At 34.4% G+C, this 72,089-nt stretch overlaps 1 pseudogene; it reads right to left on the minus strand.

The window, feature by feature from the left end:
- Positions 1-22,824: 22,824 nt before the first annotated feature.
- On the minus strand, positions 22,825-34,356 carry LOC141489329 (large ribosomal subunit protein uL11m pseudogene; annotated as a pseudogene).
- Positions 34,357-72,089: the final 37,733 nt, after the last annotated feature.

Here is a 72,089-nt window from a genome sequence, read left to right on the forward strand (position 1 = left end):
ATTTGTTGTTGTAGCTCCTTGACATTTAATTTGTTTATTTCTGGGTGCTTCCAAGATTTTCTCTTTTATTAGATAGGTCTGTAATTTGGGCACAATATTCCCTGGTGTTTTCATTTTAGGATCCCATTAGGGAGGGGATCAATGATTCTTTCACTAACTATTTTGCTCTCTGGTTCTATGATATCAGTGCAGTTTTACATAATTAAATTTGGTAATATCAATTTCAGACTTTTTTTTTCTTTTCAATGGTTTCAGGAAGACCAATGATTCTTATGTTATCTCTCCTCAATCTATTCTCAAGGTCAGAAGTTTTGCTGATAATGTATCTTGTTCTCTCATGAAGTCAGTTTTCACAGATTCCATTCTTTTTTTAAGAGAAGAATTTTTTTCCTTTACCTTTTGCAACTCCTTTTACAATTGGTTAATTGTATTTTTAATAGAGTTTTTCATATGACCAATTGAAGTTTTGAAAGAATTATTTTCTTTTTTTTGGTGAATTTTTTATTTAATTTTCATGTTTTCTTGCATATTGTTCTTTGACTTTCCTCATTCTATTTTGTTCATGGTTTTTTTTCTCCTTTGTTAAAACTTTTTTTAAAAACTTTTTTTTAATTTATTTTTATTAAAGATGTTATTTGAGTTTTACAATTTTCCCCCAATCTTGCTTCCCCCCCCAGAAAGCACTCTGTCACTCTTTACTTTGTTTCCATGTTGTACCTTGATCTAAACTGGGTGTGATGAGGAGAAATCATATCCTTAAAGAAAAGAGAAGTCTAAGAGGTAACAGGATCAGACAATAAGCTAACTGTTTTTTTCTTCTAAATTAAAGGGAATAGTCTTTGCACTTTGTTCAAACTCCACAGCTCCTCATCTGGATACAGATTGTACTCTCCTTTGCAGACAGCCCCAAAATTGTTCCAAATTGTTGCACTGATGGAATGAGCAAGTCCTTCAAGGTTGAACATCACTCCCACGTTGCTGTTAGGGTATACAGTGTTTTTATGGTTCTGCTCATCTCACTCAACATCAGTTCATGCAAATCCGTCCAGGTTTCCCTGAAATCCCGTCCCTCCTGGTTTCTAATAGAACAATAGTGTTCCATGATATACATATAACACAGTTTGCTAAGCCATTCCCCAATTGAAGGACATTTACTGGATTTCCAATTCTTTGCCACCACAAACAGGGCTGCTATAAATATTTTTGTACAAGTAAGGTGTTTATCCTTTTTCCTCATCAATTCAGGGTATAGACCCAGTAGTGGTATTGCTGGGTCAAAGGGTATGCACATTTTTGTTGCCCTTTGGGCATAATTCCAAATAGCTCTCCAGAAGGGTTGGATGAGTTCACAGCTCCACCAACAGTGTAATAGTTCCCCAGATTTCCCACATCCCTTCAAGAATTATTTTCTTTTTTTGCATTTGTCCAATTGTATTTTCCAAGAATTTGTTTTCTTGTTGCAAGGTACTAATCTTCTCTTGGGTTTCATTTCCCAAATCTTCCAATTGATTTTTAAACTCCTTTTTGATTTCTTCAAGAAAATATTTCTGTGCTGGAGACAAAATCATATTCTTCTCAGATGTTTTAGTTCTCTCTGAGTTAGTGTCTTTACCTACTAGGAATTTTTCTATGGACCCCCTTTTTCAATGACCTTTCTTCATTTTCCTAAGATCTTGTGTTGGGGTTGTGGCTGGTTCACAGACATTTGCTGTTGGGATCCCTAGAGTCTTTACTCATTTAACTTAATAACTCCACATCAGCTTGCCAGCAGGGGGTGCTGGTTGCTGTCTCAGGAGTGCCTGTGATCTTGATTTGAGGCCCTCTCCCTTGGCCTTTGGGATATGAGCAATTTTGAACAATGTGGGCTATGCCCTGGGGCAAGGTAATTACTCTCCCTATTCACAGCTGAGTGAGCTCAGTTGCCCATGCCTGAACCTGGTGGGGATGGGGGCTATCACTGCATTTTTTTCTGGCAAGAATTCAGCTTCTGGAAAGTTGAAATGAAGGTATGGAGTCTGAGTTCCTTCAGAACAGAGGAGTCCTGCAGATTTCTGTATTACCTGCTGATAAGCCCCAGACTATCAGGTCAATAGCCCACTAGTCCTAGAGCCAATGCCTCTGTGCCCCAGTTGGTTCCGGAACTGGGACTCCCACAATCAATGGCTTTGTGGCTGATCTTAGGCTCGTCAAGCTCTCACCATTCCTGGCAGAATCTCTGCTTTCTGTGCCAGGCTTACCCATGATCACGGAAGACAAACCTTGAAGATATTTTTCTCCCAGCTTCTTTTTCTGGGTTTTGTTGATCACATTTCTGTTAAGAGTTTGTTTCATATTATTTCTAAGGGGAAACCAGGAGGCCTTAGCCTGTTTTCCCTCTGTCATCTTGGCCAGAAGCAATAACATATTAAAGCAATAGTCTTCTGAAGATGTAATTAGATCTGCTGAACCCTGATTCTAACATCCTCCTTAGGTCCTTCAGTTCCAAATCTCTAAGATTAAGGAGAGTAAAAACATCAGTTTCTCTGTCTGCCTCATAGATAGTTTTAAAGATATGATAAATATTGATAAAATCTTCTGGGATTAATCTTTCAAGGTATTTAATTATACAATATTAATTATATTTCATATTATTATACATCAAACATTACCATAAGAAATCTGTCATTTCTTCATGCTCTAGTTCCTTATCTTTGCTTTAATAAATTCAATAGCAATTTTCTTCACACTAACTTGTATCTATTTGGATACTCCTTAGTTAACCATCTCACTTCTTGCATTGTTTATGTCACCTGTCCATGCTTGGTATTACATGTCCACATTTTGATACATCTGTTATGATCACAGCAATGTGGTTATTCCCTCTAGTGCTGCAGTTGAACCCATCCACTTTTCATCTTATGAGTATTTTGTCCATGTCCTGTCATGAATTCTCCAAAGAAGGTTCATGAACATGCAGAGGATCTTAGTCTACATCTTTTGAAATTGTAAGGTCACCAGTGGAGGACTATGGCATTGAATGAGATATATTTAGTAAAGGAGCATGGATGTAGAAAATAAAGTTCTCCTAAATAAACTCCTTCATTTTATAGATCAAGAAAAAGAGACCCAAACTAAGAACAGGACAGGTTATAAGATTTATTATATATGACACTGATAAACATTAGAAGTTTAATTGAATCTGATATTCTGACTTCAGAACCAATAGTCTTTCTGCCTCTTCCTTACTAAAACCTTCTTTTCTGGTAATACAGTTTAATGTTGATAAATTTTAAATAATTTTTCTTATTCAATTATTCATTGACCATATTCTCTAACTTGTTCATATTTGTCATGCACTTTGCTATTGATTTTTGGGTGACTCTCAAACTTAAATCTTCAATATTATTCTAGGACACAGTCATATGCAATCACTGACAAATCAATGTGGCAAAAAAAGATTAGCTACAATTTATTTCATTTTATATTCCAGCGGATTAAAATTTTAAATCTGCACCAGTTGCATGCAAAAGCAAGCTTCAATATTTTCTTCCAAAACCTTGAGTTCCAGATTCCTTCCCTTTCTCTGACCCTATTGTCCCATAGAAAGGGCAAGGTATTGGTGTAGGTTAAAAATGTGTAACATTACTACAATAGTTATGTTTTAAAAGTAATCCTAACCCCACCCCACCCCCAGAAAGAAAGAAATCACAAGGAAAATAAAGTGTGATATGATAGAAAAGATGCTTCAGTCACTCTTCAGACACTATCACCTCTGTCTTTAGGTTGGATAACCTTCTTTGTCATAAATCCATCAGAGAAATTGCTTCAATAATTTTCCCACAGTTGCTATTGCTAGCTGTATTTTCTTCCAATCTATTCCCAGCCCACATTCATTCTATTCTCTTTTTCCTTTTCCTCAATCCCATCTCAAAACTGTGTTGCATCTGACTACTCTCTCCCATTCTTCTACCACCTGTACTCTCTCCCCAATCCCTTACCTCTCCTATATACCTTCATGGTTAAGATAGATTTCTTTACCCAATTGAGTGTGTATTTTTTCCCTCTCTGAACCATTTCTGATGAGAGTGATGCTTATTTATTCCTCATCACCTTCCTCCTCTTCCACTACTCTGTAAGAGCTTTTTCTTGTCTCTTTTATGTAAAATGACTTATCCCATTCTACCCCCCCTCCTTTCCCTTTCTCCCATGATGTTACTTTCTCTCCCTGCCATTAACTTCCCTTTCTCCCAGTATGTGTCTTTCTTCCCCCTCTCATTAACTCCATCTTTTTCTTTTTAGGCTTTTGCAAGGCGAAAGGGGTTAAGTGGTTTGCCCAAGGCCACACAGCTAGGTAATTATTAAGTGTCTGAGACCAGATTTGAACCCATGTACTCCTGACTCCAGAGCTTGTGCTTTATCCATTGTGCCACCTAGCCGCCCCTAACTCCATCTTTTTAATGTATTATACCTTCAAATTCAACTCCCTCCTATACATTGACTAAATATGCTCCTTCTAACTGCCCTAAAAATGAGAAGGTTCATATGAGTTATCAGTATCATCCTACTATGCAAGAATACAAGTAGTTCAGGTCCCAAAGAGAATATTTAAAAAGGGGAAGAAATCCACATATACAAAATTATACATAGATGTTCTTTTTGTACTGACAAAAATTTTAAAATCATGGGGATAGCCAACAATTGTGGAATGACTGAACAAATTTTGGAATATGAATGCTATGGGATACTATTGTTCTGTATGAAATCATGAGCAGGTGGATTTGTGAAAAAATCTGGAAAATATGTCTATCCTGGGGGAGTCACTGAACCTTTCTTTGCCTCACTTCTCACATCTGTAAAATTAGAGAGTTAAATATAGTGACTTCTAAGTTCTTTCTAACTCTAAATTAATTATCTCATGGATTTTTTAAATGAATCCTATGATAATTTCATCTAATAGAATTGTTTAACTAAGAAAACCAATTTTCTGAATATATGTGTTATTTTAATCCATAGGAACACTAGCAACATCATCATCATCACCATCTTCATCATCATCATCATCATCATCATCATCATCATCATCATCATCATTATCACCACCACCATAATAATTCAAATTATTAACAGATATTTGTTGAGCATCTATTCTATGCTAAACTCTATGAGATTAATAAAGACATACATTTATGACTATTGCCTAATTAGGAAAGGTAAGGATAATAACTGATAATAATATAAAATTCAAGAAAATTTTTTTCATTTGAGTTTCACAATGACCTCATCAAATAGGAACTATTATTGATATTGTAATTTCATAGGTAAATGAGGTTCTGTAACTGGACTGTGTCCAACTAGCTAGTAAATGTCAAGCAGGACTTGATTCCAAGCTTTCCTGATGCAGATTCTAGCATTCTATTTCCTAGTATGCTTTACATCCTAGTTAGGGGGAATTAGATGAAACATATCTATGATAAAAAAATGTTCCAATAAAAAGAAGCATTTTGAAATCACCAAAGATACATATTCAAATAAGGGTTCTAAAGATCAAGGGATTGAATATATATTTACTCATTCATTCATTTCTTGGTTGGTTGAGTTTTTAATTTATTTATTTTTCTTAGGGAAGTAGGTTTTAGGGAATGGATAGGGTTCAAGCTACACCATGAAGGATAGCTATAATTGATATGAAAAGTGATTTACTATTTCAAGTTGGAGAAATGGTAAAAAAGCTGAGACAGAAGCTTTAAAGGTTATTATAAATTTTTAATTATACATTTTTAAATGGCTTTGAAACATTATTGCTTTGATAAACAAAAAACTGACATTTATCCAATATTTTGCAAGCACTAGACTTCTTTTTTTTAGAATGATTTTATTTATTTTGAGTTTTATAATTCCCCCCCCCATTCTTGCTTCCTTTCCTCCATCCCCACAGAAGGCATTCTGATAGTCTTTAATTTGTTTCCATGGTATAAATTGATCTCAGTTGAATGTGATGACAGAGAAATCATATTCTTAAGAAAGAAAAAGTATGAGATAGTAAAATTACATAATAGGATAATGGCTTTTTCCTAATTTGAAGGTAATAGTTTTTCATCTTTCTTCAAAGTCCATAATTCTTTCTTTGGATACAAATGGTATTCTCCCTTGTAGGTAGCCCAAAATTGTTCCTGGTGTTGCACTGATGGAATGAGCAAGTCCATCAAGGTTGATCATCACCCTCATGTTTTTGTTAGGGTGTACAATGTTTTTCTGGTTCTGCTCATCTCTCTCAGCATCAGTTCATGCAAATCCTTCCAGGCTCTCCTGAATTCCCATGCCACCTGGTTTCTAATAGAACAATGGTGTTCCATGACTTACACATACCACAGTTTGTTAAGCCATTTGCCAATTGAAAGACATTCATTTAATTTCCAATTCTTTGCCACCACAAACAGGACTGCTATAAATATTTTTGTACAAGGGATGTTTTTACCCTTTTTCATCATCTCTTCAGGGTATAGACCCAGTAGTGGTAGTGCTGGATCAAAGGGTATGCACATTTTTGTTGCCCTTTGGGCATAATTTCCAATTTCTCTACAGAATGGTTGGATGAGTTCATAGCTCCACCAGCAATATATTAGTGTCCCAGATTTTCCGCATCCCTTCCAATATTGATCATTGTCCTTTCTGGTCATATTGGCCAATCTGAGAGGTGTGAGGTGGTATCTCAGAGATACTTTAATTTCAAGAAATATATTTCTTTATTGTTTCAACAACCTATGGGGTTTTTATTACAGGTATTGTTATTCCCATCTTACATATGGGAAAAACAGGGTGCAGAGATTTGCACATAGAAGTATCACACAGCTAGTATGTTTAATTTCTTTAGAAGGAAAAAAGATGGAGTTGATCTTGGGATGAATTGGTAGTGAGAATTTTCTCAAGGACAATTGATTTGAGCAATAAAAAGTTCTATTGAAAAAAGAGGAGAGAAGAAAAATATTTCAATTCAAGATAACTAATCATCTAAAGGACAGAGGTTAAGTATAGAATTTATTTTTTAAATATTGATTACCTGGATAAGTAGGTAGATATGTATAAAGATAGATAGACATAATTATATCTAACTCTTTCTATACACATATAAAGGATGTATATAAAATCATAGGTACATGCATGCAAATATCGCTCTATAGGATGTTTTTTTAATAAGATTCCTTAATAGAAGCTTTGGAGAATGTGTGCATGTATACACAAATAATAACTATGTATATATATATACATATATAGTTATTATGTGTCTATAATAATAACTAGATATATAAACTAGATATACACTTATACACGCATATATGTGTATGCATATATAATTGATTATTTATCATATGTTGTTTTGTTATTTTTTCAGTCATGTCTAAGTCTTTATGATCCTACTTGGGGTTTTCTGGGCATACTGGAGTGATTTGTCATTTCCTTCTCTAACTCACCTTAAAAAATGAAGAAATGGAGACATTATAAACAAAAACACACTCTTACATTCTATTTATCAATCTCTCTTAAAATATTCTGGTTCTTAAATTCACAGAGAAGCACTTATCACTTTGTTTATATTAGTGGGCTGGTCAGAGCTTATACTTCATTGGACTATTCTACAAAAAATTCTTAATAATATCTATGGCATTACTGAAACATGAGAGAAACATTTGGAGGACAAGTTTTACTATTGGAACAGAAAAGAAAATAGAGAAGAATTTCAAAGAGAATACTGCAACCTTGAATAAAGGCCAATACTTATTATCCTCCATATTGAACTCTGAAAACTTTGTAGCTCTTGACCACCTTTTTGGGGGGCTAAAAACATACACTTTTCTGGATTTTGTGACATTGCTCACTCTTTGTTCTTATTTGTCTGACTATTCCTATGTCATGCTCCCTAATTTTGAATATATCCCAAATTCTGATTGATGAATTCTTTTCTTTTATTTCTATATACTTTGAGTTGATGATATCATCAGGTTACAGTATAGTTATTATTTTCAATAAATTCCTGATTTGTATAGGCTTTCTTAAACATTTTTCTGACCCCCATTCCTAATTCACCAACTACAATCAGCACTTATTACTGGTCATTTTGGTATCTCAATCTTTCATTTTCTTGTCATTATCTTTTCCCCTAAAACCCATAGCTCTTCTCATATTTTCTAAAATCATCAAGGGCATCATGATGTGATTAGTCATTCAGGCTCAAATCTTGGTGTCATGCTTGTCTTCTTACTTTTGCTCATCCTATATATATCTAGTAAATTATCACATCTTTATCACTTTTGTTCTTGCAGCATTCTCTTTTCTAGACTCTTACAGTTACTATCTTCATTCATGCCCTCATCAGGTCATGCTTGGAATATTACTATGGCCACTTAAATTGTGTCCTTATCTCATGTGTCTACCTCCTCCAATTTATGTTCCAAAGAGGTTTCAGAGTGTTTCCTAAAGCACAGACCTTACTATGTTTTCTCTTCTAGTCCATAAACTTCAGTGCCTCTCTAAGATCTCTAGGTTCAAGTCTTTGTCATCTATTTTTTGTCTTTCTAGGTTCCTTCAAATTTTTTCCCATCCTGATTGACTCTCTGCTCCAGTAATGCTGGCAAAGTTGTTATTGCTTATGAAGGCTACTTTTTTCTTTGTACTATCTGCATTCAATTTTTGGAGTACTCTACTTTTTTAACCTTTGCCTCTTATAATCCCTGGTTCTTTTTAACAATTAACCCAAGTCTGATCTTCTGCAAGAAGCCTTTCATATAGTTGCTAATACCTCTTGTTCAAGTGTGATATTTCTCCCATGCTTAATGTATCTTGAGCACACATCTCTATGTGGTACTCTTGAGTACACCTACATATATATGTTTTCTCTCCCATTACTATATAACCTCTTTTAAGACCGCAATAGTTTTAATTTCTTTCTTAATTTAAATATTAGGACAGATCCTAATACATTAAATATTAGCTATATGTATATTAATTGATCAAAACCTGGAGAGTTTATTTAGTGGCATAGAAATTATTATGCAAAAAAACCAAATATAGTTTTATAACAGTGAGCAATGAGGTTGAAGGAGCTGAAATGAAACCTAGAAGCATTATAGTTTTCTTCCAAAATTTTGATCTCAAGGCAATGTCTTTCTTTTTTTTTTTACCATATTGCCAACTATCACTTATTTTAGTCTTTGTTAAAGAAGGAATATGTTAATTTGACATAGTTGAAATATACCATATATATTACAGTTCTCTTCTTTTAAATTCATTATTTCTTTATTGAAAAAAGAGATATTTTAATGGTCAAAAAAACCTGAGACGATTAATCTATATCTACTAATGACATTTTAAAAGTACCTCAGAATGGAAATGTGACACCACAATCATTAAAAATCAGATTCAATTTCCAAAGGTGCTAATCCTAAATTTTTTACTGTCGACAGAAACATCAAATTATATTCATTAAGTCAGTGATGGAAAAACTGAGAAGTTCCCTGATGCTATCATAAGATAATGAATTCTCTAAAATTTCTCTATTGAACATGATGATGAAAGATGATGAAAATATGATTGAGTCAAGGCTACAAATTGTTCAGAAAAGGGAAATTCCAAATCCAATGAGATCTTTTCTTTGAGACAAGAATTGGTGTCCAAGAGCAATATAATGGCACCAAATGAATGGAAACAACAATAAAGTCACTCCTCATGCATAATGCATAGACTCTCTCTATTGGAGTTTACATCACCATCTGGTGCTTAATTATTCCTGCCTTATACCACATGGTGGTGTGCACCTAATGGAATGGCTATACATTATAATAATAACTCAGCACACAGATTCCTTGCTTCCAGTGATAGGGTTCAAGAAATAGGAAGGAAGGAAGGACGGAAGGAAGGAAGGAAGGAAGGAAGGAAGGAAGGAAGGAAGGAAGGAAGGAAGGAAGGAAGGAAGGGAGGAAGGAAGGGAGGGAGGGAAGGAAGGGAGAGAGGGAAGGAAGGAAAGAAAGTGAGGGAAGGAGAGAAGATGAGAGGGAGGAAAGAAAGACAGAAGAAAGGTGGAAGGAAGGAAGAAGGGGAGGGAGGGAGAAAGGAAGAAAAAATAATAGAAGGAAGAATGGAAGGAAGGAAGGAAGGAAAGAAGGGATGGAAGGACTAAAATTCCAATAAATTTGATAGATATTTTAAAAATGAGTATTTTTTGCAAGCTATAACTAAAAAAATACTATTCCAATTAATGATGTATTGTGCCTTTAAGCCTTGTTAACTTACTCTTATCTACAAAATCTCATAAACTGATTAAATTTCCTGTTTCTTCATTCTCATCATATTCATTATTATTCTTTGGAAATTTGGATGTTTTTCTTCTTCTATTTTCTTTTATTTTTATGTACCCTATGACTGAGAGTTTCAAAGTTCATTTTTCATTGTCTTCCTTTGAAGAAACTATAATAGCTATAATCGTCAGAGTTTTATGGCATAGTCTTGTCAAGTGTTTTCGACTGGGCCCTCTGAGTCTATCTTTGGTAACTAATTTTCTTTTGTCATCATGAGATATAAAATTGCAGTCCTGACACAATCAACAACTTATTTCCTAATAATTTTCCAAAATTAAAACATTTTACACAGATGAGAAAAAGGGTCAGGAAGGATATTCTATTAAACTGATTGCTCATTCATTTTAATTGTACCAAAAAGTCTTTATTTTAAGTGACTCTGTAAAATGGCCAACCACTCCAGCACCTTTGTCAAGAAAGCCACAAATAGGATTGTCTCCCTTGTCACAAAGAGGCAGATGTGGTTGAGCAGCAAAAAATAAAGTATGATTTGCTATAATAGATACTGTGAATTTGAAGACAAATATAAAATAGCCCCATGCCCCATAAAGGAAACCACACTTGTCATTCAAATAAGGCAATCCAGTATGTTTGCAAACATATAAAGGAATTTCAAGAATGAAAAAAATTAAAATTTGATGGTTATCAAAAGAGACCCTATGATGGAAATGGGACACAATCTATTCTTTGAAGGAAGAGAGTTCTTTCTTCTGATGTTTTTTTTTTGGGGGGGGGTTGCACATGAGTACACAAGATTTTTAAAAATCTTTATTTTGTTTATTAGTCATAGCAATCAGTCAGTAGAATTGCTAGTATCTAGCATTTCAGGCAACTCTCATGCTTTGTATCATTTGGTATACATAAAAATATTATATTTTAGGTATTGTCCATATTATTATCCCCATTATATGGATGAGAAAATTGAGGTTTTAAGAGGACAAGTGATTCTCTTAAAATTACATGGTCACTTAGTGACAAAGACTTTCATTCTAAATTTAATTTCTGACTTGAAATCCAAAGAGATTTCTACTTTAATCTAGTTAGTTAGTCAAGCACAGGCACTGTGCTAAGAACTGGGCACAGAAAGAAAGACAAAAGTAACCTGTAGTATAATGGCAGAGAAAGCAGGCAAATGACAGTGCTGAAAAAGAGATAAAAAAGAAAAAAAATAGAAAGTAATCAATAGAAGGAAGGCACTGATACTAAGAGGATCAGGAAAGCTTCCTCTGCAAGTTATAATTTATTTAGGCTTGAAAGGAGTCAGAAAAGTCAGGAGGAATGGGGGAAGAGGAAGAAATATTCAGGTATGGGATACCAGGGAAAAAGCCTAGAGCTGAAAATGGCATATCTGTTTTGAGAAATAGCAAGGAGGTTAATGTTACTGGATTTTAGACAATATGGGGATAAGGATTTATTTGTAAGATGAAAACATAATGGAAAGATTGGAGAAAACAGGTTGTAATGGACTTTGAATGTCCTACAAAAAATTTTATAATTTTCCTTTATAAATTGCCATTTACTCATTTTAAAAATATTTTTATTAATTATATGAAAAAGAATTTAAGCATATATTTTATTATTTAATATTTTTATTGCAACAAATGGCAGTTTTTACCAATCATTTTTACAAGATTTTGAGTTTTACAATTTTTCTCCCTCCTTTCCTTCCTTCTCCCTTCCCCTGACTGAATGCAATCTTATATGAAATCTATATTTTTAGCTATACTAAACAGAGAATGGTATTGAACATGTTCTGAGAGAAGAATCAGATCCAAATGGAAGAAAAAATTAGCAAGAAAAAAAGAGATAATACATAAGTCAACTTTTAAAAATTGAAGACAATAAGTTTTGATCTTCATTCAAACATCACAGTTCCTTCTCAGGATACAGATGGTATTTTCCATCACAAGCCGTTTACAATCGTCTTTGATTCTTGTACTGCTAAAATAAACAAGTCCATCAGGGCTGATCATGACCCCAGTATTAAAGTACTTAAAATATTCTCTGGTTCTGCTTATTTCACTCAACATCAATTCCTGCAAGTCTTTCCAGGCTTTTCTGAAATCCTGTCCCTCATGATTTCTTTTGAACAATAGTGTTCTATTACATACATATACCACAATTTGTTCATTCATCCCCCCCCAATTTATGGGCATCTGCTCAATTTCTGGTCCTTTGTCAGTACAAGAAAAAGTTGATATGAATATTTTTGTACAAATGTAGTTTTTATACGTTTTCATGATCTTTTCAGGATATAGATCCAGTAATGCTATTCCTGAATCAAAGGATATACACACTTTATTCCCCTTTGGGCATAATTTCAAATTGTTCTACAGAAAGGTTGGATCAGTTCACAACTACCCCAACAATGCATCCATGTTCCAGTTTTCTCCCATCCCCTCCACCATTGATCATTTTCCTTTCTAGTTACTTTGGTCAATCTGAGAGTTGTGAGGTGGTACCACAGAGAGACATTTTAATTTGCATTTCTCTAATAAATAATGATTTAGAGCAATTTTTCATATGACTAGAGATAGTTTTGATTTCTTCATCTGGGAATTGCCTTTCCAGATCTTTTTACTGGCTCTCTATATATTTTAGAAATGAGTCCTTTGTCAGAAAAACTAGTTGTAAAAATTGTTTCCCAACATAATACATTCATTTTAATCTTCATTGCAGTGGTTTTCTTTTTTTTATTTTTTGCAAAAACATTTTAATTCAAAATAACCAAAATTTTCCAGTCTGTTTTTATTATGTTTTCAATCTCTTCTTTGTATAAACTGCACCCTCTTTCATCATTCTGAAAGCTATGTTATTCCTTGTTTTCTTAATTTGCTTTTAATATTACCTTTTATGTCTAAATTCTGCATTCATTTTGACTTTATCTTAATGTAGTGTGTGTAAGATGTTGGTCTGTGCCTACTTTCTGTCATATTGTTTTTCAGTTTTCCAAGTAGTATTTTTTTTTAATAAAAGAGTGAGTTTTTACCTAAGAAGCTAGGATCTTTGGGTTTATCAAACATTTGATTACTATATTCAAATCAGTGCTGTCTCTTTTGATACTAATCTATTCCACTGATCCACCATTCTATTTCTTAGCCAGTATCAAACAGTATTCATGACTGATACTTTAATCTTAATGTAATTTTCAATCTGGTATGACTAGGCTTTTGAGAGGAGAATACGAATTGGTCTCCAACCCAAAAAGACTTCTTAGAAGAGATTGGAAAGGGCTTTAAAAATCAAATGCAAAAATTTGGAAAAGCAGTGAAAGAGAAAATGAACATTTTGCAAGAAAAATTAATATCTTGTAACAAAAAATGACAGAAGAAAACAAATTCTTTAAAAATGCAATTGCACAAATGCAAAAAGAAAATAATTCCCTCAGAAATGCAACTGGGAAAATAAAAAAGATAATATCTCCTTTAAAAATAGAATTGACCAAATGGAAAAGGAGATGCAAAGCCTGATTGCATTTTGTCCAACAATTTCCTTGATATTTTTGATTGTTTGTTTCTCCATATGAATTTAGTTACAAATTTTTCTAGCTCACCACAGTAAATTTTTGAAAGTTTGATTGGTATGGCACTAAATAAATAATTTAAGTAAAGTTGTAAATTTTTATTATATTAATTTAATCTACTCATGAGAAATTAAAATTTCCCAGTTATTTTGATCTGATATTATTCATGTGAAAAGTGTTTTTAGTTGTTTTCATCAAGTTTCTGAGTCTGTTCTGGCAAGTAGACTGCCAGCTATTTTATGTTGTCTGATGTTATTTAATTTAAATTTTGTTTTTTTTTTACAAAGCGATGGGATTAATTGACTTTCACAAGGTCACACAGTTAAGTAATTATAAAGTGTCTTAGGCCAGATTTCAACTCCTCCAGACTCCAGAGCTGGTGCTCTATCCACTGTACCACCTTGACACCCCAGTCTGATATTATTTTAACTGAGATTTCTTTCTATGTATTGCTACTGTATCTTGTTAGTAATATATTGAATGCTGAAGATTTATGTAGGTTTCTTTTATAACTGCGACTTTGCTAAAGTTGTTGTTTCCAATAATTTTTAGATGATTTTCTAGGGTTTTCTGTGTATACCATCATATCCTCTACAAAGAGTGAGAGTTTTGTTTCTTCATTACTGATTCTGATTTCTTCAAATTCTTTTTCTCCTCTTAGTCCTAAACCTAACATTACTACAATATTAAATGATCCTTTTTCACTCCTTTTCATCATTTTTTTCACTAGAAGAATTACTGGGAATGCTTCTAGTTTATCCCTGTTACATAAAATGCTTTTTGATGGTTTTAGATAGACTCTGCTTATCATTTTCAGTAACATTTCATTGATTCCTATGCTCTCTAGTGATTTTAGTAGTAATGGGTGCTGTATTTTGTGAAAAACTTCTTCAGCATCTACTGAAATAATCATGTTTCTGTTAGATTTGTTATTGGCATGGTCAATTATCCTGATAGCTTTCCTAATATTGAACCTACTCTGTTTTCCTGGTATAAATCCTCCTTGATCATGGTGCATTATCCTAGTAATAACGTGCTATAATTGTTTTGCTAGTATTCTATTTACATTTTTTATATCCATATTAAATAAAGAAATTGGAAAATTTTCTTTTACTATTATGATTCTTCCTGGTTTAAGTATCAATACCATAGTAGCATCATAATAGGAATTTGCCAGATTTCTTTCTTCATCTAATTTTTCAAATAGTTTATATTTGAATCAATTGTTCTTGAATTTTTGGTAGAATTCATTTGTGAATTAAGCTGACATTGGAGTTTTTTTTTTCCTCCTTAGGGAGATCATCGATGACTTGTGGAATTTCTTTTTCTGATATAGGGGTATTTAAATATTCAATTTCCTCCTCTTTAATTTAAAAAAAAATTATCAGGATTTTCAAGTAGTCCTATGATTTTTAAATTTTCTTTTCTGGATCTATTCTCCAGGCCATTTGTTCTGCCAGTGAGTTACTTTGAATTGTCTTCAATTTTTTCAGTTTTTTTAATAGGTTTTTGCAAGGCAAATGGGGTTAAGTGGCTTTCCCAAGGCCACAACTTGCTAATTATTAAGTGTGTGAGGTCAGATTTGAACTCAGGTACTCCTGACTCCAGGGCTGGTGCTCTATCCACTGCACCACCTAGGCGCCCCAACTTTTTCAGTTTTTTAAAATTTTGTTTAATATAGTTTTGGTGTATTATACTATCATTAATTTCCATAGATCCCAATTTATTTCTCAGAAAGGAATTTTTGCATTCAGGTTTTGCATCTCCTTTTCCATTTGGTCAATTATATTTTTAAAGGAGTTATTATCTTTTTATTCTCCCAGTTGTGTTTTTGAGGGAATTATTTTCTTTTTGCATTTGTCCAATTGTATTTTTAAAGGATTTGTTTTCTTCTGTCAATTTTTTTGTTGCAAGATATTAATTTTCTCTTGCAAAATGTTCAGTTTCTCTCACTGTTTTTCCAAATGTTTGCATTTGATTTTTAAATTCTTTTCTGATCTCTTCTAAAGAAGTCTTTCTGGGTTGGAGACCAATTTGTATTTTCCTCTGAAGCTTCACATAGAATGTTCCTTCTCTCCAAGGTAGCATATTCAATTAGACACTGCTTTGAACTGGACTTTTTTTCTTTTGGAGATGTTATCCTTCTCAAGGGTCTTGTGTTGGGGGAGCAGCTGGTTTGTAGACTTTTGGTGTTGAGAACCTTAGAGGTCTTGCATATTAGAGCTAGGAATTTTAGGGAGTTACTCTGTGGTCTGACCAGTAAGAAAAAAACAGAAACTTTCTCTGGATTGTCTGTGTTGGGTATGTTCCACTCCCTTTGACTGAGGTTGTCCTCACATAACCAGTAACTGGGATGGGCAGTCAAGCCTAGAAATGCCAGAGGGTTTTTTTGTGTAATCAGTGCTGGGGAAGTCCTGGGACCATACCTGGGCCTTAGGAAATGGTGTGAACACCTGGGCTGTTTCTGATTGTATTGGAGAAAGTCTGGCACTGCTAGGGGAATATTGAAGGTTGTGCAGGGAACACTGAGGGTTCGTTTGGGAAAAGAGGGCGTTCACGGTATGGGCCACCATCCAGACCAGCTGAGTTGGCCACCTGGGCATCCTGGACAACCCTATTGGAGCTATCTATGTCAGTACATTGTAGCTCTCCCAGGCCACCCATCCACCTCACATAAGACCCCTGTCTCACCCTGCTACAGGTGCTCTGGCTCTCTGCTATCTTCCCTGAGCTTGCTTATGCTCCTGCTGACAGATCCTGCTGGAAGCTATTTCCTTTTGCTTTTTTTGTGTGTTCTATCCATACAAAATCTTTTAAGAGGTTTTATTCATGTTGCAGGAGAGCTTAATGCAATGCCTGGTTTCTCTCCACCATCTTGGTCAGAAGTCCCTAAACATTCATTTTTTTTTTTAATTTGAGTTTTTAATTATTTTTCTTATACTTTTCACCCTTCCTTCATTAAGAAGTCAAGCAATTTGGTACAGGTTATACATGTGTAGTCATGAAAAACATATTTCGATATTAATCATATTGTGAAAGAAAATACACCCAAAAATAAAGTTTTTTTCTGAGAGCAATTTGAAACTATGTCCATAAGTCAATACAACTGTGCATACCCTTTCATCCTGCAATACTACCCCTGTGTCTGTATCCTGAAGTGATCATGAAAAAGGGTAAAAAATAACACATGTACTAAAATATTCATAGCTGCTCTTTTTGTAGTGGCAAAGAATTGTAATTTGAGGGAATGTCCATCAATTGGGAAATGACTGAACAAATTCTGGTATATGTATATGATTGTTCTATAAGAAATATTGAGAGATGGAAACTTCAGAAAAGTATGCAAAGATTTGCATAAATGGATGTAACAGAACCAGAAGAACATTATAAACACTAATAATAACATGGTTATGATTAACTATGATGGATTTATTCATTTAATCAGTACAATAATCAAAGACAATTTTAAAAGATGTGATGGAAAATGCCATCCATAACCAGAGAAGGAACTATGGAGGTTAAGTGAAGACCAAAGTTTATTATCTTCACTTTTTAAAAGTCGTCTCATATATTATATAATGTTTTCTCTCTAATGTTTTCTTTATTCTGTTTGGATTTGATACTTCTCTCACAACATGATCAATAAGGACCTATGCTTAGCATCATTATAATCATAGAGACTATATTAGATTGCTTTCTGTTAGTGGGAGAGGAAAGGGAAGTGAGAGAGGGAGAAAACTGTAAAACTCAAAACCTCACAAAAATGACTGGATAAAAACTAATGTTGCATGTATTTGGAAAAACAAGCAAATAAATAAAGGTTTAGTAGAAAAATAAAGCTTAAAATGCACAGTTAATCTATATTCAAACTCCATTATTTCATTTTCATTTTTCATGATGAATCCTTTGCATTTGTCTTGAATCATTGCATTGCTGAGGATAATTAAGTAATTTCCAGTTGATGTTTCAATATAGCTTTTCCTGCGTACAATGTTCTTCTGGTTCTGTTCATTTCCCTTTGAAACAGTTACCTTAAATCTTTTTCAGGATTTTCTGAGAGTTTCTGATTGTCATTGCTTAAAGCATAATAGTCTTTCATTACAATGTATATAAACATTTGGTCAGCCATTTCCTCATTAATGGTTATTTGTCAATTTTAATTCTTTGCCAAAATAAAAATAGCTACTATAAGCAATTTCTTCAAATAAGTGATGTTTCTGAGTCTTGGAACATGCTTTGTTTTATCGGCCTTTGGGCATAGTTCTGAATAGCTCTTTACAATTGTTGAATCAGATCAAACTTGATGGCCCCCTCATTCCGTCAGTGCAACAATCAGGGCCAATTTGGGGCTGTCTGCAATGGAGAATACCATCTGCATCCAAAGAAAGAACTGTGGAGTTTGAACAAAGACCAAGGACTATTAACTTTAATTTAGGGAAAAAACCTGATATCTTATTGTCTGATCTTACTGTCTCTTATAATTTATGTTTCTTCCTTAAGGATATGATTTCTTTCTCATCACATTCAATTTGGATCAATGTATACCATGGAAACAATGTAAAGACTGGCAAATTGCCTTTTGTGGGGGGGTGGGGGGAGGGAAGTAAGATTAGGTGAAAAATTGCAAAACTCAAAATAAGTAAAATCTTTAAGAAAAGAAAAAGTAAGAATTGTTGATTCAGTCCACAGCTATATCAATTGTGCATTAGTGTGTCATTTTTTCCACACATCTCCTTCACCCTTTGTCATTTTCTTTATGTCATATTAACAATGTAATAAATAAGAAGTAAAACAACTGTTTTATTTGAATTTCTCTAGTCAATTTATTTTCATAAGAGTGTAAACAATTTTAATTTTTCTTCTGAAAGTTGCCTGCTAATATAATTTGAACATATTAATTTAGTAATGACTTGTATCTTATAAATTTACATAAATTCTTCATATATTTTAGAGATGAAGCTTCTATCAGAGTAACTTTATTTTACAATTATAGCTTATTTCTATATATCCTATCTCCTTCATTTATCCTTTTCTCACTTCTTCTGACTGTGCAGAAGGCCAGAATTCTGTTATATTGCACACATTAGAATCAAGATATCATTTTTGCTTCTGACTACCAACTCCCCTATATATCCTTCTTTCCATCAACCATCAGGCCTTCACTTATCTCTTTCCTCTCTTGTGCACCCCTATGATAGATTTCTAATCTTAATTGAATGTGTACCTTATTCCCTCTTTGAACCAATTCTAACAAGGTTTCCCTCATTGCCATTATAAAACGTTTTACGTTTTATGTGAAATAATATATCCCTTTATATCTCTCCATTCTTTCTACTTTCAGTGTAGCTCTCCTTCTCACTCCTTAATTTTATTTTCAGATGAGGGCAGAGTCAAGATGGCGACAAGATAGCAACATCTCTTAGAAACTCTCTCATAAAACTTAGAAACTAATGACTCTAACTAAACTTTCGAGAGACAGAACCCACAGAGGGACCCAGGGAGGCAGTTCTCCTACTCAAAGTATCCTGGAAAAGAACAGAAAGGCTCTGTTCCCAGGGGCGGAGGGGTGGCCCACCAGAGGGGTAGCCCGTCAGAGTGAAAGAACTTCAGCCTCCCAGAGGCAGCCCCAGGGCACTGGGAGCCGAGGGTCACGGAAGCAGGGGAGTCTCCTTAGCTACGCACCCGGGGAGCACCAGCACAAATTGGGGAAACAGCAGGGGACCTCTGCCAATACGAACACATGAAGCCCCGCCCTCAGGGCACACAGCAAGCAGCTTGGCCAAGGCAGTCCAGATCCAGGAACAGGAGCAGGCAGAGTTGGTAAGCAGGAGGCCCCAGGGCATGAGCCCATTGAACCTAGGGAAGAGGGTGAAGAGAGACTGCAGAGCTCGGTCCTCTGCCTCTGAACAGGACTCTGGGGCTCTGACCACATTCAGATCCTGATCACAGTCTAGGCACCCCCATAGAACAGCAGGGCTCCCCCCCCACCTCAGCCCCATGGGGGGGGGGGGTTATGGTCATTCACAGACCAGGAAGGAGGACAGAACCTCACACACTGAGACCCTTGTGGGAGTGCCCCAAAAGCTCAGGAAGCACCCCCAAAAACAGGCTAAAGCTGGGAAAATGAGCAAGCAGAGAAACAAGAGGAAGACCATTGAGAAATATTTTGCATATGAGCCCAAGAAGGATCAAAATACTCAGTCTGAAGATGAGGAAGCACAAGCTCCTGCATCTACAGACTCCAAGAAAAACAGAAATTGCGATCAGGCTATGACAGAGCTCAAAAAAGACTTTGAAAATAAAATGAAGGAGTTAGAAGAAAAACTGGGGAAAAAAAGGAGAGAGATGTAGGAAAAACAGGAAAATGAAGTCAGCAGCTTAGTCAAGGAAATCCAAAAAAATGCTGAAGAAAACAGCATGCTAAAAACCAGCTTAGGTCAAATGGATAAAACAGTTCAAAACATTATTGAAGAGAAGAATGCTTTAAAAAGCAAAACTGGCCAGAGGGAAAAAGAGATAAGAAAACTCTCTGAGGAGAACAAATCCTTAAGACAAAGAATGGAACTCAGGGAGATTGATGAATTTACAAGAAACCAGGATTCATTACTTCAAAACCAAAAAAAAAAATGAAAAATTAGAAGAAAATGTGAAACATCTCATTGACAAAACAACTGATATCGAAAACAGATTTAGGAAAGATAATTTAAAAATTATTGGAACACCTGAAAGTCATGATCAGGAAAAGATCCTTGACATTATTTTCAAAGAATTACTACAGGAAAATTGCCCTGATATTCTAGACACAGAGGGTAAAATAGAAATGGAGAGAATCCACTGATCCCCCCCTCCAGAGAAATAGATTCCAAAAAAACAACCCCTAGGAATATTATAGCCAAGTTCCAGAACTCCCAAGTCAAAGAGAAGATATTACAAGCAGCCAGAAGGTCACAATTTAAATATCATGGAGCTGCAGTCAGGATCACACAGGACTTGGCAGCAACTACACTGGAAGCTGGTAGGGCTTGGAATATAATATACCAGAAGGCAAAAGAGCTTAGAATGCAGCCAAGAATGAACTACCCAGCAAGGCTGAATGTCCTCTTCCAGGGAAAAAGATGGACTTTCAATGAACCAGGGGAATTTCAAATGTTTTTGCTGGAATGGCCAGAGCTGAACAGAAGGTTTGATCAGATACAGGACTCGGGTGAAGAATGGAGATTGAAGGAGAGGGAAAATATGAGGGACTTGATGATGAACTGCATGTATTCCTGCATAGAAAAATGACACTGATAATACTCATATTAACCTTCTCAGTTAATAGAGCAGGTAGAGGGAGCTTTTATAGTTGAAGCACAGGAGAAAGCTAAATTTGAAGACAAAATATGGTGTAAAAATGGAGTCAGTAGAGAAAAAGGGAAATGTGATGGAAGAACGAAAAAGGAGAGGGGGAATAGGCCAAGATATCTTATATAATAATTTTTGTCTTTATTACAATGAGCTATTAAAATGATATGGAAAGGGGGAAGGCAAGGGGGAATGAGGGAATCTTCGCTCTCATCAGAGGTGGCTAGGAGAGGAAACAGCATATGTACTCAATGGGGTATAGGCATCTGGAGTAAGAAGAAAAGGGGGTACAGGGGGAAGGGGGGTGATGTGAGTGATGGAAGAGAGGATGGACCATGGGGGGAGAGTGGTCAGATATAACACATTTTCCTTTTTACTTCTAGCAAGGGGCTGGGATTGGATGGCCTGTCTGGGACCATAGGGCCAGGTGGATGATGGGCCTAAGGGGTGGTAGGGGGGCTCAGAGCCTCTTGGCCCCAGGACCAGGGATCAGTCTGCTGCACCACTCAGCTACCCTACAGCAGAGTCAGTGTGAAAGGAGAGAGAAAATATAGTACCTGTTAGTAGAAAAATACAAAAGGAGAGAGTTGCAATCAGCAATGGCAATAGTGGAAAAATATGGAAGTAACTTTTGCGATGGACTTACCATAAAGAATGTGATCCACCTGCAACAGAGTTGTTGGTATTGGAACAAAGACTGAAGCACATTTTTTGTTATTATTATTTCGGGGGGGGGGGCAAATAGGGCTGGGTGGCCTGCCTGGAGCTGCAAAGCAGGGTGATCTTTGGGTGTCTGAGACTGGAATTGGACCTGGGTGCTCCTGGCTCAAGGGCCAATGCTCTGTGTGCCACCCAGCCACCCCTACTATTATTACTATTTTATTTTATTTTGGGTCTTTATTTTTCTTTTTTTTGGTTTTTGCAGGGCATTGGTGCTGAGGTGGTTTGCATGACACATGGCTGGGTGATTGTTGGGTGTATGGGGCTGGATATGGGCTCTGGGCTGGGTCTCCATCCATTGCACCACCTGGCCATACCTACAATTATTACTATTTTTTTAATTTTAATTTTTTTCTCTCCCCTTTACTTTATCGCTCAAGCAAGTCTATATTTTGTGGGGGAAGGGGTATTCTGTTTACTCTTAAACAAGAATATTTTACTATGTATAAAAAACATTATTTGTACAAAATGAGAATAAATAAATATAAAAAATTTTTTCAGATATTATCCCATCATATTTAAATTTCTTATTTTTTGCTTTTTTTGTTTATTTTTAGTTTTTTTGCAAGGCAATGGAGTTAAGTGATTTTGCTAAGGCCACACAACTAGGTAATTATTAAGTGTTTGAGGCCGGATTTGAACTCAGGTCCACTTGACTCCAGGGTTGGTGGTCTATCCATTGTACCACCTAGCTAACCCATATTTAACTTTCACCAATGCCCTCTGTCTAATATATGCTCTTTTTTTTTTACAGGTATTATACAGTATTTATTGGGGTCTTCAGTCCTTTAAATTAGAGACAGACATAACATATAACAAGGAAAGCTGGATCCCTGGTGATTGTTAGCTCTTAGGGATGCATTGCTGGGGACTCTGGTATAGCAGAGGAGGGATGGGCAGGTGGAAGGTTCATTTCTTGACTGCCTCTGCTGCAGCAGCTTCAGAGTCGTCTAGAGCCTGGGCACCCTGGAAGGCTGCTCCTGGAAGGCCGCCATCTCCTCTGTGCTGAGGTACTTCACCATGTGGATGCCCATCCAGCAGAAACTTCCAATGATGGAATGGACAACTGAGGACAGGAGGACATCCTGCAAAGCAAAGGCCTTGTCCTGAGACTTCACCCAGTCTATCTCATACATGTGCTTCAAGGTGATCAACCTGGCCACTTCATGCCCTGTATGTCTGGCTCCCTTTTCTAGGCCAGGTGCTGCCTTTAGGAAGTAGAACACTGTGGACTGACTAATCTGGAGCTCAAAAGTCCTATCAGTCTTCACGATGATCGTGGTGGGCAGGGGTATCCTCTCTTTGATGTCCTTTGTCTTCTCTTTGAACTCCTTACAGAACTGGCTGATGGCCAGAACTTGCTGGTCCAAGATGGGGCCCAGCACAGGTATCACTTGACCTGCATGCACAAATGGAGCGTATGGCCTGGCTGAGCATCGACATGGCTGCAGGCTGTCGGGCGAGGGCAGGACAAGCCAGAGGGGTGGGAGCCTTGGCCCTGCGACCTCACCACTGCCGCCGCCTCACCACCACCAGGACCCCACTGTGGGCTGTGCCATAGTGGGTCAAAAGTCACAGGTCCTCCATATATGCTCCTTCTGCACTAATAATAATAAAAGTTCTTAGAAGTTACAGGTATCATCTTCCCATGTAGAAGTGCAAGGAGTTTACCTTTTTGAAACCCTTATTATATCTTTTTTTTTCTATTTCCCTTTTAATGTTTTTCTTGGGCCATATTTGAAAGTCAAATTTTCTACTCAGCTCTGGTATTTTCAACAAGAATACTTGAAAGACCTTTATTTCATTAATTATCTATTTTCCCCCCTGTTGGATTACACTAGCTGTACACTAGCTGTGATTCTTATTTGTAATTGCATCTTCTTTGTGCACTGGGATATCATATTCTAAATGTTCCATTTTTTATTATTGAAGATGTTAAATTTGTATAATCCATACAGTTTTTTCATGGTTTCTGGCTGCATGAAATATTTTTTCCTTGACCTGAGAGCTCTGAAATTTGGATACACTCTTTCTGGGAATTGCCATTTGGGGATCTTTTTCAGGAGGTGATTATTTGATTCCTTTCATTCATATTTTACCCACTGATTCTAGAATATCAGAGCAGTTGCTATTAATTTCTTTCTTTCTTTTTTTATTAGCTTTTCTAAGGCAATGGTGTTAATTTTCTAAGTTCACATAGGTAATTATTAAGTGAATGAGGCTGGATTTGATCTCAGGTCCTCCTGACTCCAGGGCCAATGTTTTATAGTTTATATTTTATTTAAAAAATCATGTTACTTTTTAATATACAGTACACACAGAATTGCTTTTGAATCTATCCATTATTTTTTGTTGTTGTTGAGTCATTCACAGCACCACCTAGCTATCCCAGTCTATTAATTTTTAAATTATCTTTCTTCAGTCTTTTTCAGATCATTTGTTTTTCCAATATTTCACATTTTCTTCTTTTCCTGTTTATTTGATTTTATTTTAATCTTTCTTCATGTTTCAGTTATTCATCAGCTTTCACTTGACCAATTCTAATTTTTCAGTATTTATTTTCTTCTGTGAACTTTTTGAGCTCCTTTTCGACTTAACTAGTCTGTTTTTAAGTAATTTTCTTCAGTATTTTTCGTACCTCCTCTATCAAACTGTTAAAAGTTTTTTGAAGATTTTTTTGAATTTATATTTTTTTTAATTTTTCCCTCCATGACTTTTATTTGATTTTGAAAAGCTCTTCCAGGAATTCTTTGGTGCCACCAGAATATCATATCACAGTTTTTGAGCCTTTGAATGCAGCATTCTTTGAACTTTTTTTGTTTTCTTCTGAGTTTTTGATTTCCTCTCTTCCAAAGATGAATTATCTCTTAAGAGGAATGTTTATAATTCTCCTGGCTTATGTTCTGATCTACTAATGAAAACAAAAATGCTTTTCCACCCTGGAACTGTGAACAGTTTATGTACTCCTCTGTAACCCCAAGTTATAAGGTGCTAAAGTTCCTCCTCATCCTGAGAATTCAACACAGAATTGATATATTGATTCTAATATGTGCAAGGTAACAGACTTCTGCAAACAGTGCTAGTAAAGAGAAATTTGTAATCTCCTGATCAATCATCTGACCCTATTTCTTTCTGTGGTGTCCACAAATCCAGAAACAGCTGCTGCCAATTAAATTCTCGTAATGGCAACTGGCTTGCATAAAGGTGTCTTGGACTAGAAAATTGTTTCACTCTTTATATTTGTTAGTTCTGCCCTCACAAATTCATTTAGTGACATCATCTTAAGATTTGGAGGAGAAATTTGGGAGAGTTTGAGGGAGTCCTTAACTTTTTCCTAACATCTTTACTCTGACAATTTCTTTTTTGTTTGTTTGTTTTTTGCAAGGTAAAGAGATTAAGTGAGTTGCCCAAGGTCCCTCAAATAGATGATGATTAAGTGTCTGACTTTGGATTTTAACTCAGGCCTTCCTGACTCCAGGACCAGTGCTCTATTCATTGCATCACCTAGCTGTTTGCTTATTTCATTTTTGAAGTGATAGGAAGCTGCTGGAACTTATTGAGTGTGTAGAAGACATGACCATAGTGATACTTTGACACACTAGTCAAGGAATAGTTGAAGTGAGGAGAGATTTGAGGCAGGCAAATCAAAAAGAAGTCTATTTGGAATATTCTAGGTGTGAAATAGTAAGGATCTGTGGTGGTGAAACTGAGGGAGAAGAGAAAATCATCTATAAGAGATTTTGTGTGGGGGTAATGATCAACCTTGATGGATTTACTCATTACATCAGTGCAACAACCAGGGACAATTTGGGGCTATCTGAAATGGAGAATAACATCTGTATCCAGGGAAAGAATTATGGACTTTGAACAAAGACCAAAGACTATTACCTTCAAATTAGAAAAAAAAATAACCTGTTATCTTACTTTGTAATTTTTACTATCTCATACTTTATTTTTCTTCCTTAACGATGTGATTTCTCTGTCATCACATTCAACTGAGACCAATGCATAACATTGAACCAATGTAAAGACTAACAGAATGCCTTCTGTTGGGAGTGGGGGGAGGGAAAGAATGGGGGGGAATTGTAAAACTCAAAATAAATAAAATCTTTCTTAAAAAAAAGAAATATTGTGAAGGAAAATCCTTAGGCCTTCATATAACTGATTGGATTTGGGATTGAGAGTGAGAAATCAAAGATCATTCCTATGTTTGAAGTCTAATGAACTGGAAAAATAATGGTACCCTCAAAAATACGAGGTAAGTATGGAAGATAATAGAGTTTAGATGGGAAAAAAAAGAATTCAGTTTTTGACTTGTTCAAATACTATTCCAATTAATCTGCATGTTTCCCCTCCTTTTGAGGATAAAAATCAGAGGAAGCAACATGTAATTTATGAAATCACAGAGCAATAACATTTTATCATAAGAAGGGCCCTCATGAGACATCAGGGAAGCTAGATGACACAATGGAGTGCTGGGTTTAGAATTAGAAAGATCTGAATTGAAATTGGTTATCGGACATAGTGTATTATCCTGCATGAGTCACTCTGTGCTTGTTTGCCTAAGTTTTTATTTTGTTTTGTATTACCTTTAAAATGAAATGATAGTGGCATCTATCTCTTGTATATAAATGCTAATTATCATCATCATCATCATTCCAACCCAAAACTCAAAAAAATTAATCACTACCATTTAATAGAAAAATTGTCATTCAGTATTAAGCTTATATTTTAGTGAGACATAATACCTCTAGAGGCATCCATTCCATTATTTATAATTTAAGCTTCTGAGGTGGCTAGGTGGCGCAGTGGCTAGAGCACCGGCCCAAGAGTCAGGAGGACCTAAGTTCAAATGTGGCCTCAGACACTTAATAATTACCTAGTTGTGTGACCTTGAGCAAGCCATTTAACCCCATTGCCTTGAAAAAGCTAAAAAAAAGAAAATATAATTTATGCTTCATATTATATTTTGATACTTAATGCTATTTAAATATGTTTTCATTGATTATTAAAAATGTTAAAATTTGCTTTCATTTTCATCTACTATTTTTGCATTCTCTAACATTCTGGGTGATACATATATATATGTATATATATATATATATATATATATATACATATATATGTATGTATGTATACTAGATCTTCATAGAGGCAATGAATGTGAAAGCAGATTTTAAAAGACTAATAATCTACCTAACATTTCCAATTCAAATGGATATAGATATTTTATCAGTGAGTTCAATACTGCTTATCTAGGTGATCCAGGTTAATTTTTGAAGGGCTTCTGCTTTCTTGGCCATTATTTTCTGCATTATGCTAAGGAAAAATTTTAAAATACAAGAAAGCCAAATGGATGTTGCTAATCTTAGAGATTCATTTTGAGACCTACTTTAAGAGCAGAAAATATCAGTGAAGAACTTTTTAAAAATGAAATGTCTATTTTCTAGAAAATTTTTCCATTAACTTTAATTATGTCTCTCCATAGCCATCAGTTTAAAGGGCTTTTAGCAATAGAAAATTCACTCATGACCCAATGATCTTTACCATGATTAAAATTATATTTTTTTGACCTTGGATATTTGGAACTGCTCTTTTTTTCTGTCATTTAATTGGAGGATTGAGAGGAAAATTTTTAAGGATTTAAAATCAATAGAATGGCTACCTTCCAGGACTCATGTTCTCATAGATCACGTTCAAATGGGTATACTGAAGATTAAGAAATAAACATTTAAGAGTATGCACCAAAATTAGTTGTTTTGGAATCAGAAAGTAATAATAATAATGATGATGATGATGATGATGATGATGATGATGATGAAATGCAGTTGCTTTAGATTTTCCAAGAATGATGACGTAGAGATCAAAATTCAGGCGCTGATTTGGCAGACATTTTGTTCATAGGAACAAAAATTCTTCTGGCTAAAGTTTGGGAAGAGAAATAACTATGCCTTGTGGGTAATTCTTCTAGTATGGATGATTAAACTTGAGCCTTTATCCTCTTTCCTTATCTCTCCACTGTCCTTCCCCAATAAGCTCTTCTTTTCTCTGCAAGCACCCTTCATTAGATACATTTCTGAGATTCTGATTCCATCTTCTAACTCCCCCCCAATGATCTAACAAAACAAGACTCAAAGTGGATTCTTTGTTCTTGCCCCACCAGGGGAAAAAGAAAAAAAAAAAAAACCTCTTAGCTATTGTTCTTTCTAAACAGCCAGGATCTAGCTGTCAAAACTCCAGGTCTGCTAGATCCCTAGTAAGCAGACCAGTAAATTTCTTACATTTTCTATGGCTAATGAGCAGCCATCACAATACTCTATCCCTTGAGCACTGATTAAGATAAATGATACCGATAGCAGGTATATATATATATATATATATATATATATATATATATATATATATATATATAGCATTTACTAATATTTTTGCTAGCATAGAAGTTTTATTATATCTTACTTTTTCATTGAAAAGTTGGAGTATGTCTTTTATTTTATCATGGAGGCAAAATGGTACAGTTCAAATAGAACCGTCTTTGGAGTAGTATGTCTTGGTTTTAAATGCTAACTCTGTTGCTTACTACGTGTTATAACTTCGACATGAAACATCATCCTGGATTACAATTTCCTCTAGAACTTGTCACTTGAAATATAGTAAAGAGTTAATAAATAATTGTTTACCAATTGATTCAACTATAAAATGCTGAGATTTCATTAGAACGATTTTGAGAACCCATCCTGGCTTACTTCTAAGATCCAAATATATGATTGAGACAAAGAAAGAAGGATTTAAAAAAGAGAATAAGGATAAAAATTAGAGATAATTTCAGAGATAGAAAAAGAGAGCAAGAGAAACATTTAATCTATAGGAAAAGCCTTCCAAATTTCAAATAAAGTACACTTTCAAGTACACCTTTATTTTTAATGAACTGAGGTGAGAATTTTGAACATAGCTGCAGAAATTTGAGCAACCATTAATGAGTTTCACTTGATCCTTTTCAAAATTGCTAAGAAGATTGAAAACATTGACATTTTAAGAAAATTATCATATCCCAACTGCTAACTACTATGGGTTTAATGAAATTTCAAAGGAATTTACTTTTTCCTACTTAAATATAAGTGAATTTAGTATTCAGGAATAGGGAATGAGCACAGGAGGAAAAAAAAATCCTCATCGGAGTTCTTTTGTATATTGTAGCTGCTGAGAGTGGATTTTGAGATACTGCATCATATCTATTAGATTTGGTGATAAGACAGAAAAAGGAAAGTGACAGATATTGAAAAGGGGGTGACAAAAATGAGACATTACAATTGTTAGTGAAGTGCTGAACTGATTCAACCATTTTATAGACTAAGATGGAACTATGTCCAAGGAGGACCAGAATTCAAATCCAGTCCCAGACTCTGAGACTTACAAGCTGTGTGATTTTGGTAAATCATGTAACCATGATTGCCTTGCACCCAGGTTCATCTCCAATTGTCTTGATCCATATCTAGCCACTGGACCCAGATGGCTCTGAAAGAGAAAGTGAGATTTGTGACTTAGCACAGCACTCCCTCACTCACATCCAATTCATGTGCTTGACATGGCATCAACTCCCTGACATTATGGTCTTCTTCCATAAAAAAAAGAAACATTATCAAAAAACTATGCATATCCTTTGATCTAGAAATATCATTACTAGATGTATTCCAAAAGAAATTAAAAAAAATTAAAAAGGGCTTATGTATACAAAAATATTTGTACCGGTTCTTTTCTGGTGCCAAAGACTTGTAAATTTGAGGAATTCCCATCAATTAGGGAATGACTGAATCAATTGTACTTTCTGATTATGATGATAATGTTGTTTTGCTTTAGCAGAAAATCAGGGACTTATGAGGTACAGTCAAGATGGTGGCGTGAAGCTAACATGCTCCTGGAACATTATCCTACCAAAGATAAATGAAGCCTCTGCAGTGATTTTAAAGCTACAGATCCCACCAACAAAAAGAGAAGATCCAAAGAAGATTTCAAGGTAGACATTGTGGAGTATCTTCAGTTGAATGTCTGTCTCTTAAGGAAGAAAAATGAAGTATAAGAGATAGCAAAATTACATAATAAGATAATGGTTTTTTTTTTCAAAATTGAAGGTAATAGTCTTTTGTCTTTGTTCAAACTCCACATTTCTTTCTCTGGATATAGATGACATTCTCCATTGCAGAAAGGCCAAAATTGTCTCTGGTTGTTGCACTGATGGAATGAGCAAGTACATCAAATTTGATCATCACCCCCATGTTGCTGTTAGGGTGCACAGTGTTTTTCTACTTCTGGTCATATTGGTCAGCATCAGTTCATGCAAATCCTTATAGTCTTCCCTAAATTCCCATGCCTCCTGGTTTATAATAGAACAATGGTGTTCCATGACATACATATACCACAGTTTGCTAAGCCATTCCCCAATTGAAGGACACTCACTTAATTTCCAATTCTTTGCCACCACAAACAGGGCTGCTATGAATATTTTTGTACAAGTGATGTTTTTACCCTTTTTCATAATTTCTTCAGGGTATAGACCCAGTAGTGGTATTGCTGGATCAAAGGGTATGCACATTTTTGTTGTCCTTTGAGAAAAATTCCAAATTGCTCTCCAGAAACGTTGGAGGAGTTCACAGCTTCACCAACAATATATTAGTGTCCCAGATTTCCCACATCCCTTCCAACACTGATCATTGTTCTTTCTTGTTATTTTGGTCAGTCTGAGAGGTATGAGGTGGTATCTCAGAGATTCTTTAATTTGCATTTCTTTAATAAGTAATGATTCAGAGCAATTTTTCATATTACTATGGATTGCTTTGATTTCTTCAACTGTAAATTGCCTTTGCATTTCCTTTGACCATTTGTCTATTAGGGAATGGCTTGTCTTTTTTTTTTTTAATTTGACTCAATTCTCTGTATATTTTAGAGATTAGTCTTTTGTCAGAAATACTAGTTGTAAAAATTGTTTTCCAATTTAATACATTTCTTTTGATCTTGGTTACAGTGGTTTCGTCTGTGCAAAAGCTTTTTAATTTAATGTAATCAAAGTTATCTAGATTGTTTTTAATGATGTTCTCCATCTCTTCCTTGGTCAGAAACTGCTTCCCTTTCCATAGACCTGACAGGTAAACTGCTCTTTGATTTTCTAGTTATTTATAATATTTTTTTTATGTCCAAATCCTGTATCCATTTTGATCTTTTCTTGGTATAGGGTTTGAGGTATTGGTCTAATCTAAGGTTTTCCCATACTAACTTCAAATTTTCCCCACAGTTTTTATCAAAGAGAGAGTTTTTATCCCAATAGCTGGAGTCTTTGGGTTTGTCAAAAAGCAGATTACTATAATAATTTCCTGCTATTGCACCTAGTGTATTCCACTGATCCACCTTAGTCAGTACCAGACTGTTTTGATGACTGATGCTTTATAATATAATTTTAGATATGATAAGGCTAAGCCACCTTCTTTTGCACTTTTTTTTTCATTGAATCCCTGGAAATTCTTGATTTTTAATTTCTTCATATAAATTTACTTACACAACTTTTTCTAATTCATCAAAGTAATTTCTTGGAATTTTGATGGGTAGGGCAATAAACAGGTAGTTTAGTTTTGGTAGAATTGTCATTTTAATATATTAGCTTGACCTATCCATGAGCAGTTGATGTTTGCCCAATTATTTAAATCTGATTTTATTTGCGAGAGAAGTGTTTTGTAATTGTTTTCATAAAGTTTTTGAGTCTGCCTTGGTAGGTAGACTCTCAAGTATTTTATATTGTCTGAGCTTACTTTGAATGGAATTTCCCTTTCTAGTTCTTTCTGCTGTATCTTGCTTATCACATATTGAAATGTTGAGGATTTATGAAGGTTTATTTTATATCCTTCAGCAGTAGGTTTTAATTATAGTCCAAGTCCCAACAGCTCAACAACAGTAGAGGTCCCAGAATCTAGATAGCAAGGCAGCAGGGAGGCTAGCAACCCCAAACGAAGTCTGAATACTGGAAACAATGTGGCAAAAGACAGGACTGGGTTGGGAAGAAATGACTATATATGTAGAACCTGGATATAAAGGAGCCAATAAATCCCTTCAAAGGTAAGGGCCAGACTGTGTAGGCAACACCTTGGCCAACCAAAGCATTAAAAATCTTAACAAAGATGAGCAAAAAAGCTAAAAGACGACTCAGTATAGAAAACTATTTGTGAATAAAGATCATAACAATGTCAGGGGAAGTCTCAAAAGAGTCTATGGATTGGACTCAAATCCAAAAACTCATAGAAGAGTTTTAAAATGAATTTAAAAATCAAAGAAGAGAGGAAGAAAAAATGGAAAAAAAAGAAATTAGAGTCATGCAGGAAAATTATGAAAAACTGACCAAAGAAATGAACTCTGTCAAAAGTAAAATTAGGGAACTGGAAAAGGAAACAAAAGTTAATTGAAGAAAACAAAGTCCTAAAAATTACAATTGAACAAATAGAAATGAATGAATCTACTGGATTACAAGATTCCATCAAATAAAATAAAGAAAGTTTGAAAAATTGAAAAAAAAAATAAAGTAACATTTAGGAAAAGGAAATGACCTCGGAAATTCATCTAGGAGAAATAATTTATGAATTATTTGATTACTACAAAGCCTATATCAAAAAAAAAGAACCTGGAAAACATTATGCAAGAAATGATGAAAGAAAACTGTCCAAATCTTCTAGGAAAAGAAAACATTACAACCATTTAAAGAAGACACAGAACCCCCTCCAGCAAAAGTCCCCAGGATTAAAATTCCAAGGGCTGTAAAAAGGAAACAATTCAAATGCAAAGGAAGCACAATCATTCTCACAAAGGATTTAACAATCTCAAGGGAAGGACCAGAGAACCTAGAATATCATATATTTGAGGGCAAAGGAACTGGAATTAAACAACCAAGTATTTACTGTACTGCAAAATTCAGCATATACTGTCATAGGAAAAGATGAATGTTCAATAATTTTCCAAAATTTCCTGTCAAAAAGACCAGAACCCAAAAGATGGAAGTTCAATGAAACAGAGATTTCCAAAATTTCCTGACCAGAACAAGAATGCAAACAAAGTTGCATAAAAAAGTATATGAAAAGGGTAAGAAAAACAAAACAAATCAAATGTTAGACAAGACCATCAAATTGAACATAATCTAATACTTAATTTTCCTGGGCTCACAAAGTTTAGCACTTTTTCTGATGAGGGCATCAAAAGCTGGGTGGTCCTAAGTTAGTGTCTCTCATTACTTACAATCAATTTTAAACTTCTTAAGTAAGAAGGTCAGAACCTCCCACTACTCAGAGCATTTTGAGATTCTTATAGCTAATTAAATCAGGATTGGATTTAATCCATACTTTACTTAACAAAGGGTTAAGTACCCTGGAAGGGGGAGGGCATGAAGTGTGGGAGAAAGTATGCTTGGGGAGTATACAAATAGTTTATGAAATGATTTGGCTTTAGATGATACCCTGGCTCATGAGAATTTTGTGTCCTTGGAGGATATTTGAAATGGAATTGAGGCAAAAAATGATCATAATTTGATGGAATACAAGATTTTAAAACGGTACTTTTTTTACATAAAGATTTTATTATTTTGAGTTTTACAATTTTTCCCCTAATCTACCTTACCATCCCCCACCCCACCCCCCACAGAAGGCAATTTGCCAGTCTTTACATTATTTCCATGGTATACATTGATCCAAATTGAATGTGATGAGAAAGAAATCATATCCTTAAGGAAGAAACATAAAGTATAAGATATAGTAAGATCAGACAAAAAGATATCAGTTTTTTTCTAAATTAAAGGTAATAGTCCTTTGTCTTTGTTCAAACTCCACAGTTTTTTCTCTGGATATAGATGGTATTCTCCACTGCAGACAGCCCCAAATTATCCCTGATTGTTGCACTGATTGAATAACCGAGTCCATCAAGGTTGATCATCACATCCATGTTGTTGTTAGGATGTACAATGTTTCTGGTTTTCATTGTTTTGGGGGGTTTTTTTAGGTTTATTCAAGACAATGGGGTTAAGTGGCTTGCCCAAGACCACACAGCTAGATAATTATTAAGTGTCTGAGGCTAAATTTGAACTCAGGTACTGCTGACTCCAGGGCTGGTGATCCAGCCACTAAACTGCCCAGCATCAGTGTTTTGATTAAGGAGTTTTGGTTTCAATTTTGCTCCTACAAAATGGCACATTCACACCAACAAAACCAAAAAGAGTATATTTAACAAAGTGCTTATAAAACAGGTAGAAATAAATCAGTTTTACAGCAAAATTTACCAATAAGTCCCAATATAATAAAAAGAATAGCAAAGCCTACATAAAGGTAGATATTAAAAGAATACATCACCAATTGAGGGAACACCATCATCTGAATCAACAGTGGCTGGGAAGTTCTTGCGTACAGCCTTCAGCTTCATGATTACGAAAATATCCCAGGCAAAGCATCTTTTCAATGGGTAAACCTCCGAGGGCCTGGCCAATGTTAGGAACTTTTAAGGGGTCCCAGACAAAGGTGGCACACTGCCAATAGGCTTATATAAGCTTTCTTTTGGCACTTAACCAGGATATGTGAAGAGTACACCCATGGCCATGTGAAGAGTACATGCATGATCTGGGAAGACTTGCAGCCAAGGTTCTGAAATTAATTAAATGTTGAACCTCTGGGAGGGTAGCCAACGCTCCCAAGATTCAACCTCCAGGAATGGCTAGTTCCTAAATGGAGTATCCGACACATGCAAAGACAACCATGTTCATGAAAAGGTGATGGGGGACCTTGGGTGGAAGAACCAGCATATGGCCTTGCCCAGGGTCAGAATGGGTATTAACTCTACAATCAGTTTGTGCAAATCCCTCCAGGCTTCCCTGAATTCCCATCCCTCCTGGTTTCTGAAGGAACAATAGAGTTCCATGACATACATATACCACAGTTTACTATACCATTCCCCAAATGAAGGACATTTACTTGATTTCCAATTCTTTGACACCCCAAACAGGGCTGCTATGAATATTTTTGTACACATGATGTTTTTACCCTTAAAAATTGTACTTCTAATGAAGCAGAAGAATGGAGGGCATTTAGTGACTTTGAGGCAATACTACTGATCAAACTATTAAGCAATCAATCTGTCATGGTATTTTGATAACACTTCAAACTCATCAGGTACTCACTTGATCAAGCTGTGATCAATGGTACTTGATTAATAATACTTGAGTGATAAATAGCACTATGAAGAGGAATAGATTTATAATTTTAGAGAGAAAGAAGGGAGAGTGTGAACATTGAGTAAAGTGTGTTCCATAGATTTAGTCCAGAGAGGGAATAAGATATATTCTCACTTGGGTTTAAAAATCTATCCTTTTGCTTTAGGGAAGTGGGGGATGAGAGAAGGGAAAAATAAGGGAAGAAAGGATTGGTTGGAGGGAAAGTGAAGTATAAGTAAAAATCAACTGAAAGTTAAATTTTAAAATAAAGGTTAAAGGGGAAAGGGAAGAAAACTCTGGTGAAGAGGAATAAGAAGAAAGGCAAGAGAAAATATAAATGAGTAAAGCTAGAATGGAGGGAGAAACAATTAGTAATCTTAATTGTAAATGTGAATGGGATGAACTGTTCAATAAAATGGAAGCAGATAGCAGAACAGATTAAAAAGCAGAATCCTACAATATGTTGTTTATAAGAAACACATTTCAAGTACAGAGATATACAAAATTAAAGGTAAAGGAATGGAGCAAAATATACTCTGCTCCAGTTGAAGTAAAAAAAAAAATCAGGAGTAGTGATCCCAATCTCAGATAAAGCAAAAGCAAAAATAGATCTCATTAAAGCTCTTAAGGAAGGATATTACATCTTCATAAAATGCCACATGGGTAATTAATTAAGCTATATAGATTATATATATTAGATATATATTCACCAAGTGGTATAGTACCCAAATTTCTAGAGTGAATTTCAAGGTGACATAGACAGCAGAACTTTAATAATGGTGTCCTCAACCTCTTTCTCTCCCAACTAAATAAATCTAGTCACAAAATAAACAAGAAGGCAGTTAAGATGGTGAATGAAATCTAAGAAAACTTAGATATGATAGATCTCTGGAGAAAACTTAATGATAGAAAAGAATATCCTTTTTCTCTGCAATATATGGCATCTATATCAAAATTGACTATGTACTAGTTCATAGACACCTTATGCAGAAAGGCAGAAATATTAAATGCATTCTTCTCAGAACATGATGCAATAAAAATTATATATAATAAAGGAACCAAAAACTAATTGGAATCTAAATAACTAAATGTTAAAGAATGAGTGGATCAAACAATAAATCATAGAGATAATCAATAATTAGATCCAAGAAAATAATGATAATGAGACATCATAGCAAAGTTTATGGGCTGCAGCAAAGGCAATTTTGAGGGGAAACTTTATATCTCTAAATGCTTATATGAATAAAATAGATAAGGAGGAATTTGCATGTGTGTTGGCCGGCTAACTTGTACTACATACTTTAATCATAACTTATTCACTTGACTCAGTTCCACTGTAATCAAGTACTCAGGCAAATGATGAAGAGGCAGGAGACAAAGATGACAAGTTCTCTGTTTATTTTACAGGATGCAAGAGCTTAAATATCCCCTTAGATCCTGGTTTACCCCCAATTCACGTGGTGTTCTTCCATTAGTCAAAGGATGCCTCCATGGACAGCAGGTGATAAAGTTTACTTACTAAGGTTAGCATTCCCAATTATCACTATCACTGGTTTAGTGTTTACACACAATGCTCCAGGAAGTGCCAAAACATAAGCAACAGATGAGAAGATGTGGAGAGCCAGAGAGCTGACCCAGGTGAGTAGGCCATTGATGCAGTGCACAAAAGCATCTTTAAGTCATTGCCAGTCACACAGTGACCTTCCTGTGATCCTCAGCAGTCTCTTACAGGAGATCAACGATTGGGTATGCAACTTAGAAAGTTAGAAAAAGAGCAAATTAAAGATCCCCAATTAAACACCAAATTAGAGATTCTGAAAATCAAGCAAGAGATTAATAAAACTGAAAGCAAGAAAGCCATTGATCTAATAAACAAAACAAAGAATTCATTTTATGAAAAAGCCAATAAAATAGAAAGACTGCTGGTTAATCTGATTCAACAAAAAAAGAGAAATAAGATAACCAAATTACCAAAACTAAAAATAACCACCAATGAGGAGGAAATTAAAGTGATAATTAGGAACCACTTTGTCTCATTGTATGCCAATAAGTTTGATAACCTGAATGAAATAAATGAATATTTTCAAAAATACAAATTGTACATATTAACAGAAGAGGAAAGAATGTACTTAAATAACCCCATTTCAGAAAAAGAAATCAAAGAAAACTTAAATAAACTCCCTAAGAAAATTCTTCAGGTTCAAATGGATTTCCATGTGAATTCTACCAGATTTAAGGAACAGTTAATTCCTATTTCACATAAACTATTTAAAAAAATAGGAGAAGGAAAAGTTCTGTCAATATGATGCTGATACCTCAACCAGGAAGATCCAAAACAGACAAAGAAAATTATAGATGAATTTCTCTAATGAACATTGATGCAAATATCTTCAGTAAAATTCTATCAAAGAAATTACTCCATGTTATTACTAGGATTTATACCAGGTAGGCAAGGATGGTTCAACACTGGAAAAAAATATTCAATGTAGTAACTGAAAATATCAATAGCAAAACTAACAGAAAACATTTGATTATCTCAATAAGGTGCTGAAAAAGCCTTTGACAAAATACAACATCCATTCCTATTGGAAACACTGGAAAGTTTAGGAATAAATGGAGTTTTCCTTAAAATAATAAGTATTATCTATCTAAAACCATCAACAAATGCTATATGTAATGGGGGATAAACTAGGATCATTTCCAACAAGATCAGGTGTGAAATTATGATATCTTTGCCTAGCACTGTGACTTGGGCAAGTCACTTACCCCATTTCCCTAAATAAATAAAAATTTTAAAACATTCTATAATACCCATTATCATTATTACTATTCAATGTAGTTTTAAATATACTAACTAACTTTAGCAATAAGAGAAGAATAAGAAATTGAAGGAATCAGAATTGGCAATGAGGAAACAAAGGTATCACTCTTTGCAAATGATACAGTGGTATACATAGAGAACCTGAGAAAATTATCTAAAAATCTCCTTGAGCAATTAAAAAATTCACCAAAATAGCAGGATAGAAAATGATCCCACATAAACCGTCAGCATTTCTACATATAAACAAGCAAGTTCAAGAGCAAGAGATAGAAAGTGAAATTCCATTTGAAGTAATTATGGACAACATTAAATACTTGGGAATCTACCTCCCAAGACAAACCCAATAACTGTATGAACACAATTACAAAGCACTTCTCACAAAAATAAAGTCAGATCTAAATAATTGGAAAAATATCAATAGCTCATGTCTAGGTCAAGCTAATATAATAAAAATGGCACTTTTACCTAAATTAAATTACTTATTCAGTGCCATATTAAACAAACTATCAAATAATTATTTTGTCTAATTGAAAAAAATAGTAACAAAATTCATATGGAGCAACAAAAGGGCAAGAATAGCAAGGGAACTGATACAAAACAGTAAAGGAAGGTGACCTAGTACTACCAGATTTAATACTATACTATAAAGCATCAGTCATCAAAACTGCCTGGTACTGGTTAAGAAATAGAGCAGTGGATCAATGGATTAGGATAGGTTAAAAAGAAACAGTAGTAAATGACTACAATAAACTAAGGTTTGTCAAATCCAAATTCATTAGCTTCTGGATAAGAACTCACTTTTTAACAAAAATTGTTGTGAAAACTGGAAAATAGCTTGGCAAATACTAGGCATAAACCCACATCTCACACCTTATACCAAAATGAGATCAAAATGGGTACAGGATTTAGACACTATAGATAAATAAGTACACATATGAATACTATATCAGATTTATGGAAAAGGTACAAATGTATTACGAAACAGGAAATAGAGGGCATTATAAAGTGCAAAATGAAATATTTTGATGATATTACATTAAAAAGTTTTTACAATAACAAAAGCAATGCTGCCAAAATTACAAGAAAAGCAGAAAGCTGGAAAACAATCTTTACAACCAGGAATTCTGATAAAAATCACATTTCTAAGATATAGAGAGAATGGCATCAAATTTACATGATTGGAAGAAGAAAACAAAGCTATATATAAAATCATAAGAAAGAATGCTCTAAATCATTATTGATTAGAGAAATGCAAATTAAAACAACTATGAGGTATCATCTTACACCTATCAGATTAAGATGACAAAAAGTTAAAATGATCAATGTTAGAGAGATTGTGGGAAGAATGTGACACTAATGTATTGCTGATGGAGTTGTGAACTGATCCAACCATTCTGCAAAGCAACATGGAGCTCTGCGCAAAAAAAGATTAAAACTGTTCATACTCTTTGACTCAGAAATGCCAATTCTAGGTCTGTATCTAGAAGAAATCATAAAAAAATGGGAAATCTCTCATATGCTCCAAAATATGCATTGCAGCCCTTTTTTAGTGGTAAAGAATTGGAAATTGAGGGGATGGTTAATTATCAATTGGGGTATGGTTATTCAAGTTATGGTATATGTATTTTATGGAATACTGTTACTCTGTAAGAAAGCATGTGTGGTCAAACTCTAGAGAAGCATGGAATGAGAGGATCTGTTGTTGAGCAAAGGGAGCAGCTCCAATAGAACAATGTACACACTAACAGCATCATGGGATGATTAACCCTGATGGAGGCAACTGCTCTCAGCAGTTCAGAGAATTAGGACAACCCTATTAGACCTGTCATGGATAATGCTATCCCCATCCAGAGGAAGAAAAATGAAACAAAATAAAATAAAATAAAAAACCCATCAGAATGTGATGAACACTGCATTTACTTTTTAAAAAATATATCTCTTATGCATTTCTTTCCCTTAAACCTAATTCCTCATATCAAAAATTACTAATCCATAAACATATTTATCACAAATGTGTATGTACAATATACAGTGTCTAACATAGAACTGCTTTACATGACTGTACACATATAATCTATATTAAATGTTTTGCCTCTTCAAGGAGAAGAGATGGGATGGAAGAAGGGGAAAATAATACTAAATTTTTTTCTTTGCATGTAATTGAGAAAGAATTTAAATTTAAAAAAAGAAATTATTTGCATCTCTGATACATAGATACATTTTCCAGTGCTAATGAAATTATCATTAAGAGACTATATCAGTTGTTAAGTCAATGTCATACAAATATGAATATGATTCCATGATATTAACCATAAGGATTTGTTCTTATGAAAAATCCATCTGTCTTGTCATTCCACACAATTTTTTCTTTAAAGTTTCCTATTATTAATCATTTGCTGATGTTTTCCCCAGCATTCCAGTTGTTATTGCTATACATTTTAGTATAATCTATTAATAGTCATTCAATCTTCAGTAATTTTATATGACATATATTTCTTTTTTTTATAAAAATATCTAAAATCCTTTCTTTTAATTTCCTTTAAATATTTTTTTCTTTTTAAATTTTGGGTTTCAAATTCTCTCCCTCCCCAGCAAAAATTCTCCCACACTCATGGAGAAAACAAGCTATGTGATATTAATTATGTATTTGAAATCATTCATAACACATGAGATATTTCCAAAAAAGAAAAATAAAACAATGGAGAAAATAATAATTCAATTTATAGTCAGATTCTCGATTCTACTCTGGTTATGGATAGCATGTTTTCATCACAAGTCCTTTGGGATTGTCTTGGATAATTGTATTGATCAAAGTAGTCAAATCTTTCACAATTAATCATCATTGCAACATTGCTAGTGCTATGCAGGATGATTTCATGATTCTTCTAACTTCACTTTCTATCTATTCATACAGGTCTTTCTTTTTCTTTTCTTCTGAAACCATGTCCCCTCCTCAAGAATACTATATTATAATGATGTACCACAACACATAGTCAGTTCCATATTGATTAGTATTTCCCATCCTTTGCTACTACAAATTGGGTTCCTACATATATTTTTGAACATATAAGGTTGTTTCCTTTTCTTTGATCTCTCACTGGAACAAAAGGTACATCTAGTCTTATGGTTCTTTGGGTCTAATTCCAAATTGTCCTTCAAAATGGTTTTATCAGTTCACAACTCGCCAATGATCTATTAATGTATCTATTTTTTTCCTCATTGCATCTTACATTTGTAATTTTTGATACATGTGAGGAGGTACCTCAGATTTCTTTTAATTCAATTAATATTAAGAGCATTTTCATAAGATTATAGAAAACTTTGATTTTGTCTTCTGAAAACTGTCTGTTTGTATTATTTGACCACTTTCCTGTTACCCATCATCTATTTGAGAAATAAAGTCTTTAATTGAGAATTGCTATAATTTTAAAAATACTTCATTATCTGAAGTTGTATTGATTATCCCCCTTTTGTTTAGGTTTGTTTTGCTTTTGCCTTGTCTGAGATCAAGTTGACTTGTTTTATTAGTTTATTAATTTAGCTGAATCAGATTCTGCTCCAGTACTTCATTTTAACTTTGCATGTATCTTTCAGTTTCAAATGTGTCAATTGTAAGTACATACAGTTCAATTCATATTTCTAAGACATTTTGCTATATGCTTCTATTTTATATATACTATATTGTCACATGCAAAATCACAGTTATGTTTATTTTTTCTCTCCATACCATTTTTCTTGTTTTTTTTCTCTTTTTATACTATCATTCTTCAAAAGAGCATTCTGCTTCTAACACTGCCCCTAGTAATCTGTCCTGCCTTTAATCATTCCCTCTTTAAAAAATGTTCCTTTCCCTTCTATTTCCCTATTGAAGAATTTATATTTCTATACATAATTGAGTGTATGATACATTCTTTCCTCTTTGAAGAATTCTGATAAGATTTAGTTTTGAAGCATTGTTCCCATCACATTTTGTTCTACACAGTAAAGGCTCTTCATGAATGTCTCTTTTATATGAGAAAAATTTCCCCATTCTACATCTCCCTTTCCCTTTCTCTAAATGCACCCCTCCTTCTCATCCTTTTTTATGGAGATCATTCCAACATAATTAACTCATATCCATAACTTCTGTCTATGTAAATTCCTTTTAAGTGCCTTAATAATAATTAAGTCCTTAGGAGTTAATTGTATCATCTTCCTATGGAGGCATATGAACAGTGTAAATTTTTGAGAATGCTATGATTAGTTTTTCATATTTATATTTTATGCCTCTTTTGAATCTTGTTTTAATATTAAATTTTTAATCAGCTCTCTACTTTTCATCAATATTGCTTGAAAGTATTCTATTTCATTAAATATTCCTTTTCATCCCAAAAGAAATTAGTCAGTTTTGCTGCATAGGTTATTCTTAGCTATAATCCTAGTATATACATATACATATATATGTATAGATATATGTATATATATATATATATGTATGCATATAGTATAATCAAGAATATGTTACCAATTCACTCCTTTAATGTGGAAGCCCATAATTCTTGTGTGATCCTGATAGTGGTTTTGAGATATTGAATTGTTTATATATTTTGGAGTATTTTCTCTTTGACCTGAGAGCTCTGGAAATTGCATATAATATTTCTGAGAAATTTCAGTTTGGAATCTCTTTCTGAAGGTGTTAGATTCTTTCATTTCCCATTTTACTCTGAATGTTGGGGGAGTATTTCTTAATAATTTCTTGACATAAGACATCTAGATTTTTTTCTCTAATAATGACTGTCAGGTAACCTAATCATTGTTATATTCTCTCTATTTTGATGTATTTTGTAGGTCAATGGATATTCTAATGAAATTTTTTTTTCAAATTTTTCCAGGCTTGGACTTTTTTGATAGCTCATTGAGTCAATAGTTTTTGATTACCCACTTCTAATTTTTAAGGAAATGTTTACTTCAGTGAGAATTTGTACTTCTTTTTCCATTTGGTCATGTCTAACTATTTTTTTTTTCCTGAAGTGAATCTTTGAGCCTCTTTTATCATTAGTTCAATTTAGATTTTGGAGGTATTTTCTTCAAGGTTTTTTTTGGTGCCTCTTTTACCAAACTATTATTATTTTCTAGGTTTTTGCAAGGCAAATGGGATTAAGTGGCTTGCCCAAGGCCACACAGCTAGGTAATTATTAAGTGTCTGAGACCAGATTTGAACCCAGGTACTCCTGACTCCAGGGCCCGTGCTTTATCCACTATGCCACCTAGCTGCCCCTATTATTTCTTTTTTTATATAACTCTCTTGCATTATTTTCATTTGTATTGCAAGCTTTTCCTCTACCACTCTGATCTCTTTCTTTACTTCTTCCAAAAATCTTTCTTGGACTTGTGTTCAATTATGATTTTTCTTTTATGATTTTTATTGTAGCTATTTTTATACTATTTTTTCCTAAGTTTATGTCTTGGTCTTTTCTGCCATTATAGTGACTTTTTAAAATATTTTGTGTTGTTGTTTGTCCATTTGTCCAGTCTATTTCTTGACTTTAAATTTTAAATAGGACCAAACTTCAGGTTCTTTCATTCTGTTGTTTTCTGAACTAGTCCTGTGGATCTGCACATTTTTGTCTTTAGCAAAGACAGAGGTATGTTCTTTACCCTAATCTAACCTCCTGAAGTCACATGTGCTAGTTCTTTCTTTTCCTTGGAAGTGTGAACAGAGCCCCTTCTCTCTTGTGACCAACCTTAAGTTATTCTGTCCCCTTGGAACTGTGAACCAGAACTTCATATAAATAATAGAATTGCCAATCAGTGCCTTCAGAGGATCCCCTGTAATTTTTTTCTGACCATTGTCCAGCCAATATTATGTTTATGAGATGGAAGCTTTTGAAGTTTCTTGTGCTATAGTCATTATTGCTTTTATTGCATATGACCTCTATACAAGTCTAAAAATATGCTTCTTTCATAAACTTCTGCTGATATCTGTTTTAAAATTTTTTATTATTTTATTAAGTTATATTTAAAGACAATTTTTTAACATTTTTTTTTCAAATTTTGAGTTCTTTGACCAATTGGGAAATTTTAGTATTAATTAAAGGTATTATTTTCATAAGTCAGTCTTTCACAATTCTCCTGATAACTCTCTTTTCTCCACTTTTCTTCTTCCTTTCTTCTCTGGTTTTAAAAATCCTTTTGGAGTTCTATAAAGGTTTTTTTGGAATTGAGAAAAATTAGTAAACCCCTGTGAGGCTTTTCACTTAAGTATTTTTCAATACTTTCCTCTTCTGAGTTAGTGTTTCTATTATCTATCAGAACAGAAGTAAACAATATTGTTGTTTTCTTTATTTTAGATAGTTGAGATTGATTCCTGGGGGCACAGGGTATAATGCCAGGCTTTTCTGCTGGGACTAGGGATTTGGTCCCTTGCCTTACTACTTGGAAAAAAAAAAGCTACTAGCTTTTCAGGTACTAGTGGTTTGTTTCCCATGTTAGAGTTGCTCAACCCAGTCCCACCTATTTTACTAGATTTCCTGGGCTTAAATTTTGTCTTTCACCTGGGGTTGAGATCCTCACTATTGGCATGCTTATATGGCTGGTTTATTGAGCTCACATGTTAGCTACACTATAGCTTAAGAACCTCCCTCAGGATTCCCAGCTCTCCTTCATACACTGTGCTATACAAGCCTTTTTTCCACTTAAGATTGACCTATTCTGAAAACTTTCCATGATATCTTGAGTTAGGAACTTTTTTCACTATAGTTTTTGTTTTATTTTTTTTATTTTCTGTGCTTCTGTAATTTTAGGGTCTCTTTAGAGTTTTCATTTAAAGTTATTTCAGGAGAACCTTAGAGCTTTATATTGGTTTTGTCTCCTTGAACTCCTAAAAGGAAAAAAAAAATTCCCCAGTGGTCTTGTTTTGGATCTGTCTTTACCAAATTTAATTTGAGGAATTGTTTTAAAGTTGTTTGGAAGAGAATAACATGACAGTTTAGCTGGATTGCCTCTTATCTGCCTACTTATCTCTGTCCCTGGGCACTTTATTTCTCTGCCTTAGGTTTGCTGATATTATAGTTACACTGCTTGAAAAATACAATTTGATTATAGGCCATTATTCATTTACGTCCAACACATAACTTCATTGTCCTGTGCCAAAATTTTGATCTTTTGAAATTTGTAGCATTCTATAATTGGTATTCAGAAGAATTCTTTTTATAAAAAATATTATTTTTTAATTTTACAATTTTTCTCCTAATCTCACTTCCCTCCTCCTCCCTGCCCTTAAAATGAAGTATGTTAGTCTTTATATTGTTTCCATGGTATACATTGATCTAAGTTGAATGAGATGAGAGAGACAGCATATCCTTAAAGAAAAAAAAAAGTATGAGATAAAAAGATTGCATAATAAGACAATTTTTTTTGTTTATTTGTATGTTTGTTTGTTTGTTTTTTAAATTAAAGGTAAAATTCATTGGTCTTCATTCAAACTCCACAATTCCTACTTTGGATACAGATGATATTCTCCATCACAGATACCCCTAAATTGTGATTGATTATTTTTTTAGGTTTTTGCAAGGCAAATGGGGTTAAGTGGCTTGCCCAAGGCCACATAGCTGATAATTATTAAGTTTTTGAGACCAGATTTGAACCCCAGGTACTCCTGACTCCAGGGCCAGTGTTTTATCCACTATGCCACCTAGCTGCCCCTCTGATTCTTGCACTAATGGAATAAACATGTCCAATCAGGTTGATCATCACCCTCATGCTGCTCTTATGCTGTAAAATATTCTTCTGGTTTTTCTCATCTCGCTCAGCATAAGTTCATACAAATCCTTCCAGATTTCTCTGAATTCCCATTATTCCTGATTTCTAATAGAACAAGAGTGTTCCATAATATAAATACACCATAATTTATTCAGCCATTCTCCAATCAATGGACAATTACTCAATTTTCAATTCTTTCCCACCACAAACAGGGTTGTTATGAATATTTTTGTACAAGTGATGTTTTCACCCTTTTTCATGATCTCTTCAGGATATAGACCCAGTAGTTATATTGCTAGATCAAAGAATATGCACATTTTTGGTTGCCCATTGGGTGTAATTCCAAATTGCTCTCCAGAAAGGTTGGATGAGTTCACAACTCCACAACCCATGTATTAGTGTCCCAGATTTCCCATATCCCTTCCAACATTGATCATTGTCCTGTCTCATCAAGTTAGTCAGACTGAGAGGTGTGAAGTGGTAACTCAGAGATGTTTTAATTTGCATTTATCGAAACTTCTGGCCAAGATGGCGGAGAGAAGACAGACACAATTCTAAAGTCCCCTGATCTCTTCCCCATCTATCACATGAAACAAACCTCTTAAAAGAAATCTGACCCACAAAACCCAGAAAGAAAACCAGGAGAAAGAACATCCATATCAAAATTTGTCTCCGGGCAACATCTTTGGCAGAATTTGGGCGGGTGAGTCTGGGCTCAGAGGGAGGATCAGCCCCGGACCAACCAGATTAACCCCTGAATTGGAACAGGGAGTCTGAGGGCCCAAGAGCCAGACCTGCTGGAACAGAGTGGGGCTGGACAACAGGGGCTTGGGTCGGAAGGTGAGCGGAGGCACTGGTGTTGGTGCTGTTCCCCTGGAGCTTGGGGATGGGGCTGGGGGGAGAGTTCTGGTGCAGGAGAGCTGCGGACACCATCCCTGGGCTCCTCAGGTCTGAGGAACTCTGAGTCCATGCCCCCATTGGGGCTGGGACCTATTCCCAAACAAAGAAATGCAAATTATTTCTGCCTCAGGCCCAGGTGTGTGAGCAGAAGAACCAGCCCAGCTGAGCAATGACCTCAGGCCAGGGTAAAGCCCACCATTGATTGAAGGCAAAAGAATTCAATAGCTCCAACCCCTCCCCTCAAGCAAAGGGAGAAGGTCTCAACCAAGGAAACAGGAACTCCAGAGAAAGCAACCAGCACCTCCTACTGGCCAGCCAGAGAAACTGCACTCAGTGAGTAAAGTCTTTAGTGATCCCAAGCCCCTGTGAACCAGCCCCTCCACAACTTAGGTTTTAGCAAAATGAAGAAGGGTCAGTGGAAAGGTGGATACATAGAAAAATTCCTGGAAGGGAAAGACCTTAACTCAGAGAAACCTGGAACCTCTGAGGAGAATAAAATCTTGTCTCCAGCACAGAAAGACTTCCTTAAAGAAATAAGGAAGGAGCTTAAAAATTCAGGAGAGACAATACCTTGCAACAAGAAAAAAAAAAACCTTAGAAAGTACAATTGGACAAATACAAAATGAGAATAAATCTCTCAGATCTTCAAATGGGCAAATGCAAAAAGAAATTAATTCTCTCAAAACATCAATTGGTCAAATGGAAAGTTCTTTCAAAAGTAGAATTGACCAATTGGAAAAGGAGTTGCAAAAGGTTAATGAAGAAAACTCCTCCCCCCAAAAAAGAATTGAGTCTACAGGAACTAATGACTCCATGAGACAGCAAGAGTCAGTTAAACAAAATCAAAAATTAGAAAAAATAGAAGCAAATGTAAAATATCTCATCAACAAAACCACTGACCTCGAGAAAAGATAGAGGAGGGGCAACCTGAAAATTATAGGACTTCTTGAAAACATTGAAGAGGACAAAAAGCCTGGACTTAATATTACAGGAGCTAGTGATAGAAAACTGCCCTGATATCATGGAACTGGAGGGCAAAAAAGTTATTGAAAGAGTACATCGATCCCTACCAGAAAAAGATCCTGAAATGAAAACATCAAGGAATGTTGTGGCCAAACTCCAGAACTTTCAGATAAAAGAGAAAAATCTGCAAGCAGCCAGAAAGAAACAATTTAAATATCAAGGAGCCACAGTAAGGATCACGCAGGACCTGGCTACATCAACATTAAGGGATCGAAGGGCCTGGAATGAGATATTTTGAAGAGCAAGGGAGCTTGGAATGCAGCCAAGAATCTACTTTCCCACAAAACTGAGCTTTCCCTTCCAGGGAAAAAGATGAACATTTAATGAAATGGAAGAATTCCAAAAATTTCTGATGAAAAGACCAGAGATAAACAGAAAATTTGGACATCAAACAGGAGTTTCAAGAGACACATGAAAAGGTAAAAAAAAGGAGGGGGTGGTAAAAGGGAAAAAATGCAATCCAGTAAGTTGAAACTGGCTATATCCCAGTATTGGGGGGGGGGATTCTCATAAATCTTGAAAATTGTAACTCTAACAGAGAGAATATACCTAGCCAGAAATGATGGACATTCATGACCTATCCATGAGACTGCTATCTAATGGGATGTAACTGGCTCTAACCCCACTTGGGAGAAAGACTAATAACTCTCAGAAATTTTGACTCTGTTCGATAGAATATACTGAACTAGAAGGGACAGACACTCAGAATTTTCTATGACTTAGATCTAAAAAAGACTACCTCCTTAAAAAGGGGTACAGGAAAGAGACGGGAGGAGGGAAGGGATTGAATGGGGTAAATCTCATTACACTAAGAGGTACCAAAAACCTATGGTAATAGAGGGGAAGAAGGGAGCAGAGGAGAAACACCTGAATCTTCTTCTCATCAGACTTGGCTTAAAGTCAACCTACACATACTCAGTTAACTTATAAAACATCTAACCTTTCAAGTATTAAAAGGGGAAAAGGGGAGGGGGGACGGAGAAAGGGAAGGGGAATTGGGGGAAATAAGGGGAAATAACAAAAGGAAGGGAAGGGAAAAGAGAAAAAGGGAAAGGGGAAAGAAAGGGGAGGGTGTGATATAGGAGGGCAAACACACTGAAGGGGGTAGTGTTCAAAAACAAAATACTGGGGAATATGAATAAAAGGGGGGAAAGGGGAAAAAATACAAACAGAGGGAAGATAGCACAGAGGGCAATAAAGAATTAGTAATCACAACCTTCAATGTGAATGTGATGAACTCTCCCTTAAAAGTAAGCAAATAGCAGAGTGGATTAAAAACCAGAATCAATCCTACAATATGCTGCCTACAAGAAACTCATTTGAAGCAGAGAGATACATATAGAGTAAGGTAAAATGTTGGAGCAAAATATATTTTGCTTCAGCTGAAGTAAAAAAAGCTTGGGTAGCAATCCTTATCTCAGACAAAGCAGCAGCAAAAATAGATAGCATTAAAAGAGATAAGGAAGGAAACTTTATCCTTCTCAAAGGTATCATAGACAATAAAGTCATTTCAATATTGAATATATATGCACCCAGTGGGACAGCACCCAAATTCTTAGAGGAGAAGCTGAAAGATTACAGGAAGACATAGACAGCAAAACTCTACTAGTGGGAGAAGTAAACCTCCCGCTATTAGATCTAGATAAATCGAATCATAAAATAAACTAGAAAGAAGTTAAGGAGGTAAATAGATTGTTAGAAAAATTAGATATGGTAGACTTTTGGAGGAAATTGAATGGGGAGAGAAAGGAATAAACCCTTTTCTCTGCAGTACATGGAATTTATACAAAAGTTGACCATGTACTAGGACATAAAAACCTAATGATCAACTGCAAAAAAGGCAGAAATAGTGAATACATCTTTCTCAGATCACAATGAAATAAAAGTCATATACAATACTGGGCCAAGGAGCTATAGACCCAGAACAAATTGGAAACTGAATAACCTTATTTTAAAAAATGATTGAACCAAAAAACAAATTATAGAAAGAATTAACCATTTTTCCCTAGATAATGATAGTAATGAAACAACATACCAAAACCTATGGGATTCATTCAAAGCGACTCTCAGGGCATATATTATAGCTCTAAATGCTTACATGAATAAATTGGAGAAAGAGGAAATCAATGTACTAAACATGCAGCTAAAAAAATTAGAGAAAGAACAAATCAAAAATCCACAATTAAATACCAAATTAGGAATTCTAAAAATTAAAGGAGAAATTAATAAGATCAAAAGCAAAAAAACTATTAAATTAATAAATAAAACCAAATGTTGGTATTATGAAATAAAACAATGAAATTGATAAACCTTTGGTCAATTTGATTAAAAAAAGACAGAAGAAAACCAAATTTCTAGGTTCATAAATGGAAAAAGGTGAACTCACCACCAATGAGGAGGAAATTAAAGTAATAATTCAAAATTACTTTGCCCAACTCTATGCTAATAAATATGATAATCTAAGTGAAATGGCTGAATATTTACAAAAATACAAATTTCCCAGCTTAAATCAAGAAGAGATTAAATACCTAAACAACCCTATCTCAGAAAAAAAATTCAACAAGTCAGTAGTGAACTCCCTAAAAAAAATCTCCGGGGCCTGATGGATTCACAAGTGAATTCTACCAAACATTTAAGGAACAATTGGTTCCAATCCTATGTAAACTTTTTGGAAAAATAGGGAAAGATAGAACTCTGCCTAACTCTTTCTATGAAACCAATATGGTACTGTTACCTAATCCAGGAAAAGTTAAAACAGAGAAAGAAAATTATAGACCTATTTCCCTGATGAATATAGATACAAAAATCCTAAACAAAATCTTAGCAAAATGATTACAAGTCATCACTAGGATAATACATTATGATCAAGTAGGATTTATTCCAGGAATACAGGGTTGGTTCAATATTAGGAAAACTGCTAGTATACTCAATTATATCAACAACAAACCTATCAGAAATCATATGATCATATCAATAGATGCTGAAAAAGCTTTTGACAAAATACAGCATCCATTCCTCTTAAAAAACTAGAGAGTGTAGGAATAAATAGAGTTTTCCTTAAAATAATTAGCACTATCTCTTGGAAACCTTCAACAAGCATTATATTCAATGGGGAGAGGCTAGATCCATTCCTAATAAGATCAGGGGTAAAACAAGGATGCCCATTATCACCACTACTATTCAATATTTTATTAGTAATGTTAGCATCAGCAATTAGTGAAGAAAAAGAAATTGAAGGAATTAGAATTGGGAAGGAAGAGACAAAACTCTCACTGTTTGCAAATGGCATGATGTTCTACCTAGAGAATCCCAAGAAATCATCCAAAAAACTACTGGAAACAATTACCAATTTTAGCAAAGTTGGAGGTTATAAAATAAACCCTCATGAATCCTAAACTTTTCTATATATGTCTAGCAAGAAACAGCAGGAGGAGCTACAAAGAGAAATCCCATTCAAAGTAACCTCAGACAATATAAAATACTTTGGAGTCTATTTGCCAAGACAGACTCAGAATCTTTTTGAAAACAATTATAAAACATTTCTCACGTAAATTAAATCAGATTTAAATAACTGGGCAAATATCAACTGCTTATGGATAGGTAAAGCTAATATAATAAAAATGACAATTCTACCAAAACTAAACTATCTGTTTAGTGCCCTACCAATCAAAATTCCAAAAAATTACTTTAACGAGTTAGAAAAAATTGTAAATAAATTCAAATGGAGAAATAAAAAGTCAAGAATCGCCAAGAGCTCAATGAAAGAAAAGTGCAAAAGAAGGTGGCTTAGCCCTACCTGATCTAAAATTATATTATAAAGCATCAGTCATCAAAACTGTTTGGTATTGGCTAAGAAATAGAGTGGTAGACCAGTGAAATAGACTAGGTGTAAAAGCAGGAGATGATTACAGTAATCTGCTGTTTGATAAACCCAAAGAGTATGGCCATTGGGATAAAAATTCCCTCTTTGATAAAAATTGCTGGGACAATTGGAAGTTAGTATGGAAGAAACTTAGATTAGACCAACACCTCACACCCTTTACCAAGATAAGATCCAGATGGTTACAGGACATAGACATAAAAACAATACTATAAGCAAATTAGAAGATCAAGGACTACTCTACCTGTCAGATCTATGGAAAGGGGAGCAGTTTATGACTAAGGAAGAGTTGGAGAACATCACTGAAAATCAATTAGATGATTTCAATTACAATAAATTAAAAAGCTTTTGCACAGATAAAACCAATGTAACCAAGATCAAAAGAAATGTAGTAAATTGGGAAACAATCTTTACAACTAATGATTCTGACAAAGGACTCATTTCTAAAATATACAGAGAACTGAGCCATATTTTTAAAACAAAAAGCCATTCTTCAATTGACAAATGGTCAAAGATATGCAAAAGCAATTTACAGATGAGGAGATCAAAGCAATCCATAGCCATATGAAAAAATGCTCTAAATCATTAATTATTAGAGAAATGTAAATTAAAGCTTCTCTGATTTACCACCTCACACCTTACAGATTGGCCAATATGACCAGGAAGGCTAATCATCATTGTTGGAAGGGTTGTGGGAAATCTGGGACACTATTTCACTGTTGGTGGAGCTGTGAACTCATCCAGCCCTTCTGGAGAGCTATTTGGAACTGTGCCCAAAGGGCAACAAAAATGTGCATACCCTTTGACCCAGCAATACCACTACTGGGTCTATACCCTGAAGAGATGATGGAAAAGGGTAAAAACATTACTGGTACAAAAATGGTTATAGCAGCCCTGTTTGTAGTGGCAAGAATTGTAAATCAAGTAAATGTCCTTCAGTTGGGGAATGGCTTAGCAAACTGTGATATATATATATATATATGTATATATATATATATATATACATATATATATATATATATACATATATATATATATATATATATATATATATATACATATATATATATATATATATCATGGAACATTATTGTTCTATTAGAAACCAGGAGGGATGGGAATTCAGGGAAGCCTGGAGGGATTTGCATGAACTGATGCTGAGTGAGATGAACAGAACCAAAAAAAACACTGTACACCCTAACAGCAACATGGGAGTGACATTCAACCTTGAAGGACTTGCTCATTCCATTAGTGCAACAGTCGGGAACAATATTGAGCTATCTGCAAAAGAGAGTGCCATCTATATCCAGATAAGGAGCTGTGGAGTTTGAACAAAGTGCAAGGACTATTCCCTTTAATTTAGAAAAAAACAGATATCTTATTGTCTGATCTTGTTACCTCTTAGACTTCTCTTCTATTCTTTAAGGATATGATTTCTCTCTCATCACACCGAATTTAGATCAAGGTACAACATGGAAACAAAGTAAAGACTGAGAGAGTACTTTCCGTTGGGGGGGGGAAGCAAGATTGGGGGGAAAATTGTAAAACTCAAATAATATCTTTAATAAAAATAAATTTAAGAAAAAATTGTATTTGTCTAATAAGTAGTGATTTAGAGCAACTTTTTACATAGGACTATGGATCTCTTTGATTTCCTCATCAATAAATTGCCCTTGCATATCCTTTGACCATTTGTCAATTGGGGAATGGCTTTTTTTAAGAAAATTTGACTCAGTTTGCTTTATATTTTAGAAATGAGACCATTGTCAGAAATACTAATTGTAAAAATTATTTCCCAATTTACTACATTTCTTTTTATCTTGGTTACAGTGGTTTTGTTTGTGCAAAAGCTTTTTTGTAATTTAATATAATCAAAATAATCTAGTTTGTTTTTAATAATGTTCTTCATCTCTTTCTTGGTCAGAAACTGCTTCAATTTTCATAGATTTGACAAGTAAACTATTCCTTGATTTCCTAGTTTTTTGATAATATTGTTTTTTATGTCTAAATTTCTATCCATTTTGACCATTTTTTGGTATAGGGTGTGAGGCATTGGCCTAAACTAAGTTTCTTCTATACTAATTTACAATTTTCCCAAGAGGTTTTATCAAAGAGAGAGTTTTTAATCCCCCAAAATGGACTCTTTGGGTTTGTCAAACAGCAGATTACTCTAATCATTTCCTGCTATTGCACCTAGTTTATCCCACTGATCTACCATTCTATTTCTTAGCAATACCACACAGTTTAGATCTGGAGGGCTAAGCCACCAATTTCTGGACTATCTTTCATTGAATCCCTGGAAATTCTTGACTTTTCAATTCTCCATATGACTTTATTTAGAATTTTTTTTCTAATTCATTAAATTACTCTTTTTGGAATTTTGATGGATAGGGCACTAAATAAATAATTTAATTTTGGTAGCATTGTCATTTTTAGTACATAAGCTCAGCTGATCAACGAGCAGTTGTTATTTACCCATTTATTTAAATCTGATTTTATTTGTGTAAGAAGTTTTTTCTAATTGTTTTCAAAAATTTTCTGAATCTGCCTTGATAGGTAGACTCCTAAGTATTTTATATTGTCTGAAGTTACATTGAATGGGATTTCTCTTTCTAGCTCTTTCTACTGCTTCTTGATAGTCATATATAGAAATGTTGAGGATTTAGTGAGATTTATTTTATATCCTGTGACTTTGCTTAAGTTGCTAATTATTTCTAGTAGTTTTTATATATTTTTTTTTGGATTCTCTAGGTATACCATTATGTCATTTGCAAAGAGCGACAGTTTTGTCTCTTCTTTCCCAAATCTAATTCCTTCAATTTCTTTTTCCTCTCTTGCTGTACTGTTGAAGCTATCATTTCTGAAACATTATTGAATAGTAGTGGTGATAAAGGGAATCCTTGCTTCAACTTGTGGTCTTAATGGGAATGCCTCTAGACTATCCTCATCACCTATAATGCTCATTGATGGTTTCAGAGAGTTACTACTTATTAGTCTAAGGAACAATTCATTTATTCATACACTCTGTAGTGTTTTCAGTATTAATGGGTGATGTATTTTATCAAAAATTTTTCAGCATCTATTGATGAACTCATATGATTTCTACTAGGTTTCTTATTGATATAATTAATGATATTTACAGGTTTCATAATATTGAACCAGCCCTGCATTCCTGGGATAAATCTTACTTGATTGTAATGTATTATCCTAGTGATAAGTAGGTAATTGTGTAATTTGTGTGAAATAGTATAAAATTGTGTAAAATGTGTAATTATTTTGCCAAGATTTTACTTCAGATTTTTGCTTCTATATTCATCAGGGACATAGATCTATAATTGTCTTTCTCTGTTTTGAGTCTTCCTGGTTTAAGTATAGCATCATATTGGTGTCATAGAAACAGGCATAGTTCCAGCTTTACCTATTTTCCCAAAGAATTTATATAGAATTGGAACTAATTTTTCCTTAAAATTTGATATAATTCATTCGTGAATCTCTGTAGCACTGGATATTTTTTCTTTGGGAGTTCATTGATGTCTTGTTGAATTTCTTTTCTGAGATAGGGTTATTTTGGTATGTAATTTCAGCAATGTTTTTGTTAATATTCATCTATTTAACTTAGATTATCAAATTTATTGGCATAGAGGTGAGCAAAATAATTTTGAATTTTACTTTACTTTCCTCCTTCATTAGTGATGAGCACATATTTTTCATTTATAATACTAGCAATTTGGTTTACTTCTTTGTTTTTCATCAAATTAACCAAAGGTTTTTCAAATTCAATTTTTTTATTAAATCAACTCTTAGTTTTATTTATTAGTTCAATTATTTTCTTGCTTTTGAATTTATTAATTTCTCCTTTAATTTTTAGAATTTCCAATTTGAGATTTAATTGGGGATTTTTAATTTATTCTCTTTTTAGTTGCATTTTTTGTTCATTGATTTCTTCTTTCTTTAATTTATTCACATAAGCATTTAAAGATATAATATATCCCCTGACAGCTGCCTTGACTTTATCCCATAAGTTTTGGTATGTTGTTTCATTATTGTCATTATCTAGGATGAAATCATTAATGCTTTCTATAATTTCTTGTTTGATCCACTCATTCCTTAACATGAGTTTGTTTAGTTACCAATGAGTTCTGTGTCTGTGCCTTCCTGTTCCAATACTTCGTGTTGTTTATTTTTTTTTTTGCATTATCATCTGAAGATGTATTCACTATTTCTACCTTTCTGCAAGTGACTATTAGGATTTATGCCCTAGAACATGGTCAATTTTTGTGTAAATGCCATGTACTGCTGAAAAAAATATATATTTCTTTCTATCCCCATTCACTTTCCTCCCTAAAGTCTATCATGTCTAGGTTTTCTAACAATCTATTTACCCCCTTAACTTCCATCTTGTTTATTTATGATTAGATTTATGTAAATCTGAGTGCAGGAGATTGAGTTCTACCATCAGCAAAGTTTTTCTGTCTATGTCTTCCTTCAGCTCATTCAATTTCTCTTCTAAAAATTTGAATGCTATGCTATTTGGTGCATATAGATTTAGTATTGATTACTTTATTGTCTATGGGACCTTTTAGGAGCATATAGTTTCCTTCCTTATCCCTTTTAATGATATCTAATTTTGCAGCTACTTTGTCTGAGATAAGGATTGCTACCCCTGTTTTTTTTTTTATTTCAGCTGAAGCAAAATATATTTTGCTCCAACATTTTACTCTATATGTATCTCTCTGCTTCAAATGAGTTTCTTGCATGCAGCATATTGTAGGATTCTGGTTTCTAATCCACTCAACCATTCACTGACATTTTAAGGGAGATTTCATCTCATTCACATTCAAAGTTATAATTACTAACTTCTTATTGCCCTCCTTTCTATCTTCCCTCTCTTTTTATTTTCCCATTTTTTCACTTCATCCATTTTCCCCAGTATTTTCTTTCTGAATATCACCACCTTCAGTGTGTTTTACCTCCTATATCCAACGCCCCCCTTTCTTTCCCCTTTCGCTTTGACACTTCTTCATTCCCTTCCTTCTGTCAGTTACACTTTTTCCTCCCCTTTTCTCCTTTTAATACTTGAAAGGTAAGATAAATTCTTAACTTAGCTGAGTGTATGTATGTTAATTTTAAGACAAATCTCATGAAAGTAAGATTCAAGTGGTTTTCACCTACTCTCTCCTTCCCCTCTATATTGTAATAGGTCCTTTGTTACTCTTAATATAATGAGATTTACCCCATTCAATCTCCTCTATCCTCCTGTTTTTTTACTGTCTCTGTTTTTAAGCAGGTATTGTTTTTAAATCATTCTATTCTGAGTCACAGAAAAGTCATGATTGTCCAACACTTCTGGCTAAGTAGATTCTCTGTAATAGAATTATAATGATCAAGAATTATTAGTCTTTTTCCCAGGTAGGGAATATAGCCAATTTCATATTATTTGATAGCAGTTTTTGTTCTTATCTCTTTTCACTTTTAATTTTTCTCTTGATTCTCCTGTTTGAAGTCCATATTTTATATTTAGCTCTGGTCTTTTCATCAGGAAAACATGGAAGTCTCCTATTTCATTAAATATCCAACTTTTCCCTAAAAAATAAGGCTCAGTTTTCCCAGATAGTGGATTTTTGACTGTATTCCAAGTTCCCTTTCTTTTTTGGAATATTGCATTCCAGACTCTTCTGTCCCTTAATATTGATGTAACCAGGTCCTGTGTAATTTTTACTGTGGCTACTTGCTGTCTAAATTGTTTCTTTCTGGCTGCTTGCAGGATTTTCTCTTTTATCTGATAGTTTTGGAATTTGGCCACAATATTCCTTGGTGTTTTCATTTTGGGACCCCTTTCTGGAGGGGATGAATGTATTCTTTCAATAACTCTTTCGTCTTCTGGTTTCATGATGTCAGGGCAATTTTCCATCACTGCTGTATATATTCTGTAATATTAAGTCCAGACGTTTTTACTCTTCAATATTTTCAGGGAGCCCAATGATTCTTAAGTTGTCTATTCTCATTCTATTCTTGAGATCAGTGGTTTTATTGATGAAGTATTTTACATTTTCTTCTATTTTTTATTTTTTGTTTTTGTTTAACATGTTTTTGGTGTCTTGTGAAGTCATTAGTGTTCACAGACTGCATTCTTTTATTTAGAGAAGAATATTTTTCATTTATCTTTAGCAAATACTTTTCCAATTGGTAAATTCTGTTTTTGAAAGAGTTTTCCATTTGACCAATTGAAGTTTTGAGAGAATTATTTTCTTTTGCATTTGTTCAATTGTATTTTGAAAGGATTTGTTTTCTTGTTGCAAGGTATTAATTTTCTCTCCCAAATTTTCCATTTGACTTTTAAACTCCATCCTGATTTCTTCAAGGAAGTCTTTTTGGGCTGGAGACCAAATAATATTCTCCTTAGAGGTTCTAGATCTCTCTCAGTTAGTGTCATTATCTTCTAGGTAGTTTTTATGGACCCCCCCTTTCTTCTTGTATTTCTTCAATTTCTTAAGATCTTGTGTTGCGGGATGGTCTGGTTCATAGAAGTTTGGTGTTGAGGTCCTGAGAGGCTTTACGCACTGGCTTTAGTAACTCCCAATGGGCTGGCCAATAGGAGGTGCTTAAGACTTTGCTCCCTGGGATTAATAATTTCAAGTGGTTCAGGCAATGGGGGGGTGCTAGTTGCTTTCCCTGGGGTTTCTGTGATCTTGATTTGTGGCTGTTTCTCTTGGTATGAAGAGGGTGGGATGCCCTTCTGGATAGTTTTATCCTTGAACAATGTGGGCTATGCACTGGAGCAAGGTAATTACTCTCCCTAGGCAGTTGAGGGAACTCTGCTGCCCCTGCCTGAGCCTAGGGCTGATGGGTGGGGTGGGCTGTTATTGTGTTTGTTCTGGGAAGAGGGTTCAGCTGAAATTAATGTATGAAGTCTGGGTCCTCCAGACCAGAGGAGCCCAGCAGATCAATGTCTGCATTTCTCCAAGCTGGAATTCACCCTCCAGGCCTGACAGGTGCCCCAGACCATCAGTCCCACAGTCAATGCCTCTGTGTCTCAGTTGGTTCTTGGACTGTGACTCCCAAGCCTTCAAAGCTGATCCTAGGTTAGTCTGGCTCTCTTCCAGTCCTGGTAGACTCTCTGCTCTCTGCCCCTGACTCATCCATGATCTCTGAAGACAAACCTCGAGGGAGATGTTCTTATCCTAGCTTCTTTCTCTGGGTTTTTGTCAATCAAATTTCTATTAAGAGGTTTGTTTCATATTATATATGAGCGAAGATCAAGGGATCTTAGCATAGTGCCTGGCTTCTCTCTACCCTCTTGGCTGAAAGTCCCCAGAAAAATTCTAATGTTACTTTTCTTGTGTATTTATAAGTGGTATGGATCAGAAGAGATTTCTTGAAATTCTTTTACAGACATATAATCCATTCCCCTCTCTACAGTTCTGAATCCAGCTCATCTATTTTTAGTGCCTCACAAAGATTTGAGAGGTGAATGACTTACGTAATGGGCAACTCAGCTAACTGAATATCATTGTATTATACAATATATACTCTTTTCTCATTTGATCTTCCCATTTCATATCAACAATCTCTTGAGGAAGCTGTTCCCATCCTTGAGTATGATGTCATCCACAAATAAGAAGAGCTGGGAGAATTTATCAAATGGAGATAATAATTTGCAGTGTTATAAGTATATATTTTGCATTGTCATTACTTTATGAAGATGAGGTTAATAACAATAATAGCAATAAAATCCAGCATGTTTGGTAATTTAATATTTTAAGTTACTTTTCCTTGTTTGCATAGCTATTGACTATATGAGGCAGATTTAGACTCAAATATCCAACATTCTATTAATTAGATCATGTAAATTGGATCTAGGTATATACTACTTATAAAGGAGTTTTGATGAGAAGTATTTTTAATTATACTAATATTTTATTTATTCCAATGGTCATTTATACCAATATTCTTTTTACAAGGTTTTGAGTTTTACAATTTTTCTCCCTCCTTCCCTTCTCTCTACCCTCCCTCCAACAGAAAATAATCTGATATAGGCTTTGCATTTGTAACCATATTAAACAGAGATCAAAATTGAGCATGTTATGAGGGAACAATTAAATGCTAAAGGAAGGTAGAAAATATTAGAGATAATAAAATTTTACATAATACATGAGACAACTTTTAAAATTTTAATAAAATAAAATTTATTCTTTATTTAAACTCCACAGTTCCTTCTCTGGATATGCATGGTATTTTCAACCACAAGTCCTTTAAAATTGTCTCTGATTATTGTACTGCTGAAATGAAGAAGTCCATTGATCATCACACCATGTTGTTAGTAGTGTGTATGATGTTCTAGTGTTTCCTCATTTCACTCAGTATCAATTTACATCAATATTTCCAGTCTTTTCTGAAATTCTGACCCTCATATGATTTCTTATCAAACAATAGTGTTCTATCATATATATAATATATATATATTAATATATATATATATATATATATATATATATATATATATATATATATATATGTACCACAATTTGCTTAACCATTTCCCAATTGCTCAGAATCTCTTCAATTGCTAATTCCTTGCCATTACAAAAAGAGCTGCTATGAATATTTTTGTCCATGTAATGTTTTTATTCCTTTTCATGATCTCTTCAGGATACAGAACCAGTAGTAGCTTTTTGGATCAAAGGGAATGCACATTTTATTGCCCTTTGGGTACAAATCCAAATTGCTCTCCAGAAAGTTTGAATGAGTTCACAATTCCATCATTATTGTCCTAGATTTCCCACATCCCTTATCCTTTCTAGTCAGATAGGTCAATTTGACAGATGTGTGGTGGTACCTCAGAGGTATTTTAATTTGTATTTAGAGCATTTTTTTTCATATGACTAAAGGTAACTTTGATTTCTTTTTTTCTGAGAACTGCCTTTTCCATTTCCTTTGACCATATATCATTTGGGAAATAACTAGTTTTTATATGAATTTGACTCAGTTCTCCTTATATTTTAGAAATGAGTCCTTTGTCTGAAACACTAGTCATAAAAATTGTTTAACAATTTGCCACAGTATTTTAAACTTGGTTTCAGAAGTTTTGTTTGTGCAAAACTATTTAATTTAATATAATCAAAAAATTCCAAATTTTGTAAACACAATTATTTGTTTTTTTATGGTATTCTCAATCTCTTCTTTGGTCATAAAGGGCTTCTTTTTCCATAGATCTGACAGGTCAACTACTCCTTGTTCTCCGAATTGGTTTATAATATTATCATTGATGGGTAAATCCTGCACCCATTTTGACTTTAACAGGGTATAGGATGTGAGATGTTGGGCAATTTCTAGTTTCTGCTATACTATCACCCAGTTTTTCAGGTTACCTTCCTTTGCATTTTTTCATTAATTCCTTTGATATTCTTGACATTTTGTTTCTCTATATGATTTTAATTACTATTTTTTTCTAGCACACTCAAATAATTTTTTGGAATTTTGACACTTAAAAATTTAATTTATGCAGAATTTTCATTTTTATTATTATTATCATTTTCATTATTATTATGACAGTCTCATGAGAATTTGACATTTGTCCAGTTATTTAGATCTAATTATATTTGTGTGAAAAGTGTTTTATAGTCGTTTCCATAATGGTTTAGAGTTCTGTATTGGCAGTAGACTCGTTAGCAATATATAGAAATGATGAGGATTTATGAAGATTTAATTCATATCTTGTGATTTTCCTAAAGTTACTGTTTCCTGTAGGTTTTGGATAATTATCTAAGGTTCTCTAAGAGCTTTGTTTCTTCATTACCAATTCTAATTCTATCAATTTCTTTTTCTTCTCTTATTCTAAAGCTAACATTTCTACACAGTAATGAATAATAGTAATGATAATGGGCATCTTTGTTTCACTCCCATCTTATTAGGAATGCTTCTAGCTTATCCCCATTGCATATAATGTTTGTTGATCATTTCAGATATATACTGCCTGTCATTTTAAGAAAAGTCCATTTATTCCTCTTCTCTCTAGTGTTTTTAGTAGGAATGGATGCTGAATTTTGACAACAGTTTTTTCAGCATCTAATGAGACAATCATATGATTTCTGCTTGGTTTTTATTGATATGGTCAATTATGCTGATTGTTTTTAATAATATTGAATTAATTCTTCATTGCTGGTATGAATCCTGCTTGATCATAGTGTATTATCCTAGTGGTTACTTCCTGTAATTGCTTTGCTAAGATTTTATTTAAACTTTTTTGCATCAATCTTTATTGCCAGCAATAGTTCTGGTGTGTATCTAAACATTTCACTAGAGTCAGGCCAAATAGAGACATGCATGTAATGTCGTGATACAAACTCTATTGTTTTATTCTTGGATACTCAGACTTTTATAAGAAAAACTTATGCCAGGAATGACAGGTTAAACAAGACCCTGCTACACAATTTCCTGGGTTAATTACAATATTTTCATTAGAAATTTGCAAGCTTCCTTATCAGAAAAGCCTCCTAAAAATACCTCCAGGCACCAAAGATTGTCTCAGGTCAGAGTTCACTGGAGAGCCATCAAATCCTTTTAATGTGCAAGAATACATACATATCTCTGGTGGCAAAAATCACCAAAATTTAAGTTAATCACTCTCAGGAGCTGGTCCTTGACAGATTTCCCACTTCTTAGGCATGCTGAAGCTTTAGAAGGTGTGATAGGACATCCTTATTTTGTCCCAGAGGAAAAAAAAAGACGTTTGAGACAAATGGGAATAATACATAATAATGCAAAGATACCAGGAAGCATGCTCACTAATAGGTTCATAAATTGAAAAACATGAAACCTATTAACAAAGTTTAGCAAATTATCAATATCTGAGTCCATTTCCATTCTAGGTGCCAATGCAATATTATTAACAATTTTATGTAATTGATTCATATCCATAGTTATAGAACCATTATACCTTATTCCATTCAAATAACATTTTATATTATCCCATAGAATAAGTGAAGTATTACATTTTAAAGGAGTAACAAAAATAGCAGAAAATCTATAATCACATTGCAATTGTGCTCTCATTTCTACATCCACATAATCACCTATATTCATTACAAAGATTTGTAAAGCATTAATCAAACAATACATATCTTCATTGATTCTCTCCTGAGCCTTTAATTTTCTAGTAACATTTTCTGATAATTCTGGAATATATTTAGCTTCTAATTTTTTCTTTTTTCACCACTTGTACATAAATAACTGTAGACGTGGCTGCCACAATGGCTGTCACAACACTTAATATTCGAAACACAATGCAACTAACAAATCTCTTTTGCCTAATTCTCCTTAATACCTTTTCTAAGAACTCATCAGCAGGAAACACATACCAGTCGCTGATTTTCATGGGTATTATAGAAAATTTGGTTTGTCTCACCATGAAAACATCATCATCATCCATCACTTTTTTTATTTACATGTGCTCACATAGTGCAATTATAACAGTAAACATTATACCCCTTTTCATCTGTTAATATTGTCATTTTTTAAAAATCCTATCATGAAAGCAATATCTGGTCCTGTGCATGAAGTCACAAACAATTTTTTTCTGCATAAGATATTTTGCTCAATATCTTATTCCATTGTATATACTTTATCTCATCTATTGCTGACATAGCCTTCCATATCTCTGAAATAGTTAACCCTATTTCTGGATATATGATTGGTTTAATATGGCCTAGAATACCACATGAAATAACTCTATCAGGAGAATTCCATACTTGTAGCAAAATAGAATGATCATAAATTCTTCTATTTGGGGTGTGACAGGCAACCCAGGGCAGAAAACATTCATGTTTAAAATCCAAAGCATATAAATTTAAACAAGGAGGTTCTGTAGGAAATATTTTTCTACCTTCAGTACTTTCTACAAAAGAAATTCCTGATATTTCTAGGGTCTTAAATGCTCCCATGTTGTAAATATTTGGATGTATAGAATGATTAGTTTTACTTAAGTTAACATATAGTTCAACAGTACACATTTAGCAAAAACATACAAGACTTCTGGCCAAGATAGAGGAGAAAAGACAGGCACAGCTCTAAAGTCTCCTGATCTTTCCCCATCTATGATATGAAACAAACCTATTAACAGAAATCCAATCCACAAAATACAGAAATAAAAGACAGGGAGAAAGAGCATCTACCTCAGGATTTGTTTTTTGCATCCTGGGTGAGTCTGGATGCAGAGGGTAGATGAGCCTTGGATCATTCTTACTAGCAGCAGGGTTGGAGTCCCAGGAGCCTGAGGGCCTGAGCTGGACCTGCTTGATCAGTGGGGCTAGAGCCTGGTTGACTGTAGTGGCTTGGGTCAACTAGGGAGCATAGGCATTGTTGTTGGTGCTGACCATCTGGAGCTTGCCAGCAGGGCTGAGGGGAAAGTTCCAGTGGAGGAGAGCTGTGGACACCATCCCTGGACACCTCTGGTCTGAGGAACTCTGAGTCCCTGCCTCCATTGCAGCAGAGGCACATTCCAAGAACAAATACAATTACAGACTACTTCTGCACCAGGTACAGGTGTGTGAGCAGAAGAAACAACTCAGCCGACAATAGGGAGAGGAAGGAATGACTTTACCCCAGGGTAAAGCCCACCAATGATTGAAGACAAAAGTATTTATTTAATAGCTTCAATCAATCATTGCCTCAAGGCTAAGGGAGAAGGCCTCAATCAAGGTCACAGACACTCCAGAGAAAGCAACCAGAACTCCTACTGAGCAGCTGGAGAAATTACACTCACTGATCAAATCCTCTTCCACCCCCTACTGGCCAGCTAGAGATATTGCACTCATTGAATAAAGCCTCTAGGTATCTGAACAGCAAACCTCTGGGAACCAACCCCTCCCAAACTCAAGATCTTAGCAAAATGAAGAAAGGTCAGCAAAAAGGCAGATTCATAGAAACATTCTTGGAAGGAAAAGACCCTACCTCAGAGAGCCTAGACCATTTGAGGAAAATATGATCTGGTCTCTAGCACAGAAAGACATTCTTTAAGAAATAAGGAAGGAGTGTAAAAATCAATTGGAAAATTTTTGGAGAGTCAATTAACACCTTGGAACAAGAAAACACATCATTGGAAAACACAATTGGAAAATACAAAATGAGAATAATTCTCTCAGCTCCTCAATTGGGCAAATGGAAAAAGAAAATAATTCTCTCAAAACTTCAAATGGCCCAGTGAAAAGCTCTTTCAAAAATAGAATTGGCCAATTGGTAAAGGAGTTGCAAAAGGTAAATGAAGAAAACTTCTCCCGAAAAAAATTGGGGCAGCTAGGTGGTACAATGCATAGGGCACCAGCCCAGGAGTCAGGAGTACCTGAGTACAAATCTGGCCTCAGAGACTTAATAATTACCTAGCTGTGTGGTCTTGGGCAATCCAATTATCCCATTGCCTTGCAAAAAAAAAAAACTAAAAAAAAGAATGGAGTCTGTGAGACTAATGACTTCATAAGACAGCAAGAACATGTGAAACAAAGCCAAACACAGAAAAAATAGAAGAAAATTTAAAATACCTCATCAGCAAAACCACTGACCTTGAGAATAGATCAAGGAGGGGCAACCTGAGAATTATTAGACTTCCTGAAAATATTGAAGAAGAAAAAAGCCTAGATTTTTATTACAGGATCTAGTGATGGAAAATTGCACTCATATCATGGAACCAGAGGGCAAAGTAATTATTGAAAGAATACATTGAGGGGGTGGCTAGGTGGTGCAGTGGATAGAGCACCTGCCTTGGAATCAGGAGTACCTGGGTTCAAATCTGACCTCAGTCAGTTAATAATTACCCAGCCATGTGGCCTTGGGCAAGCCACTTAACCCCTTTTCCTTGAAAAATCTAAAAAAAAAGACCACATTTATCCCCTCTGGAAAGAAATCCTAAAATGAAAACACCAAGGAATGTTGTGGCCAAATTCCAGAACTATCAGATCAAAGAGAAAATCCTGCAAGCATCCAGAAAGAATCAAATTAAATACCAAGGAGCCACAGTAAGGATTATGCAGGACCTGGCTGCACCAACATTAAGGGATCAAAGAGCCAGGAATGAGATATTCCAAAGTGCAAGGAAGCTTGGAATGCAGTCAAGAATCCACTATCCCTCAAAGCTGAGCCTTCTTTTTCAGGAGAAAAGATGGACATTTTACAAAATGGAAGAATTTCAAAAATTCCTGATGCAAAGAGGGAGCTAAATAGAAAATTTCCACATTAAACAGGAGGTTCAAGAGACACATGAAAAGGTTAAAAAAAAAAAAAGAAAAAGGGAGTAAAGAATAAAAACCTCTATCCAATAAATTGAAACTCCATGGGGAAAAGATTCTCATCACTCTTGAGAATTGTAACTCTAACAAAGAGAAGATACCTAGCCAAAAGTGTTGGACACTCATGATTTATCCATGAGGCTGCTGTCCAATGGGATGAAACTGACTATAACCCAACTTGGGAAAAAGACTCTAATAACTCTCAAGAATTGTAACTCTATTAGGGAGAATATAGTTAGCCAGAAGAGGTGGATACTCAGGATTTTATATAGCTTAGATAGAATGATTTAAAAACAACTCATTCTTAGAAAGGGGGACAGGAAGGAGATGGGAGGAGGGAGTGAAATAATGGGATAAATCTCATTATTTTGAGAGATATGAAAGACCTATTACCATAGGGTAATAGAGGGGAAGAAAGGAGGAGATGAGAAACCCCTGAATCTTCTTTTTATCAGACTTGGCTTAAAGTTAACTTATATACATAATTAGTTAACTTAAAAAAAATCTTACCTTTCAAGTATTAAAAGGGGAAAATGGAAATGGAGAGACAGAGAAAGGGAGGGGGAGATAAATGGGGAACTAACAGAAGGAAGGGAAGGGAAAAAGAGAAAGAGGTAAGAAAGGGTAGGGTGTGGATTTAGGAAGGCAAAAACACTGAAGGGGGGGGTGGTATTCAGAAACAAAATACAGGGGAATACTGATAAGGGGGGAAGGGGAAAAATACAAACAGAGGGAAGACAGCATGGAGGGCAATAAAGAATTAATAATTATAACTTTGAATGTGAATGGGATGAACTCTCCCTTAATACATAAGCAAATAGCAGACTGGATTAAAAACCAGAATCCTGCAATACGCTGTTTAAAAAAAACTCATTTGAAGCAGAGAGTTTAAAAGAAACTCATTTGAAGCAGAGAGATACACATAGAGTAAAGGGAAAATGTTGGAGCAAAATATATTTTGCCTCAGTAGAAGTGAACAAAACAGGGGTAGCAATCCTTATCTCAGAAAAAGCATTTGCAAAAATAGTGTAAAAAGAGATTAGGAAGGAAACTATATCCTCCTAAAAGGGACCATAGACAATAAAGTGTTTTTAATACTGAATATGTATGCAACCAATGGGATAGCATTGCAATTCTTAGAGGAGACGCTGAAAGAAATACAGGAATATATAGACAGCAAAACCCTACTAGTGGGAGACCTCAACATCCTGCTCTTAGATCTAGACAAATCAATTCATAAAATAAACAAGAAAGAAGTGAAGGTTAGAAAAACTCGATATGATAGACTTACGGAGGAAACTGAATCGGGATAGAAAGGAATAAACCATTTTTTTTCTGCAGTACATGGCACTTATACAGAAATTGACCATGTACTAAGGCATAAAACCCTAATAATCAATGGTAGAAAGCAGAAATAGTGAATACATTTTTTTCAGATCACAATGCAATAAAAATCATGCTATATTGAGCCAGGGAGATTCTATGCCAATAAATTTGACCATCTAAATGAAATGGATGAATATTTACAAAAATATAAGTTGCCCATGTTAAATGAAGAGGATCTCAAATACCTAAACAGCTCTATCTTAGAAAAAATAATTCAATAAGTCATCATTGAACACCCTAGGAAAAAATCTCCATGGCCTGATGGATTCACAAGTGAATTCTACCAAATATTTAAGGAACAATTTGTTCCAATTCTTTATAAACTCTTTGGAAAAATAGGGGAAGATAGAACTCTGCCTAACTCTTTCTATGAAACCAATATGGTGCTGATATCTAAACCAGGAAGAGTTAAAACTGAGAAAGAAAATTATGGACCTATCTCCTTGATGAATAAAGATGCAAAAAATCTTAAATAAAATCTTAGTAAAATGATTACAACAAGTTATTATTAGGATAATACATTATGAACAAGTAGGAATCATTCCAGGATTTCAGGGTTGGTTCAATATTGGGAAAATTTTTAGAATAATCAATTATATCAACAACAAACCTACCAGAAATTATATTGTCTTCTCAAAAGATGCTGAAATAGCTTTTGAAAAAATACAGAACCCATTCCTACTAAAAAACAATAGAGAGTGTAGGAGTAAATGGACTGTTCATTAGAATAAGAAGCAGTATCTTTCTGAAACCATCAATAAGCATTATATTCAATCAGGAGAGGCTAGAGGCAAGAGGCATTCCCAATAATGTCAGGGGTGAAACAAGGATGCCCATTATCACCACTACTATTCAATATTGTACTAGAAATGTTAGCTTCAGCAATTAGAGATGAAAGAGTAATTGAAGGAATTAGAACTGGGAAGGAAGAGACAAAGCTCTCAGTCTTTGCAGATGACATGATGGTCTACCTAGAGAATCTCAAGAAATCATCCAAAAAACTACTGGAAACAATTAGCAAAGTTGCAGGATATAAGGTAAACCCTCATAAATCCTCAGTTTCTCTAGAAAGAGAAATACCATTCAAAGTAACCTCAGGCAATGTAAAATATCTGGGAGTTTATTTGCCAAGGCAGATTCAGAAATTTTTTGAAAACAATGATAAAACATTTCTCACTCAAATTAATTCAGATTTAAATAACTGGGCAAAACATCAACTGCTAATGGATAGGTTGTGATAATAATAATAAAAATGACAATTCTACCAAAACTAAACTACCTCTTCAGTGCCCTACCAATCAAAATTCCAAAAAAATTACTTTAATGAGTTAGAAAAAGTTGTAAGTAAATTCACATGGAGAAATAAAAAGTCAAGAATTTCCTGGGATTTAATGAAAAAAAATGCAAAAGAAAGGGGTTTAGTCCTACCTTATCTAAAATTATATTATAAAACATCAGTCATAAAAACTTTCTGGTATTGGATAAGAAACAGATTCATGGACCACTGGAATAGACTAGTTTCAATAGCAGCAAATGATTATAGTAATCTACTGTTTGATAAATCCATAGAGTCCAGCTATTGGCATAAAAACTCTCTCTTTGATAAATCCTGCTGGAAAAATTGGAAGTTAGTGTGGAAGAAACTTAGATTAGACCTACACTTCACACTCTATACCAAGATAAGATCCAAATGGATACAGGATTTAGACATAAAAAACAATACTATAAGGAAATTAGAACATCAAGGATTAGTTTACCTGTCAGATCTATTGAAAGGGAAGTAGTTTGTGACTAAGGAAGAGATGGAGAACATCACTAAAACAATCTAGATGGTTTTGATTACATTAAATTAAAAAGCATTTGCACAGACAAAACCTCTGTAACCAAGATCAAAAGAACTGTATTAAACTGGGAAACAATCTTTACAATTAATGCTTCTGACAAACGGCTCATTTCTAAAATATACTGAGAACTGAGTCATATGTTTTTTTAAAAAAGTAATTCCCCAATTAACAAATACTCAAAGGATATGCAAAGGAAATTTGCAGATGAGGAGATCAAAGAAATCCCCAGTCATATGAAAAATTGCTCTAAATCATGACTTATTAGAGAAATGCAAATTAAAGCTTCTCTGAGGTACCACCTCATACCTCTCAGACTGGCTAATATGAACAGTAAAGATAATGATCATTGTTGGAGGTTTGTGGGAAATCTGGGACACTATTACTTTTTTGATGGAACTGTGAACTCATCCATCTTTTCTGGAGAGAAATTTGGAACTACACCCAAAGGACAACAAAAATATCTATAACCTTTGATCCAGCAATACCACTACTGGGTCTATATCCTAAAGAGATTATGAAAAAGGGTAAAAACATCACTTGTACAAAAATATTCATAGCATCCTTGTTTGTGGTGGCAAAGAATTGGAAGTCAAGTAAATGGCCTGCATTTAGGGAATGGCTTAGCAAACTGTGGTATATGTATGTGATGGAACACTATTGTTCTATTAGAAATCAGAAATTCAGGGAAGCCTGGAGGGATTTGCATTAACTGATGCTATGTGAGATGAGTAGAACCCAGAAACACTGTACACCCAAGCAGCAACATGGGGGCAATGATCAATCTTGATAGACTCGCTCATTCCATCAGTGCAACAATCAGGGACCATTTGGGGGCTGTCTGCTATGGAGAATACCATAGGTATACAGAGAAAGAACTGTGGATTTTGAACAAAGACCAAGGACTATTACTTAAAACTTAGGAAAAAACCTGCTATCTTATAGTCTGATCTTGCTATCTCTTATACTTTATGTTTCTTCCTTAAGGATATGATTTCTCTCTCATCACACTTAATTTGGATCAATGTATACCATGGAAATAATGTAAAAACTGACAAATTGCCTTCTGTTGGGGGGTGGGGGGAGGGAAAAATATTGGTGGAAAAAATGTAAAACTCAAAATATATAAAATCTTTAAAAAAACAAACAAACAAAACCGTACAAATGTCATAGCATTAGAACTGGAAAAATTAAGCCTAACTTCTCTGCTCAACATCTCTTCTTTGATATTTCCAGTAATAACTTTGTTATATCCCAAATAATGTGCAGCTTCCCCTATTAATACAATTGCAGTCATACGCTCTCCCAATATTCAATTCCTTTTACAGTCCCCAAATTGTTTACGAGTAATGTAAATATCACAAATTGTCCCATAAGTCCATGTTGTGCACTTCTTTTGCTTGGTCTGCCCTTCTTCCTCCTCTTATCTTTTCTTTTGCAATTTCTTTAGTGTAAGTTATTAATTTTCTGTATTGCTTGATTCATCTGGCCTGCATGGTCTGATATTCCTTTCTGGTTTCAAAACAATTTCTCCATCTGTGGTCAAAACAGAAGTGTATCCTTGACCCCAGGTTAATAATTGATCCAGTCATTTTCACTTTTGATGCCTTAGGGTCCTTCCATGTGACCATGCACTGCTCTTCATGTTGCATATCCTTATTAAAAAGTCTTTCTGCAGGTGTTAGTTGTTTATTATTCATTGTTAAAAAAATCCATTGTATAAAAGGCAAGATTTATTCTTCTCTTTTATTTCCCCTTTGTTCCTATATATCCCCCCTTCTTATGTACTTCCAGAAATCTCTAGATCTTTATATTTCCTTTCTACTAACGTTTGACCAGTTCCTTTCTACTAAACCTTAACCAGGGTTATAGGGAATGCCTGTGTTACTTTTTATATTATAATATAGGTAGAATTGTTTAAATGCCATAGAAGTATATCCAGGGCCATTATCTATTTTGTGGATTTTGATATCATTGCAAATAGCAAAAGAATGGAATAAATGATCAACCACAACTTGAGTAGCCTCTGGACTTTGTTCTGTTGCTATTGTAAATGAACTAAATGTATCTAAAGTAACATGAATAAATTCCATTTTTCCAAATGGTGCATAATGAGTCACATTTATCTGCCATGATTCATTGGTAACCTACACTCTAGGTTCTTGGAATAATTTGGAGGGGTAGGAAAATATGGAATGAATTGTTGATAGAATTTTACTATATTCCTGACTTGTTCTCTGGTAATTTTAAATTCTTTCCTTAGTAAAAAGGCATTCTAATGAAATTTTATTTTGTGAGAATGCCAAGCTTACTCTTCTACTAAGCTTATAAGATGTGGAAGGGTTAATTGATCATCCCTATGCTTACCTTCATAGATATGCCCCAGCAATCCAGTATGGGAATTTATATGTTCAAAAATAAGGATTGTATCTATTTCTTATAACTTCTTGTAACTCTTTAAAGAGTTGAAATAATTCTTCATCAGTGTTATGTTTAACAAAACTGTCTCTATATATCTAACCAAATGATAACTATACTTACTACCCATAAAAATGTTAAGGGTTTGTGGTTGTTCTTTTAATACCATTAGTTGTGCATATAATTCATTCTGTTGTTTTGATATGAAAACTTTGTATTTTCTGTTATTGCATTGATGCTTAGACTTCCAGACTTTGACATCATTACAGTGAAATATCTAATACTGACAAAACTAGATCATATAACTTTGCAACATTTTGCTCATCAGCAAGTTACCTAAATATGGGTTACATAATTTTCAATTTCCCAATCATTTTTCAAAGCCTCTCACATTTGTTCAGTATTATTGGAAATAATTTCAGTTAAGATATACTTCCCAATCTCTTTTACAACCTTCTTCTAAGTTTAACATTTTGCTTCTTTAGAATTAAACATTAAATTCTTAACTTACATGAAATATAATATTTTCATGCTGACATCTCATTCTCTTAAAGTTAACTTTACAACTGAATATTTATTACACATAAATTCCTTTCACATCTCTGTTTTATAAGCTTATTTTCCTCTTGTTTACATATACTCCTATTTTCAAAATGAAAACAAG

This window comes from Macrotis lagotis, chromosome 5 (assembly GCF_037893015.1).
Source record: "Macrotis lagotis isolate mMagLag1 chromosome 5, bilby.v1.9.chrom.fasta, whole genome shotgun sequence".
NCBI lineage: Eukaryota > Metazoa > Chordata > Mammalia > Peramelemorphia > Peramelidae > Macrotis > Macrotis lagotis.